This window comes from Stenella coeruleoalba (assembly GCF_951394435.1).
Source record: "Stenella coeruleoalba genome assembly, chromosome: 3".
Lineage (NCBI taxonomy): Eukaryota > Metazoa > Chordata > Mammalia > Artiodactyla > Delphinidae > Stenella > Stenella coeruleoalba.
In genome coordinates, this window is record NC_137148.1 from 99067653 (window position 1) to 99139741 (window position 72089).

Sequence of the window (72089 nt, forward strand, 5' to 3'; positions counted from 1 at the left end):
TTCACCCAACAACGGAACAAAGTTCCAAGAGCACATTCAACAAGTGGAACATAAAATAAAATTAATTAAGGCTTAAGTGATAAAAAGAAACTGAACAGTTGTTTGGGACACCTTCCATATGATTTCACATTAAATGGAGGCATATTGTATAAATGACTCCTTAGTGGTTATCCAGACTATCAAGTACACACATCACTTATTAAAGATAATAGAAAGCAATTTCAGTTTGAAAGCAGGACTTTCTGTCTACTTAATACTACAGCAGTATTGAGTACATTACTTGGAAATGCCCTATAATTAATTTTCCATTCCTTAACTGGAGGAGAATATTGTCTCCACTGTGGATGCCTCAGATACCTTGTAATTTTATGTAAGAATTTCAAGGGATTTTATGCCATTTTTAGCTTGTCACCTGTGTGTAATTATCCCAGAAAACATAATCTCTTTTCCCCAAAACTCACTGTTTATCTACTAATTATGTTTAACTAATTACTATACCTTACTACTTCCCCACTGAAGAACAGGCTTAGACATATACATCCTCTTGATTATGTGATTTTTAGAATGGATGGTTTGTTTGGTATACTCCCTAGCAACATCTCCCTGGGCTGTAAGTTAACATTAATTTTGGGCAGTTCATTGTGATGGTGTTAATTTTTTATTATAGCCTATTTAGTAGTTTTATCCTCTAAGATCACAAAGATTTTCTCTATTTTCTTAAACAAATTGTGGTATATCCAAACAATAAAATGAAACAAACTACTAGACACAATGTTTGTGAATCTCAAAAAATGTGCTGAGCTACCTAGGACACAAAAGAACACATGCTATATGAACCCATGTATATACTATCATAGAATAGGTAAACCTAATCTATAGTAATGGGATGTCAGTTGTTGCCTAGGCCAGAGGTGAGGGTGGGTAAAATACAAATGGATACAAGGAAAATTTGGGGTGTGGGTGTGATGGAAATATTCTGTATCTTGATAGGGTTGATGATCATATGGGTGTATACATTTGACAAACTCACCAAATTGTAAATTTAAAATAGATGCTATTTTATTGCATGTAAATCACACTTCAATAAACTTAATAAGTAAAAACAAAACAAAACAAAAAAACTATTGTGTTGGGAGAAGAATGGAAACAGGGGACTAGCTAAAGTGACATGAATAATCTGAGCAATCATGGTTTAAACAGTAGAAATGGAAAAGAAGAAGACAGATTTAGGATATGTTTTGAAGGCAAAGTTTACATGATATGTGGATAATTTATATGTGTACATTTGGGAGTGGGGATTCTGATGGACAATGAGAAATAAGGAAAATCCCTGAAAGTTTGGCTTAAGAAATTGGATGGAGTTATTTATTCAAAAAAGTTAATCTGAAAGGAGCTAGTTTGGTAGTTGAGTTCTATGAGAATCAAGAGTTCTATCTTGGCTGTGTTAATTTTAAGATGCTTTTTAAAACACCTGAAGACAAATATCCAGCAGGGTGTTGGGTACATGATTCTGGAGTTCTAGGGCAGGTTTGAATCTTAAGGTACAGATGTGGAAGTCATAGCAGACAAGTTCTATTTAAAGCCATAGGCTTGAAAAAATGTCGCCTAGAGAGCCCAGGACATTTAGTGGTTGAGGAGGAGAAAAGGAACCAGCAAAGGAGACTGTGATGAAGCCGCTAACAATGCAGGCACTCAGGTACAAGCACATGGGGTCGTAGACATTAAGAGATAAAGAGAGTTTTAGGAAGAAAAGTGAGCAGCAATGTTGAAAGCAATGGAAAGGTCTAGTTAAGGAAAGAACGGTGACCACTGCATAATTTTTTTTGTGACCCTGACAAGATTTTTCTCTGAGAAAGAAGGGATGGAAACTTGATTGGACTGATGTAGAAGATCATATGACATGACTCTTTATTTGTCAAGAAAATTTACAATGAACTGGGAAGGAATGGAACAGTGGTAGGAAGATGATTCAGGTCAAAGTCATGGAAGGTTTTATTTGACTTGTTTTAAAAACCCAATATTAGTGCTTGTTTGTATGCTGGTGGTAATATTCCATCAAGAACTGAGAATTGGTTGATGCAAGAGAGGGAGTGTTTGAGGAAAGTCTTTGAGAAGACATGGGATGCAAACCCCAAGTGGAGGAATATAATACATATTTAATACCGTACTTCATTTTGGGATACATAATATTATGTTAAGAGAATGTATTGATATCATTGTGCTCTATGCTTTAATATTCAATTTAGAACTAAAAAAATAAAATAAAACTCAGCAAAATAAGATTTCAATCAAGTTAAGATTCGGTTAACATTCTCTGATTTCTTTTTTGGTTTGGAACACACAATTTTCCCTGTTTTGTCTATCCTTCAGGAATATCTTGCCTTCATTAGATAACTACTATAAAATTAAAATGAAAAGAATGCATTTTTTAAAGGTTATACTATTTGAGGTTGTATTTATTGAAGGAAGAAAACATATAAACAATTTTATCCTTTTGGAAAACATAGTTTCACCTGAGCCACAAATAAGGCTGTGGAAACAAAAGACAGAATCTGAGAATTTGGTTACAGGGTCTTCTGTTCAAAAGAATACAGTTCTTGAAAAATCTGTAGCCACAGTAACAGCCATTCCCAGTCCTGTGATCTACAGAGCATAGGACCCTGTTAGGTGTCACAAAATTGCACACCAGTCGCTAGGGAAAGGTTGAATTTCTATAGTCAGTTCTTGAACAGCCACTAACAATCATTCGGAGCTAATGACATTCTTCATCTAATGTGGTGAATAGAGCCATTGAAATATTTAAGGACCAGAGCAAGAAGTGAAGAAAAAAGCTGTGGCTTCAAAATCCCTGGAAACAAAGGATGTCTTACAAATGAGAAGAAAACTTGAGATTGTGAAAGCCTAAGGTCAGATCTCAGGGAAAAAGAAAGTGAGAAAAGCAAATTATTTTCCCCAATACTGGCATTTAAGCTGCTAGTACTTCCACTACTTCCACGGGGGTGACCATCAAGATCGTGAGAGGATCTCGTACTCTTGCTGGTAGATCTGCAGAGCTTGGGCTATCCCCTCACCCCTTCTCCTACCTCCTTCAAACATAGATAATAACACTAAAACAGGTGTATCAGCGAGGATCCTTTAGGTGCAAGTCACTGAATAAACTAAAAGTGGCTTAAACAACGAGAATAATTCGCTACCTCGCATAACAGGAAGTCCCAAGGTCGGCTCTATCAGAGTTGGTTACCTGCTCAGCTCCATGATGTGAGGGCTCCTGTCACTCTCTCTGGGAGTCTCTTGACTTTCCCCTTTGGGGCACAAAAAGAATACAAGTAGCTCCTAACATAGAGGCCTCACGTGGCAGTGCCAAAGGCAGGAACAAGCGAGTCCCTATTTTATTTCTCCTTTTTTAATTATGAGGAAAACAATCCCAGAGGCCTCTCACTAGACTTTCCTCTTTGTCTTGTTTTTCTAATACATGACCATGTGTAACAAATCACTGATAAGGGAAATGAAATTATAATGGCTGGCATAGACTGATGAGCATCTACCCCTGGGGGTAGGGAAGCCCCTTAAAGATACACAAAAAACTAGTTCCTAAATAAAGCTGGGTTTCTGTCAGCAGAGTAGAAAGGATAACTGTGACCGCTGAGAAGAGGGGGCAATGCACGCACAGTGATTAGCAGAGTGACTGGTGCCCAAATGCACTTAATAAATATTAGCTGCTATTACTGTCCTATCAAGCCGCTCTTATGGGAAATACAATAGAAGAGCCCAGCCTCACACCCCAGACTACGTATTCTGACCGCCATCCAACCTGTCATCAAATAGTACAGTTAACCCTTAGCTGTAGCTTTACTTTCTTTCCTTGACTATAAATCCTTTTCCCTTGTCATCCTGTTTGTCTCAAAAAGTAGTAGCTAATGAGTTGTCTGCCTCCAGCCTCATCGATTTTCAAAAACTTTGCATATTGTAGCCAGACTGATCTTTCTAAAGGCTGATCTAATCATGTCACCATCTTCCTTAAGAGCTTATCACAATTCCTCATTGCATTACATCTGAAGGTTGAACTCTTCAGAATCATGTCCATGTAGTTGTTCTTCAATGCATGTGGAGGGAAGCTCCTCTGTCCTTCAGCTGCACCGTATGGAACATGCAGTCCCCTTGGTGCAGGAGGAGAGAAACAGAAGACTCCCAAGTAGGGTCTCCATTGTCCACAAAAAGTGAGGTGCCCAGCCCATCTGTAAGGGGCTGAGAAGCACCGTCTTGCATTCACCCAGAAGGGGAGGAGGACATACTTTTAGGGAACACTATTGTAATAGACCCAGAGATGTGCCTCCCAGATCCTCCTTCAAGGAAGGTCTTGCTGCCCAACTGCAGAGAATTTGTCTGTCTCAGCAGGTGAGAACTGCCTTGTCTGAGGTCACACCTTTCCTGGGATAGCCCAGTTGTAACTGAGTGAGGCAGGGGGATAAAGACATGGCCATTTTGGCCCATGCACATAACTCCAAGAGGCACTGCTCACTCGAGGACTCCCTGCTGGAGTGGCCAGGCCTTCCTTGTGCTTGCTTCACAGTTGACTTCTTCCTCTATCTTGTTTCACCATTTCTTTCATACATTTTGGTCCTTTATGAACATCTTGTACCCCATACTCTACGTGGTATCTGCTTCTGGACATTACAATCTGCAACAACTAGTAATTTCTAGCAGAAAGTCCTTTAACCCTCAACTCTTTTTTCTGCGTCAAAGATCGTTACCTAACTTGAATATTTTTCACTCCAGATTTATAGAAAGGGTTCCCTCAGTGTATCACCAAAATTTTGCAGATAAAATGCAATTTATTAAGTACTTAAGTGCTCTTTTTTGTTTTGTTTTTCTTTTCCACTCTCTCATTCTCTCTAAGGCTGCCCATGAGTAGATAGGTGCTTAGAAGAAAAATCATCTGCCCAGACCCAATAGTTATTAAACCAGGAAGTTCTCCGATCCTCCTTTGCCCTTTATAACTTTACAGCCTGTTATTTTTATAACTAGTTTAAACCACCACTGCCTGGAGCACCCTTTCCCTCTTCCCTTTGAGGGGCTCACTGCTACTCAGCTCAGCATCAGTACCTCCAAAACACTTCCAAAGTTATCCCCTATCCTTGCATGGCTGTCATCCTGTGTTGCTCTGATAGCTAATACCCCAAACATTTATCCCCATCTTGGTGCCTATCAATACTGTATTATAATCATCTTTGCCTATCTAGCATCTCTAATGGCTGACCAGTGCCTGGTACATCTTTCTTTACCTACTTCTCAAAAGGGTTTTGAATGATTCAGTGTCGGCACATAGTAGGTACTGAAAAGCATTTACTGAATGAATTTAATAATGCTCTTTTTTCCTCCAGCTTTGCACTGACTCTGTCATCCTAGGAGATTGAGTTAAAAGAGGAAAAAATAGTGCTAGAATGTATGCAACAAACATCTGTGAGTCTAAAGGAATTTGGTTCATTAATGTTTCTTTTCCAGTTCTGATAGCTGGCTGTACTCGTGGCTGACTACACAATGCGACGTAGCACCGATAACTTGGGAAGGGCAGAGGTATCTAGTGAATGGAGAACTCTTCCTAGACAGAGCTATTTTCTGTTCTTTTTTTTTTCCACAAGCCCACGTTCAACATCTATGACATGCAAGACCCCTCAGGTATTACTATCTCAGTCAGTTTAGATAATCACATTCAAGATGTATGTGTGTAACAGGAATTATGATATGAGTATTCACATTCTGGTTCTCTTCCCTGCCCCCAAATACTATCCCCATTAATTTTATTTGCAATTAAGCAGATGAGGGGAGAAATATTCTGAGCAAAATGTTTCATGAGGTAAGATGAAGGTGAGTGTGGGAAGTGGATGGGAGTGTAAATATTCATATTGATTTTTTGTGGCCATTGTATGTATTTCTGCATATGACAGTCAATTTCTGGTTTGTGAAGTAAGTTGATTAAACATTTCCTGCGAGTTTAATGATCAGCATTTGCAGGAGGAAGAATGAGGGTGATCTGCAAACTCCATGGTGAGAAAAAGTGAAATGAGGGATGAAAATGCAACGTACAGGGGGATCACTTTATATTTCATGACAACTGTGTCATTGTGCGAGTTACTCTCAAAATATGAAGTGAGAGGAAAACATAAGGGCACAGTATCTAAAAACTGTGATTGGATAGCAGGATGAAATATTGCCTGATTAAAAATGTATCAAGGTTAGGAGGATAGGAAGGAATAGGCATTAGTTAAAAAGAATAGGAATACTATCTATTAGAAGGAATAAATATGCACAAAATTAAAAGCTGTATGGGGCTTATATTCATTTAGAAGACACTGATAATAAACACTGAACTTGGTAGATACTCACTAACCTTTTCTATCCGGGATCTCCCAAGTCTCCATGATTCAGTATCTGAAGGATTAGTGCCTATAATTCAGGGCACCTCCAGGACCCTGAATTAATGCCGTCACTAGTGTTCTTCCTGATTGATGAGTGTCATACTGATCATCACGTCTGATGTGCATGAATGTTTAAACATAGCTTCTCTCTGTAAGCAGCAAAAGCCTCAGAAATTTTATTAAATTAAATTTTAATAGAATAAATCTATTTTAGTGTCCTTTCAGTGAATTCAGGGTTACTAAAGTAGGAGGTGATTAAATTCGTTAAATTCTCTTGGCAACTGCCTGCTGCTACCAGGTCTCATTCCTTTAAGGCACAGGGCTGTGGCCTTATCTTCACAGCAGCTCATTCAACAGATCCCAGATGTCTTCCTCTGGTTTATTTTGGGAGCTTCACCCTGTAAAATGAGTTTAGTCCATCATCTCCCCTTATCTGGCTGAAGCACATTCTGTCAAGGGATTCTACTTTTCCTGAGGTACTTAGCGCCTACTGACAATAATCATTTTTCTTCTGAACAGATAAAGAGAGAAAGAAGGCAAAAGAGCATGAAAAGTACTTTTTACTGATTTTAAACTAAAGAACAAATGACAGTGTCCACCTTATACAATCAAAATAGCTCTGCTTTTAAAAATAAGTTTCTCAAACTTGATGAGCAGCTGATTCTGATGATTTCAATTGTAGTAGAGCATGGTTTACTGAGGGTTTGGAAAAATGATCAACTAATAACATTAAGTCATACAGGGAATTGGGAGGTATTACATTCTTTTATAATAAAAGTGTTCATAACATAAATGTTTTTCTCTGGTCAAGGAATACTTACTAATGGAGAAATACTTAACCCTTGATAATTACTAAGTTAAAAAAAAAACTTTGACAATTAAAAATCCATTAACAATCCTAAGTCTACACTGCTATCTAGGTGTACTTCAGAGAGTATTGTTTGGATAACAAAAGAAAATTATGCAAGTGGAAAAAAATTGAACCACTCTACAAAAGAACCATGTTGGGAGCTTATAATATCCTTCATGGAATAGTACTTTATTAAAGACCAGAAAAAATCTTTTATCAATGGTTGCATCCAAAAAGCTGCCATTAATCTATGACACTGAGGCCAATGAGAGCATCATCTTCCAGGTAGAAAGTTCATTTACTTAACTGAACAAAGAGGGAGAATTTTCTAGCATTTTTATTTCACTTCTTATTGCTGTGTGCTTTGAATAAAACAATCTCCCTTATTTTTCATAGAAAATAAAAACATGTACATTACCTATGCAATACAAAAAAATACATATTTTATTGATTTCATTTTTTTAATTGTTAAATATACATATATAAAGACATGACATGATTTGTGTTTATCTAATAATTAGTGATGTTGAGCATCTACTCATGTGCCTCTTGGCCATCTGTACGTCTTCCTTGGTGAAATGTCTCTTTAGGTCTTCCACCCACGTTTAACGGGATTGTTTGTTTTTTGATATTGAGCTCCATGAGCTGTTTGTATATTTTGGAGATTAATCCTTTGTCAGTTGTTTCATTTGCAAAGATTTTCTCCCATTCTGAGGGTTGTCTTTTTGTCTTGTTTATGGTTTCCTTTGCTGTGCAAAAGCTTTTAAGACTAATTAAGTCCCATTTGTTTATTTTTGTTTTTATTTCCGTTACTCTAGGAGGTGGGTCAAAAAAGATCTTGCTGTGGTTTATATCAAAGGGTGTTTTTCCTATGTCTTCCTCTAAAAGCTTGAAAGTGTCTCATCTTACATTTAAGTCTTTAATCCATTTGGAGTTTATTTTTGTGTATGGTGTTAGGTAGTGTTCTAATTTCATTGTTTTACATGTAGCTGTCCAGTTTTCCCATCACCACTTATTGAAGAGGCTGTCTTTTCTCCATTGTATGTTCTTGCCTCCTTTGTCATAAATTAGGTGCCCATATATGTGTGGGTTTATCTCTGGGCATTCTATCCTGTACCACTGATCTATATTTCTGTTTTGTGCCAGTGCTATACTGTCTTGATTACTGTAGCTTTGTGGTATAGTTTGAAGTCAGGGAGCCTGATTCCTCCAACTCAGTTTTTCTTTCTCAAGATTGCTTTGGTTATTTGGAGTCTTTTGTGTTTCCATACAAATTGTAAGATTTTTTTATTCTAATTCTGTGAAGAATGCCATTGGTAGTTTCATAGGGATTGCATTGAATTTGTAGATTGCTTTGCATAGTATAGTCATTTTCACAATATTGATTCTTCCAATCCAAGAACATGGTATATTTCTCCATCTGTTTATGTCATTTTTGATTTCTTTCATCAGTGTTTTATAGTTTTCTGAGTACAAGTCTTTTGCCTTCTTAGGCAGGTTATTCCTAGGTATTTTATTCTTTTTATTGCAATGGTAAATGGGAGTGTTTCCTTAATTTCTCTTTCTGATTTTTTGTTGTTGGTGTATAGGAATCACCTCACACTGGTCAGAATGGCCATTATCAAAAAATCTAGAAACAATAAATGCTGGAAAGGGTGTGGTGAAATGGGAATCCTCATGCACTGTTGGTGGGAATGTAAATTGATACAACCACTATGGAAAACAGTATGGAGATTCTTTTAAAAACTAAAAATAGAACTACCATATGACCCAGCAAACCCACTACTGGGCATAAACCCTGAGAAAACCATAATTCAAAAAGAGACATGTACCACAATGTTCACTGCAGCACTATTTACAGTACCCAGCACATGGAAGCAACCTAAGTGTCCATTGACAGAAGAATGGATAAAGAAGATATGGCACATATATACAATGGAATATTACTCAGCCGTAAAAAGAAACGAAACTGAATTATTTGTAGTGAGGTGGATGGACCTAGAGTCTGTCATACGGAGTGAAGTAAGTCAGAAAGAGAAAAACAAATACCATATACTAACACATATATATGGAATCTAAAAGAAAAAAAAAGGTACTGATGAACCTAGTTGGAGGGCAGGAATAAAGAGGTAGACATAGAGAATGGACTTGAGGACATGGGGTGGGAGGGCAAAGCTGGGGCAAAGTGAGGGTAGCATTGTTGTCCTGCACAATATTTAATAACTATGTCCTATAAATGGGTGTGACCAAGAGAGTTCCATGTTGTGACAAGGTGGAAAAGGTGAAGATTACAAATAACATTTAGTCAATTGTGGGCCTGCAGAAGCCAGTGCTTAGGTGAATGTCAAAGTCAGGCCACATTTCCTAGCTGTGACAGCCTTTTTACTCCATTTTTGGACACTCTTCACATTTTTAAAAGTACACCCACCAGGTGCCCCTCGCTCCCTCCTGAATTTTCTCTTTCCCTTTTGTCTTTCTTTCTACCTTTCCTTCCATCTGGCTTTCCCTCCAATTCTCTCTCGTTTCTTCAAACTAGTATCCAGCACCTGCTCTGAGTTCAGCCACATTCTGACCCGGAGTGATACAAAGATGAATAAGTCAGCCGATTATTGTTTCCAGGGGCCTTGATTTTTGCCTCTCTTCTCATTTTAGACTTAACATTTGCTTTCCCATATATCACAATAGGGCTTCAAACTATTGAAGTTTCTGTAACTGTCTTCTTCCAAATCAAAAAGTTACTCCTTTCTTCTTCCATTGGATCATGTCAGAATATCTCCCATTTATATGCAAGGGATGCTAATGGACTAAGGATTTCCCTCACAAATTTTCATATTTTCAACATCCTGGGGTGTGTTTGTGCTTAAAAGGTGTATCAAGCTGTGAGAATTGTGGGCTCTAGGTGAGACATATTTTTGAAGATGTAGGTCTTGAGAAAAGGATTTGTGAATGTTGTTCAGAGTTGAGCTCATGGAGAGAGAGGGTTTGGGAAGCAGTTAGTCCTCTGATCCATTCCCAGCTTGGCCATTTACTATTTATGTGAAGCTGAGACCCTTGGTTTTTCTCATCATAATTCAGTAATGGGAATTAAGTCAGATGCTATTTGTAAGGTGTTATGAGTTGATGTCTGTGTTATAATTCTTAAGCTATTCCTACCCTAAACTTCTTCTCTTTATATACTTGTCTAAAGTCTCATTAATGAGGAGTTGGATCCTTAGCATATATTATTATTATTATTTCTAGATGCTTCTCATTTTTTGTCTGTGTGTATGGCGTAAAAGCAGTGTGATGTGCTTAAGTTGGCTGATTCTACCTCTGAAAACCTGATTGTGAGCCTTTTTTCCCAAATTCACGTTGCAGTATTATTAAATTGATAGCTTGAAGTAGGTCATACTGGGAAAATTTACAGCATGGAAATGAACAAACCCTACAAAAAAAGGCTCTGTTTTCTTCTGAAGGGGAAAAAAAAAATTGTTAACCCTTTACTAGCACATTAGTGCCAAGAGTCCAGGCAGAGATTGAGAGAAAAGCCTTTTTTCTTTTCCCAATAACAAAATAGGATACTACATGTTCTGAGTTCTCATTTCCCTATGACGGTGCTTCCGCTAGGAGGGGAACATATTTCCGAATTCTCTCCAAACCCAGCTCTACCTTCTGACCAAGGTGGCCTTAATGTTCTCTCCTGCCTTTTGTTTCCACAGTTGAATTCGATTTCTCTCCATGACTGCAGTATCTTGACCCCTAAGCAGTAGTCTTGAATGAAGTCTTCCTTGCTTGTTTAACTCCATCAGTGCAGTTTTCCTTTGACACTGCCCCAATTCCAATTTTTTGGCAATATCCATCTGTATTCACACCCCTCTTAAAGTATGTATTTCATGCTCCAAACATTAGGTGGCTCTGAGCTGTCAAATTCTTTGACTATTTATTAGATAGTCTGCCTTATCTTGTCTCTATGATAGAAAAATAGGCAACTTGTCTGATATTTACAGAGAATCCCAGGTAAATTTTATTGGCATCATTTATTTTATTTTATTTTTTTTAAATATTCTCTTTCTATTTATTTCTTTGTTCTGAATTTTATATTATTTTATTTTTATACAGCAGGTTCTCATTAGTTATCTATTTTATACATGTTAGTGTATATATGTCAATCCCAATCTCCCAATTCATCCCACCACCATCACTGCCCCCCGCCCCTCTGCTTTCCCCCTTGGTGTCCATATATTTGTTCTCTACATCTGTGTCTCTATTTCTGCCTTGCAAACTGGTTCATCTGTACCATTTTTCTACATTCCACATATATGCATTAATATAAAATACTTGTTTTACTCTTTCTGACTTACTTCACTCTGTATGACAGTCTCTAGGTCCATCCACGTCACTTCAAATGACCCAATTTCGTTCTTTTTATGGCTGAGTAATATTCCATTGTATATATTTACCACATCTTCTTTATCCATTCATCTGTTAATGGGCATTTAGGTTGGCTCTGTGAGTTGTCTATTGTAAATAGGGCTGCAACGAACATTGGGGTGCATGTGTCTTTTTGAATTATGGTTTTCTTTGGGTATATGTCCAAAAGTGGGATTGCTGGGTCATATGGTAATTCTATTTTTAGTTTTTTAAGGAACCTCCATACTGTTCTCCATAGTGGCTGTATCAATTTACATTCCCACCAACAGTGCAAGAGGGTTCCCTTTCCTCCACACCCTCTCCAGTATTTGTTGTTTGTAGATTTTATGATGATGCCCATTCTAACTGGTGTGAGGTGATACCCCATTGTAGTTTTGATTTGCATTTCTCTAATAATTAGTGATGTTGAGCAGCTTTTCATGTGCCTCTTGGCCATCTCTATGTCTTCTTTGGAGAAATGTCTATTTAGTTCTTCTGCCCATTTTTTGATTGAGTTGTTTGTTTTTTTAATATTGATCTGCATGAGCTGTTTATTTTGGAGATTAATCCTTTGTCTGTTGATTCATTTGCAAATATTTTCTCCCATTCTGAAGGTTGTCTTTTCGTCTTGTTTATAGTTTTCTTTGCTGTGCAAAAGCTTTTAACATTCATTAGGTCCCATTTGTTTATTTTTATTTCCATTACTCTAAGAGGTGGGTCAAAAAGACCCTGCTGTGATTTATGTCAAAGAGTGTTCTTCCTATGTTTTCCTCTAAGAGTATTATAGTGTCTGGTCTTACACTTAAGTCTTTAATCCATTTTGAGTTTATTTTTTTGTATGGTGTTAAGGAGTATTCTAATTTCATTGTTTTACATATAGCTGTCCAGTTTTCCCAGCAACACTTATTGAAGGGACAGTCTTTTCACCGTGGTATATCCTTGCCTCCTTTGTCATAGATTAGTTGACCATAGGTGTGTGGATTTATCTCTGGGCTTTCTATCCTGTTCCATTGATCTGGATTTCTGTTTTTGTGCCAGTACCATACTGTCTTGATTACTGTAGCTTTGTAGTATAGTCTGAAATCAGGGAGCCTGATTCCTCCAGCTCCATTTTTTTTCCCCTCAAGATTGCTTTGGCTATTCAGAGTCATTTGTGTCTCCATACAAATTTTAAGATTTTTTTTTGTTCTAATTCTGTAAAAAACACCATTGGTAATTTGAAAGGGATTGCATTGAATCTGTAGATTGCTTTGATTAGTATAGTCATTTTCACAATATTGATTCTTCTAATCCAAGAACATGATCTATCTCTCCATTTGTTTGTGTCATCTTTGATTTCTTTCATCAGTGTCTTATAGTTTTCTGAGTACAGGTCTTTTACCTCCTTAGGTAGGTTTATTCCTAGGTATTTTACTCTTTTTGTTGCAGTGACGAATGGAATTTTTTTCTTAATTTCTCTTTCTGATCTTTCGTTGTTAGTGTATAGGAATGCCAGAGATTTCTGGTCATTAATTTTGTATCCTGCAACTTTACCAAATTCATTGATTAGCTCTAGTAGTTTTCTGGTGGCCTCTTTACGATTATCTATGTATAGTATCATGTCATCTGCAAACAGTGACAGTTTTACTTCTCTTTTCCGATTTGGATTCCTTTTATTTCTTTTTCTTCTCTGGTTGCTGTGGCTAGGACTTCCAAAACTATGTTGAATAATAATGGTGAGAGTGGACAACCTTGTTTTTTTCCTGATCTTAGAGGAAATGCTTTCAGTTTTTCACCACTGAGAATGATGTTTGCTGTGGGTTTGTCATATACGGTCTTTATTATGTTGAGGTAGGTTCCCTCTGTGCATACTTTCTGGAGAGTCTTCCTCATAAATGGGTGTTGAATTTTGTCAAAACTTGCTCTGTATCTATTGAGATGATCATATGGTTTTTATTTTTTGTTAATGTGGTGTATTTTAACAAATTTTAACACCAATTTGTTAATGTGGTGTATCTTGATTGATTTGTGCATATTGTGCATATTGAAGAATCCTCGCATCCCTGGGATAAATCCCACTTGAGCCTGCTGTATGATCCTTTTAATGTGTTGTTGGATTCTGTTTGCTAGTATATTGTTGAGGATTTTTACATCTATATTCATCTGTGATGTTGGTCTATAATTTTCATTTTTGGAGTATCTTTGTCTGGTTTTGGTATCAGGGTGATGGTGGCCTCATAGAGTGAGTTTGGGATTGTTCCTTCCTCTGAAATTTTTGGAAGAGTTTGAGAAGGATGGGTGTTAGCTCTTCTCCAAATATTTGATAGAATTCAATTTGATAGAAGCCATCTTGTTCTGGACTTTTGTTTGTTGGAAGATTTTTAATCACAGTTTGAATTTCATTACTTGTGATTGTTCTGTTCATATTTTCTATTTCTTTCTGGTTCAGTTTTGGATGGTTATACCTTTCTAAGTATTTGTCAATTTCTTCCAGGTTATCCAGAGTTGCTTGTAGTAATCTCTTATGACGCTTTGTATTTTTGTGGTCTCTGTTGTAACTTCTCCTTTTTCATTTCTAATTTTATTGATTTGAGTAATATCCCTTTTTTTCTTGATGAGTCTGGCTAAAGGTTTATCAATTTTGTTTATCTTCTCAAAGAACCAGCTTTTAGTTTTATTGATCTGTGTTATTGTTTTCTTTGTTTCTATTTCATTTATTTCTGCTCTAATCTTTATGATTTCCTTCCTTCTACTAACTTTGTGTTTTGTTTGTTTTTCTTTCTCTAGTTCCTTTAGGTATAAAGTTAGATTGTTTATTTGAGATTTTTCTTGTTTCTTGAGATAGGATTGTATTGCTATAAACTCTCTTAGAACTGCTTTTGCTGTATCCCATAGGTTTTGGATCATCATGTTTTCATTGTCATTTATCTCTATTTTTTGATTTCTTCAGTGATCTCTTGGTTATTTAGTAACATATTGTTTAGCCTCCATGTATTTGTGTTTTTTACATTTTTTCCCTTTAATTTATATCTAATCTCATAGTGTTGTTGTCAGGAAAGATGCTTGATATGATTTCAATTTTCTTAAATTTACCAAGGCTTGCTTTATGACCCAAGATGTGATCTATCCTGGAGAATGTTCCATGTGCACTTGAGAAGAAAGTGTAATCTGCTGTTTTCAGATAGAATGTCCTATAAATATCAATTAAATCTATCTGGTCTATTGTATCATTTAAAGGTTGTGTTTCCTTATTAATTCTTTTTTCTGGATGATCTGTCCATTTGTGTAAATGGGGTATTAAAATCACCTACTATTATTCTGTTACTGTTGATTTCCCTTTTCATGGTTGTTAGCATTTGCCTTATGTATTCAGGTGCGCCTACATTGGGTTCATAAACATTTATAATTGTTATATCTTCTTGGATTGATCCCTGGATCATTATGTAGTGTCCTTCCTCATCTCTTGTAACGTTCTTTATATTAAAGTCTATTTTATCTGATATGAGAATTGCTACTCCAGCTCTTTCTTTAGATTTCCATTTGCATGGAATATCTTTTTCTATCCCCTCACTTTCAGTCTGTATGTGTCCCTTGTTCTGAAGTGGGTCTCTTGTAGACAGCATATATATGGGTCTTGTTTTTGTATTCATTCTGCGAGCCTGTGTATTTTGGTTAGAACATTTAATCCATTCACATTTAAGGTAATTATTGATATGTATATTCCTATTACCATTTTCTTAATTGTTTTGGGATTGATCCTTTAGGTCCTTTTTTTGTGTTTCTCACTTAGAGAAGTTCCTTTAGCACTCGTTTTAGAGCTGGTTTGGTGGTGCTGAGTTCTCCTAGCTTTTGTTTGTCTGTAAAGCTTTTGATTTCTCTGTCAAATCAGAATGAGATCCTTTCTGGGTAGAGTAATCTTGGTTGTAGTTTCTTCCCTTTCATCACTTTAAATATAACATGGCATTCGTTTCTGGATGTGGAGTTTCTGCTGAGAAATCAGCTGTTAACCTTATGGGAGTTCTCTTGTATGTTATTTGTCAGTTTTCCCTTGCTGCTTTTCATAATTTTTCTTTATCTTTAATTTTTGTCAGTTTGATTACTCTGTGTCTCAGCGCATTTCTCCTTGGGTTTATCCTGCCTCGGACTCTCTTTGCTTCCTGGCCTTGGGTGGCTATTTCCTTTCCCACGTTAGGGAAGTTTTTGACTATAATCTCTTCAAATATTTTCTTGGCCCTTTCTCTCTTCTCCTTCTGGGACCCCTATAATGCAAATGTTGGTGTATTTAATGTTGTCCCAGAGGTCTCTTAGGCTTTCTTCATTTCTTTTCATTCTTTTATCTTTATTGTGTTGCACGGCAGTGAATTCCACCATTCTGTCTTCCAGGTCACTCATCCGTTCTTCTGCCTCATTTTTTTCTGCTTTTGATTCCTTCAAGTGTATTTTTCATCTCATTTTTTGTATTGTTCATGTCTGTTTGTTTGTTCTTTAATTCTTCTAGGTCTTTATTAATCATTTCTTGCATCTTCTCGATCTTTACCTCCATTCTTTTTCCAAGGTCCTGGATCATCTTCACTCTCATTATTCTGAATTCTTTTTCTGGAAGGTTGCCTATCTCCACTTAATTTAGTTGTTTTTCTGGGGTTTTATCTTGTTCCTTCATCTGGTACATAATCCTCTGCCTTTTCATTTTGTCTGTCTTTCTGTGAATGTGGTTTTCATTCCACATCCTGCAGGATTGTAGTTCTTCTTGCTTCTGCTGTCTGCTCTCTGCTTATTGGCATCATTTAAAATGTGCTTAGTCAGTGGATTCTTTTTTAAATATAAAAACAGTATTATCAAAGGGCAGATTGAAAAATAGAAAGTTGTTCCCTTTTAGTTCCCTAAACTTTTATCAGGTTCTGCAGGTTATCTCACACAGCTGTGCTTTATGAGAGGCAAGTAACTGTATTTATTCAGCAGCTTCTCTGGGGCAGTGAACTCTGAGCTCTTGCCAAGAATTAGCATAAGTAACCATCAAATTCCCGATTGTCAGGCACTTTTGAGTCTCCAAGTCACCCTCAAAGGAGGCATAACACAGACCAGCCTATAGTGCTTCCACCTATTTCAGTTCTGTGTTTGCTGCCCTACGTATCACTTTAAAATGCAAATATCTCTTTTAATATTTGATGATTAATGCCTGCTTCTTCCTTTCTCATTAAATTATCCCTCCACCCACCCCAACACCAAGGTGGGTCTCTGTGGATTGCAGACCAGTTTCCAAGAACCTTAGAACTGAAAACCTTTCACTTTCTACCCCGTGTCCTCTCCTTTTTTATTTGCTGTGGTCTCTGTGGCTGAGAACTATTTCTGGAGCAGTGCAGGCTAACAGCCAAGCCTTAGTGTGCTTCTTTCTTCAGGTTTCACCTAAGTAGATCTCAATATCATGCTGGCCTCGGGAATAGAGGCTCCTTAGAATACTTTGCTGCCTTCCCACCTGCCTTTAATGGTAACTAGAAATAGATTTAATGATCTCTAGGTGCATCTATAACCATCCGCAGACAATCTGGATTTCAATTATTCAGCTTACTGTGGCCAGAGACCAGGACTCACCTTTCTTAGGGAACTGTAAGTTCTACTTATTCCCTATTTCCTCTCCATTTGGGCTCTTTACTGCCCTTCCTGTCCCCTGCCTGCCACCATCAACTCAGGAGAATCTTTGGCTGTCATGGTGTCATGGTAGGAAATCTATCTCTAACTCTCTGTTTTCAAATCCATTCAGACTCAGGTTTTTGCCTTTAGAATCCCAAGTGGCTTATTTTGCTGTAAAATTATTTTCATTGAGCAATGAATGTCTCACAATGTGTGCATGAATGGTGAAAAGGCCACAGTCTTACAAAAGAAAAAGAAAGAAAAAGCTTAAAAGATGGAAACTTCTGCTGATATTTCAAAATATTGTGCCACCATATACATATTGACATAAATACTGACTGAACAAGGTGTTTTGGTGTAGATGCTATCTTTTATTATCTTTAAGTAGAAACCCACTTAAAAGATATAAAAGCCCATGCTTTACTTTTTATGTTCCTTAACCTCAAATAAAATGGAAGTTGATTTGGGTGGAGATTAAACATAATAAATACTTTCCTACCCATAAATGGGTTCCATTTAAAGGAAATATTTTTTATCAAATCATCCCATTATACACTTGAAATATCTTACAGTTTCATCTCTCAATTATACCTCAGTTATGCTGAAAAATATGATTTGTTTTTCAGGAGCACTTTTGTATTGGTGAATGTCAATTATGGTTTAAATCTGGCACAGTGACTGTTACGTGTTGTTTGAAATACAGGCAGGGGATAAGCACGTACTTCATAGAGTTTACAAAATGCAAATGGGTATGGTCTCAGGTCGTCTTGGCCTGCAGCCGCTTGAAGCAGGATTTCGGTTCCTGGCCAGAGATTGAAGTCAGGCCACAACAGTGAGAGCACTGAATCCTAGCCACTAGACTACCAGGGACCAGTGGCCAGTGACAAGGCCTTGGTAGTCATCTTCCAGAGCAGATGGAATGTTGTTGTAATTAGAGACCAGGGTGACTGTTAATGGCAGGTGGCATGTCAAATATATCATGACATTTGCTTAGTAAAAACAAAGGTGTTTCTAATAAAATGTTCATATCAAAGCTCTAAAAGCAGATACTCTAATTTGAATAACTTTGTAACATGTTTCTGGGTGACCAGTAGCAGAAAGTTATTTTTCAGTAGTTAACAGTTTTCCTGAGCTACAATCAGCAGAGTCCCTACTGACTAATAAAAACATGCCAAGTTCTTTGAGGTTATTTTGGTAAGTTACTTAAGTTCCCTCAGCCTGAATTTGTTTATTCATTAAATGTATATAAGACCTGGCTCTATAAGCACACAGTAATCACCTGTTTTTCAACAAGTAAGTGCACACCTACCTTATTAATAGGTAGGGTTTTTATTTTTTTTAATTAATTAATTAATTTATTTATTTTTGGCTGTGTTGGGTCTTCGTTGCTGTGCACGGGCTTTCGCTAGTTGCAGCGAGCAGGGGCTACTCTTCGTTGTGGTGCGTGGGCTTCTCATTACGGTGGCTTCTCGTTGCGGAGCATGGGCTCTAGGTGCGCAGGCTTCAGTAGTTGTGGCATGCAGGTTCAGTAGTTGTGGCTCGCCAGCTCTAGAGCGCAGGCTCAGTAGTCTAGGCACACAGGCTTAGTTGCTCCATGGCATGTGGGATCTTCCTGGACCAGGGATCAAACCTGTGTCCCCTGCATTGGCAGGCAGATTCTTAACCACTGCACCACCAGGGAAGTCCCAATAGGTAGGTATTTAAAAGATAAAGTGAGATAAAATGACATCATATAAGCAAAGGTTACATCATGCACTTGGCATTCATTAAGCACTAACCACTTGAGCTTCTTTCTCTCTTTTTCACAAAGTGTCTTCACATCAAATACCTTATTTAGACCAGACAATTTCCAGTTTTTATTTAGGATACATGTTACCTTCATTTTCAAACAAAGCACTGAGATTCAGAGAAACTAATTGGCTTTCCAGTGTCCATGTGGCAAGTTCATATCTGAACCTTGAGTAAATATTCAGATCTTCAAGGTTGTTTCAGGGCCTAATTTCCAGCCCTGTTTCCACTACTATCCATCTGCTTCCACTTTTGGGGTCTGGTTTTCTCCTCTATAAATTGAAGGAGTTGAAGTTGTTGGGTATGGTATCAACTAATATATGGCACAATCAACCACATAGTCTCAGTATCCCACAGCAATAGGCATTTACCTGGTTCACAGATCTGTAGGTCACCTGAGGGTCTCCTGTTCTAGGCTGGGTACATCCCTGGCTGGCTCAGCCCTGTAGGTCTCTAATCCTTCTCCTCAGCTAGCCCAGGCTTACTCTCCTGCTCTGACAGACGTGAAGGAGAGCAGGCACAATAGCACAAACTATTTTCTATTAACATTCCATTAACCCAAGCAGATCATGTGGCAAACCCGAAAGCAAGGGGTAGGGAAGTATCTTCTGTCTCTTTCCTGGGAGAAGGTACTGCCAGGTCATATGTGAAGGATGTGGATAAGGGCAGGGTAAAGAACTGAGGACATTAATGCCATCTACTTCAACTGCTAAGATTGCTTTTAGCTCTAACATGTTGTGATTTTTCCTCCAATTTACGTTTACTCTTTCCTCATTTACTTTCTTAATGTTTTAAAAGCTGCCTAAGGCAAATAGAATTTCACGGAAGGGCAGAAAACTCAGGTCATCTTGCCATTCTGTGTTTTTTTATATGTTAATCTTGCTGCTCCCTGAACATATTGTTCCAGAAGGAGATATTAAAGGACAATCTCGTAGGAGGTTGGAGCACTACATTCTCTTCATTGTAAATATGGTTTCAGGGTTCACACAGATGCAGGCCTTTTGTTTAAACAGAAAAGAACGAAATAATTAATCCTTTCTAGATGCAGAATATAGGGATTTTGATCTGAAAAGAGTGTGAAGAGGTTATGGGTTGGGGGAAGGAGATGTGGGGGAAGGTGCAGGCTCATTTCCGTCAATCACTGCAGACTTCTGCTCAGATCCATAGGGATTGCCATATTCAGTTCCAAAGTTCAGCCTCCTTTCTTTCCACTCAGCATCTGTCATCAATCTGCCTATCTTCTGAAGATACATTTCCTCCCTATTTCTAACTATTCTATCTTTGAACTTTTGTTTATTTTTTATATTTTTTAAAAGTATAGAAATACAGTGTACTCTTCAAAAACCTTTGAGCAATGCAGAAATACATATGGGAGAGTAGTAAATTTATTCTTTGATTGATGTTGTAAAAAATAGCAAATATTGGAAAGGCATAAATATTTAAGATTCCAATGTTGGGAGTTGGAGGAAGTGGGGGGGAGGTCACTAGCTTGAGCCTATGCTGTATTCATCCCAGCATTCAGGCATGTCTGGAAAACTAATGGTTTAGGGCAGGTATTTATCAATTTATGTGGGAGAATGAGGAGACTTCTAATAAAGAATTAATTATAAGGCCAGCTAACTGAAGCAGACAGGTCAGTGATATAGAGAAAGTATTACAATTATAGTAAAGTAATTTCTCTCACATTAGCTTCCTGCCCAACATGACAAAATCATAAGGCAGTAGAATTGTAGGAAAAAAGAAGAGCAAGAACTAAAGAGACTTAGAGTTTAAGGCATCAGTGAATTTGTAGAATTTGTGTGGGGAAGTTCAGTAGCAAGTGGAGTCACCGGCTTTTGTGTAGAAATCAGTACCTGAACCTTGCATGTATAGCTACAATGTGGCCATTGGCATCTCAGGAGCTGGGATCACCATCCATACTCACAGTACTTACAATGCCTGAGGAGCTTAGGGGTGATCCAGACACAGCACTGTCGCCAATGTTTGAAACTACCAGCACTAATTGTGACTTGAGAAAATCACCCCCTGTATCAGTAGTCACCAACAAGTGAAACTTTGAGGTGGATCAAATTAATGATTTCTGCCAGTTGATAAATTGAAGGGAGGGCCCATTGAGGGAGGAGCTAAAACTGTCTTTGTAGGGCTCCCAGATACGTGGAAATCTGTGAATAAGGGATAAGAAGACACGATAAATCTCTTTTTATTGCTTTAACCTTAGTGGGAAAATGGTAGGTTGTATCTGAATGGACCCAAGTAGAAATTAGGATTGCATTGGGTGGTTCTCACTTCCCCTGTTCTTAGAGAGGTCAATGGTGATAAAAAAAATTCAACTTTTCTATCTTCACAGAGCTTATTATGCAATGCCAGAATAAAATTTTAAAATAGAGCAATTTGACATGCCTCCAAGGAGAATGATAAACTTCAATTTGGATGCCAAAGTCAAACAGGGAATAGATTAGAATGAAGGAATGACAAATAATATCACTCTTTTCCTATTCAGCATGTGGACAGGCTAATTCGCAAGATGGAACATTTTTACTTGATGAGACCATGGGGAAGACTTCTCTGAAAATGATTATGTTTTCATTCTGGATTGCTGGGGAAATAAGCCAGCTGGAACAAGTCCACTCAACGCTTTCTAGTGGAAGGGCTGTATCCAAAAGTTTCCATGGTAATAGTAACCTTCATTTCTTTGCAAGAAGATTGCAACTTCTTATAGAACCCATTGTTTTCAGGTGTTAGTCAGCTATCATTCCCATAAAGCTCCTATAAAAACCAAGCACTAAAATCTTGGTGTCCGTGCAGTTTGTGTATCCTTTAACTGATAAGCAAGAATGAAAAGTATTGGAGGATTGGGGTCCCTTCACTGAAATAGAAACACACACTTTGTTCCAGCAAATCTCCCAGGCCCCAGCACTGTTCTTTGTGGAATAATTGGAAGATGGAGGATGATTACCTTCTCTTATAAGCTCTATAGCTTTGTACATTTCCCCTTTTCCCAGTTAAGTCATTTCTTAATCCATACTGTAGGATTTATGGAATTTGCCCCAAGCCCTAGTGTAAGACAAATGGTCACCAAAAGCAGCAGCATCTTGCACAATATTGAGAAAAGATCCCTAGTAAGGTAGTCATCATTGCTAGGCTATCTGTTAGCCATTTCTCTGGCTTTTTGTGTTAAGAGACTTCTTAGTGTGTTTGGATGGTGATGTGTCCATCACCAGGGAATGAGCTGTATTGGTCTGTGCCAACCATAGCAATTCCACGATCCTTTGCTAACAGTCATGGAAGCCCATGGTAGCTAAAAAGGAGTCTGGAGTGCTTTTTATTAAGGTTTATCTTATGAATAAAAGAAAGGATGGTATAAGGTAAAGGCCCTATATGGCATCATCTACTTCTTTCCTGCTTGGTGTGCTGTTAAGAATATGATAGTTGGTACTACACCAGCTGTGCTTTGCTCAGAAAACCCATCACTAACACCTGATAATGGTAAAATAGAAACTGGAAAGTATCTAGGTTCCAGTTGTTCAACCACTAAACCAAAGTTTATTGTGGACTTCTTTTTTTTATACGGAATAAAGAAATATGATTCTTGCTTAAACCACCTTAGTCAAATATCCTTTAACTTGTAACTGAGAGACTCGAACTGAAATAGCTGCCTTACAACAAAGATGACCCACCCAGTGACTACAGTTTTAGAAAAAAGATTACTGTATAGGAGCCTTTATCCCATATTTAGGAACTGGATTTGAAAATTTGGAGTAGAGAAAAAAGAGAAAATGAGGAATTTAGAGCAATTGTGAAGGTTTATTTTTCCCCAAATAGTCTTGAAAATAATAAAGGAAGTGATAGTGAGTCAAGTGGTACCTTATTATTTCCTTCTTGCCTCTGTTATAAGAGAAATAGTTGAAGCATTTTATTTTATTTTACTTTATTTATATTTTGGGGGGCCTGATTCATAATTTAATAGGTGTGCTGGTCTGGGTCTCTTATTTCTGCTGCTCACAGGCCCACTGCTCTGGGGTCAGGGTTTTCTGCTCAAAGGCATGGATGTGCAGGAGCTCGTCTGCTAGGGAAGTGTTCACAAGCCAGTATCTCTGAAGCAGTGGCTTCCTCTCGAACTTGGCTGACACCACGAGGACTCGGAAGCTGGACATGCAACGTGGGAGTTGTGTCCTCCACTTCCATGTGCTCCACCTCCAGGTCCCACTGCAGCTTCTCCGGGAGGTACTCAACGCTGAGTTCCATCGTGGTAGCCTGGGGTGGGGGGAGTGCAGCCCAGCTCGGACCTCTGCCACACTGCTTCCACCCTTACTAGCTGAGACATTTTTAAAAAATTCATGCTTTATAACCTGGAATTGCATTTATGCCAGAGGAGTGATTCAGCAATGCAAAGGGCAATGGGTATGAGTTAGATGGGTCTTGTGTTTATAGTATCACGGGGCTAAAATCAAGTTGTCAGCCACTGATGTGATCTCTTTAGAAGCTAGAATTCCTCTTACAAGATGAGTCAGATATTGGCAGAATTCATTTCCTTGTGGTTGTATGGGTGAGGTTCTCATTTTCTTCCTGGCTGACAGCTGGAAGTTGCAGTCAACTCCAAGAGGTCACCTACTTATTATCCTTGCACAACATAGCAATTTACTTTTTCAAAGCCAACAGAAGTACATCTCTCTGACATCTATACCCTCTTTTAAGAGCTTGCCTGCTTACTCAGGATAATATCCCCTTTGCTTAAATAAAAATCAGCTGATTAGGGCACTTAATTACATCTGTAAAATATGATCTTTTTTTTTTTTTTTTTTTTTTGCGGTGTGCGGGCCTCTCACTGTTGTGGCCTTTCCCGTTGCAGAGCACAGGCTTTGGACACGCAGTTTCAGCGGCCATGGCTCACGGGCCCAGCCGCTCTGCGGCATGTGGGATCTTCCTGGACCAGGGCACAAACCCGTGTCCCCTGCATCGGCAGGCAGACTCTCAACCACTGCGCCGCCAGGGAAGCCCAAAATATGATCATTTTACCATATAATGGAACCTAACTATGGGAGTGCATCGTGTTTATAGGTCTCATGCACATTCAACCACAAAACCATATAGGGCATGTACAGAATGAACCAGAAATCTTGGAGACCATCTTAGAATTCTGTCTACCACAATGTTGTCTTTATTATGTAGCTGAAGAAACTGAGGCTCAGAGAATTAAGTAATTTGCTCAAGTTACATAATCAGTAAATGCAGGACTATGATTAGAACTTCAGTCTCTCTGATTCTCAAGCCTATATTCTTTCTGTTTGTAGCTTCTGCTGAAGGAATTTGTAAACATCTAGCTGAACTTTTATAAGGAAACATTTCCTATAATTATCAATTCCATTAATAAATCCAGAAATAAAACATGTCAATATTCTTTTTATTTAACATATTGTCTTTTTTATCTTACATAGATCTATTTTTAGGCTTTTATAGTTTCCTTTATGAATTAATTATTTTAATGCAATTTTTAACAGAAGGTAGCTTTCTCAATTGTGAATTCTAATGGCAATGGACTTTCAAAAGCCTATATCTCATACTTTAAGTATTATATAGTTGATTAATCTTCAATATAAGATTTATTCTCAATTTTTAAGAAAAGTTGACTATATTTGTCCAAATGAGAAGCAAGGTAATTAACAGTGATTATCAAACAGGGCTGGATTGAAATTACGGTGTTATCGCTTACTAATTATGTTGTCTTGCCAGGTAAGTTACTTTTCTGGCCTAATTTCTTCTAATTTGTTTATTTTTGGCCCTAAGAATTTATTAGGGTCAAAAATAAAAAATGTTAGATACTAAAGTGGTAAGGACAGATTTTAATTAGCAATAGGGAAATACGGAAAAGAGACTAGTATGAATTGAACTCAATTTTGATTTGTACAGAGGTGACCCAGCATTCTAAAGGGAGAATGAGGGAATAAGGAGGGAGGTGGGCAGGGTTCAGTAGAGCCAGGGAAGTGTAAAATTACAAGAAGCAGGAAGCGGGGGCTGGTCTATATGAAACCGATATGGTTTTGCTAACTAGAGTTTATAGAAGTTAGGCTCCTATCCTCCCATGGAGACTGGGAGACAGGGGCCCTATCTTCAGGTATTGGCTGGAACAAACTAAATTCTGTTGGCAGCTTTGAGTTTTGGCAGGCATGAACTATTAGTGGAACCAGGATCATCCTAAGGATGTGGCCTTCAGCTGTTAGAAACTATGCTGGTATTCAAGTCTTTATAGATCAAGGTTGAGGTCTAGTTGAGAAAGGGGTCAGAGGAGCCTAGCTAGAGTTTGTTCAAGGAGAGAATAATGTACCTAAATGTCTGACACAGATAAGCTCCCTCAAATATTAGTTATTTTAAATCACACTTGCCATTTTTACTTTATTAGCAATTAAATTTTGTTTTGTAATTTTAAGGTTTTTTTGCAATTATAAGCAATTAAAATTTCAATTAAAAGCAATTTTAAGTTTTAATTTTATTAACAAGACACAGTACAAAAGAAGACTTTACTACAGTAAGGACACATAAAATATAAAAACAAAAACACACTAGGCCAATTGACAAATATTTTTCTGCTTTTGAGTTGAAAAGAAAATATAAAAATAAATTAATTTAATAGATACTTCCCAAGTATAGCTTTCTTACTCCACAAGCCTTTATAATTGTGATGACTATAATAGTAATTCTTTCCATTACCATTTTATTAATGGTATTCATTTTGATTCATTTGTATTTTTTTATTCATAAAATCTTCCAGTTGCTCTGCTGCTTTTTAAAATGACTGTTCTTTTTGAAATAGTTGGCACCTTAAATAGGCCAATCTTTACAGAATTAAAAGCCCTGTATGTTTTAAGAAAAATGCCATCATTTTAATGCAGCAAAGGGAAAAAAAATATCATTGAAATCTGGTCTCGAAAACAACATGTGATGATGAGCAGTGCTGAGCAGATCATTGCATTCCTTCTCTTGCTCTCTATCACAAAATAATAACTTGCCAGGAGGCTGTGGCAGTTATTAATGTTTCATTTTGTTCCTAGATCCAAATTAAACCCCTGAAAAATATAAAACTATGAAGCTAAAGTTGAAATTCAAACATATAATCATATAATATATTTTTAGCATTATTTTAATACTTGCTTTAACATCTTAAACACAAGGAAAGCTCTTCAAGAATGAATTTGGACCTTTTCAGTAGAATCATATGGTGTAATAGAATCATGCTATTACAGAATAAATCATCCATTTATTTTTCTGGAGGGACTTTGGGTTATCTAGCTGAACTTCTCTTTTTACAGGTGAAGAAACTGAAGGGAGCAGAGGTTAAGTGCTTTACTTAAGGCCAGCCATTGTAGTTCCCAGTCCCCTCCTGTTCTTGCCCTCCCTACTGGGTTATCTATCACTCACTCTTCTTCTTTTTCTTACCTGAGTTTTTTGTTTGTTTGTTTCTCCATCTTAGCTTTTTCCTCTGTATTTTCTGAGGAAAGAAACCAACAATGTTTACTACAGTTAACATTTAGACTGCAAGAATTTCAAATGCAGAGGAAATGCCTCGAGCCATAGAGCCCAGGGTATTGAGCAAGTCACATTGCAGAAGTGCATTTTCTGCAGAAGGTCTAAGCGTAAATGCTAGAAAACAGTGCTTGCATTAAATGTGAAAAGTAAGTCAAGTCACAATGCTTTTGAGTCCCTCACAGTTCTTCCTGTTTCTGAACTTCTCTTTCCAATTCTTCTTCCACAGGACAACAAATTGGCTTTCAAACATAACATATTGAGGATATACTATTTAAAAAATCTTAACAGACTTCCAATGTTTCTTATACATAAAACAAAAGAAAACAAAAACAAACCTCACAAACTTATCCACTGAGCACTGAGGTCCTTTCGGGTTACTATCTCTATTTTCAGGCTTGTCTCACATCTTTGACTTTCTCAGTTTCACAGTAAAGCCACCAGTTTCCTTGCCATTCCCTGGCAGCTGTTCCCTTCTCCAAAGGGAACTTTGTATATTTTCCTTTTCTACTTGCTGAGATCTTATTTATCTATTCATCCTTTAGCTTTCCTTTTCTTGAATTTGGATTGAGTTCTTCCTTTGACCTTCCTCCCTTCTCCAATGATTTTTTAAAAATCTACATATTAATTATTTTCTAGTTATGATTACCTTAATTTTTTCTTTTTTCAAAATTGCTAGTATGAAAGTTGAAATACAAAATAGTATTTATAACATATGATTCAGTATAAAGAATAAAAATACAAACACCCTTTTATTCACTATCTACCTTAAGGAAAAAAAAAACACAGAAAATAATCCAAAACGTTGAGGTTTCTGAGGGTTCATTCCAGATCCCATCTTTCTCTACTCACAGTGAAAAAAAATCACTAAGTGTATTAACTAATATTTTTTGAAACATTTAGCACATAGGGTTGTACATCTAAACAGAATATTCTTTGGTTTTGCACGGTTTTGAAGTTCACAAAAATGGAATCATGTTGTATCTTCTTTTTTTAATTGTTATATAGATCTTTTCATTTATTGTATACGTATTAGGTACACAGTTTAAAAGGAATAAAAACCCTACTCTCTAGAACATAAGACAATAAATAGAACAAAGATTGGCACTATTATACAAATGGAATTAGTGAACATAAATAAGTATGTGATTTTCAACCACATTCATATTATTCAGTTTTAAAACTATCTAATCTTTTACAATGACTAAATCCTTACTTGAAACTGTAGAGTTGGTAAAGGATGTATGCCATTTAAGTATTAGTTCAGAGACTTAACAAAACAATTTTACTGGTGGTATTTATTGTGGGGAGCAGAGACCTACTTACTGTGTATGACTATCATGTTTTAGGAAACATGATGAAGTTTTTATATTACAAGGAAGAGATCAAGTTTAAGTATTAGTTATTTTAGAAATACTACCTAAGCTAGGATGACATTTATGAAATATTATATATTCCTTCTCTAACTCCCTTCTATTAGTCTATAAACTATATCAAGCAAAGCAATGGAAGTTAAAATTTTTAACATTTTAGATAGTCAAGTTAGAAAAGGACCTAAAGAAAGGAACTCAGATTTAAAGTTCTGAATGCCCACTAGGTTTGGCACCTTTTCTTTCTTCCAACAAAGTATCTTCTCTTAGAAATGGAATATTTAGTTAACTATCCCTCTTGGGGACCTCGGCTACAATAAAAAAGAAGCCAAGAGACCACAGATGCAGACTCACTGGCTTTGCTGGAGAGTGACAATGAAGAACCAGGGGCGGAGTCCCAGGGACACAGGAGCCCACAGCAGTCTGGGCTACTAGAATTGGGTGACATAACAAGCTAACTCTGTCTTCACAAAATTTACCTGTGTTAGAGAAAAAGTCAGTCTATTGAGATTGACAAGGTAGGATTAGCTTTCCGACTCACAGAAGGCAACACCTGCTTTAGAGTGGACATTAGTAAGAGTGCTGACTGCTGTGAATACTTAGGTACTCGGCAACTCCTGACCTAAGGGACATGCAAAGACACAACAAACCAACCAACCAAACGCCCTCGGAATAATACAACCCCACTCCTATCAGAGCTTCACTTCTCTGAGTACATGCGGCACACAAAAGCGTCAGTTTCACTTCCCAACTCTGTTAACTGTTCCAGTGAAGACACACAAGGATAATGGTCTTTTAACATATCTGGCAATTTAGAAGTCTTCTCTTGAAGACATTGTGAATGTCTAACTGGTGTGAGAATCTTTAGCTCTTTAAATGCAGAATTGGTTTTGTTAAACTGCATCTTTTTTTCACACTTTGCAAGTATGGAGAAGTAGACACATTATATTTAATTAAGCAACCTGCCCTAGTTTCTGTATTGGGGGTTTTAATATCACTGGTTGGATCTTTTGTTTTGTCATCTTGCTCTTTTTCACAACCTTGAAATACCACATTCCTAAGATGCTTATTTTCTATTTCTGGTTTTTCTGACCCCAGATTAACACTTATATCATCAATGGTGTTTTCTTGGATTTGTTCCTTGGTTGCACAAGCCTCCTAAATATTTTCTCCAAATTTAACTTTTTCTTGACTCTTCATTGTCAGAATGTCAACAATGGCATGTCGCATATCTTCAGTAGGCTGAGCTCCTGCCAGAATGGCCTTCTCATAGATTACAAAAATATTTTCAGTAGACTTGTAAGTGGTTCAATATGCGCAAGGCATATCCAATATTTAACATGTTTTTTGGCATCTGGAATATTTTTAATCAGGTCATTCAGTGTAACCAATACTTCTTCTTTTGGACATCCCTCATTAATCAGGTGTAGGCATTCAGAAAATGTCTTGTTTACTTTTCCAGTAAACAATCGTTGTTCATCTTCTTCTGCCATGGTAGTCCAGAAGGACCCAACTAGTTTTTCATTGTGTGCTTCGGGCTCAGGCTGGGTAACCACTGAGCTCGGAGGCCTTTTCATCACTCTTCCTTTGCCAGCTTTCCACTCACTCAGACGAGCCTTTCTCTCCTCTGCAGTTTCTCTGGGCTGAGTCCATCTACTATCAATAGCTGCTTTCACCATGGTATGTCTGTGGTGGTCAATGCTTTTTGACTTTTCTGTCAGTTTAGTATTAGAAGACAAAGCAGGTCTGGCTACCATTTCAGATGTCATGCTTCTTGATAGTGTCTTATTTCTTTTTATGTCCTGAGAAGAACTGGTTTTGATAATAGACGAAAGTGTATTTAACTGTAATAATTCTTTCTCTCGAGGCCCTTTCCAAACTGTAACACTGGCAGACTGATGCCTTGTTTCATGGCATCCTGGTTATTACTTTGGTGACTGCTAATAGAAGGTTGTACAAGTTGACTGCTCTGAGATGTAGTGCTCACAAATTTAGTGGCAGTCGTCATATGTGAGGCTCTATCACTTTTCACTGGTACACTGCTGGCATGTACAGGCTGAGACTTTGTGGCTTTAGAGACAGTAGCTGAAAGTTTCTTCATTGTTGCAGAACTCTCATCTTTGACTTGTAGAGGTTTTCTAAAGGAATTGATCTTAGACTGAACAATTTGGCTATGATAAGATCCAAGCACAGGTTTCTTGGGCATTTGGGCATGTTAGCACCTTGCTTTGGTTTCTCTGTAGTCATTTGTTTCTTTTTGCTGTTGTTTTTAAGGTGAAATGCTTGGCTTAACATCATATGTTGACTTTGGGGGTCATCTTTAATTGGTAACAATGGCAGAGTTTGATTATTATCCTCAAAATTAAGTGTATCAATTGCTATAGTTGAATTGGTTAATTCATTAGAAGCTTTTAAAGGAATACAGTTTTTTTCCATTGTTATATTATTCTTGATCCCTGTAAGTCTACCGACATTCTCTTTATCAACCACTTTTGCCTTAAGTTTCAGAACTTTTGTCTCTTCTTCGATCTGGCCTTCAGATGTCTTCACTCTCTGGTCTCTACCACTGGACAATATCTGATTTTCCTATTTGTAGGCAAAAAGTTTTTCTTTTTAACAGATGCTCCTTGAGTTTTTGTCTTCTTTGCTCTCTGAACAGCAGACTGGGCCCTCTGACTCGGGGGCAGCTGCAGGTCCTGGGGCACGGCTGGGGTGCTTATCGCAGCTCCAGGCAGGGGGATGCGTCTCCAGCTCAACCACCACAGACTCCCTCAAGCCAGCACAGCTGCACACTGCCCATATTGTATCTTCTAACTTGCTTTTTTTCTCTCACCATTCTGTTCCTGAGATTCATCCACTTTGATGTTAAGGCATGATTTATTTATATCAGTACTGTATATTATTGTAGCATATGACTATACCACAAGTTATTTATCCATTCTCCAGCTGATATTTTTATGTGGAGTAGATACTACAAATGTTCTCATTCTATGTCTATGTCCAATCTCCTCTGACCTGATATTGAACTTGATACAAAAATTATATGATCATCTTAATAGATACAGGGAAAGCATTTGACAAAATTCAACATCAGGTTGCAATAAAAACTCTTAACAAGTTAGGCATAGAAAGGACATATCTTAACATAATAAAAGCTGTCTATAACAGGCCCACAGTTAACGTCATACTCAGTGGTGAAAGGTTGAAAATTTTTCCACTAAGGTAGGGAAACCACTCTCACCACTCTTATTCAACATAATATTGGAAGTCCTAGCTAAAGCAATCAGGCAAGAAAAAAATAAAGAAAGTATCAGAATTGGAAAGGAAGAAATAGAATAGTCTCTATTTGCAGATGGCATGATTTTATAGATAAAAAAATCCTAAAGACTCAACCAAAAAACTGTGAGATCTAATCAATGAATTCAGTAGATTTTCAGGATACAAAATAACATACAAAAATCAGTAGCCGAGAGGGGGAAGGTGGCGGAAGAGTAAGACGCGGAGATCACCTTCCTCCCCACAGATACATCAGAAATACATCTACACGTGGAACAACTCCTACAGAACACCTACTGAACGCTGGCAGAAGACCTCAGACCTCCCAAAAGGCAAGAAACTCCCCACGTACCTGGGCAGGGCAAAAGAAAAAAGAATAAACAGAGACAAAAGGATAGGGACAGGACCTGCACCAGTGGGAGGGAGCTGTGAAGGAGGAAAGGTTTCCACACACTAGGAAGCCCCTTTGCGGGCAGAGACTGCGGGTGGTGGAGGGGGAAGCTTCAAAGCCGCGGAGGAGAACACAGCAACAGAGGTGCTGAGGGCAAAGCGGAGAGATTCCCGCACAGAGGATCGGTGCCGACCGGCACTCACCAGCCCGAGAAGCTTGTCTGCTCACCTGCCAGGGCGGGCGGGGGCTGGGAGCTGAGGCTCGGGCTTCGGTTGGATCACAGGGAGAGGACTGGCAGCATGAACACAGCCTTTAGGGGGTTAGCGCACCACGGCTAGCAAGCAGGGAGTCCGGGGAAAAGTCTGGATCTGCCAAGAGGCAAGAGACCTTTTCTTCCCTCTTTGTTTCCTGGTGCGCGAGAAGAGGGGATTAAGAGCGCTGCTTAAAGGAGCTTGAGAGACGGGCGCGAGCAGTGGCTAACAGCGCAGACACCAAAGACGGGCATGAGACGCTAAGGCTGCTGCTGCTGCCACCAAGAAGCCTGTGTGCGAGCACAGGTCACTATCCATACCTCCCCTCCCGGGAGCCTGTGCAGCCCGCCACTGCCAGGGTCCCGTGATCCAGGGACAACTTCCCCAGAAGAATGCACGGTGCGCCTCAGGCTGGTGCAACGTCCCACTGGCCTCTGCCGCCGCAGACTCGCCCCACATCCGCACCCCTCCCTGCCCCCGGCCTGAGTGAGCCAGAGTCCCCGAATCAGCTGCTCCTTTAACCCCGTCCTGTCTGAGCAAAGAACAGGCGCCCTCAGGTGACCTACACGCAGAAGCGGGGCCAAATCCAAAGCTGAGGCCCTGGAGCTGTGCAAACAAAGAAGAGAAGGGAAATCTCTCCCAGCAGCCTCAGGAGCAGTGGATTAAATCTCCACAATCAACTTGATGTGTGAGATTTTGTATATATAGCTTTGCTTTCACCATTTGTCCTAGGGTCCTGTCTGTCCATTTTATTTATTTTATTTTTTAACTTAAAAAACATTTTTTTCTTAATAATTATTTTTTATTTTAATAACTTTATTTTATTTTACCTTACTTTATTTTTCCTTCCTTCCTTCCTCCCTCCCTCCCTCCCTCCCTCCCTCTCTCTCTCTCTCTCTCTCTTTCTTTCTTTCTTTCTTTCTTTCTTTCTTTCTTTCTTTCTTTCTTTCTTTCTTTCTTTCTTTCTTTCTTTCTTTCTTTCTTTCTTTCTTTCTTTCTTTCTTTCTTCTTTTTCTCCTTTTATTCTGAGCCGTGTGGATGAAAGGCTCTTGGTGCTGCAGCCAGGAGTCAGTGCTGTGCCTCTGACGTGGGAGAGCCAACTTCAGGACACTGGTCCACAAGAGACCTCCCAGCTCCATGTAATATCAAATGGCAAACATCTCCCAGAGATCTCCATTTCAACACCAACACCCAACTTCACTCAATGACCAGCAAGCTACAGTGCTGGACTACCTATGCCAGACAACTAGCAAGACAGGACCACAACCCCACCCATTAGCAGAGAGGCTGCCTAAAATCATAATAAGGCCACAGACACCCCAAAACACACCACCAGACGTGGACCTGCCCACCAGAAAGACAAGATCCAGCCTCATCCACCAGAACACAGGCACTAGTCCCCTCCACCAGGAAGCCTACACAACCCACTGAACCAACTTTAGCCACTGGGGACAGACACCAAAAAAAACGGGAACTACGAACCTTCAACCTGCAAAAAGGAGACCCCAAACACAGTAAGATAAGCAAAATAAGAATAAAGAAAAACACACAGCAGGTGAAGGAGCAAGATAAAAATGCACCAGACCTAACAAATGAAGAGGAAATAGGCAGTCTACCTGAAAAAGAATTCAGAATAATGATAGTAAAGATGATCCAAAATCTTGGAAATAGAATAGACAAAATGCAAGAAACATTTAACAAGGACCTAGAAGAACTAAAGATGAAACAAGCAATGATGAACAACACAATAAATGAAATTTAAAATACTCTAGAAGGGATCAATAGCAGAATAACTGAGGCAGAAGAACGGATAAGTGACCTAGAAGATAAAATAGTGGAAATACCTACTGCAGAGAAGAATAAAGAAAAAAGAATGAAAAGAACTGAGGACAGTCTTAGAGACCTCTGGGACAACATTAAATGCACTAACATTCGAATTATAGGGGTCCCAGAAGAAGAAGAGAAAAAGAAAGGGACTGAGAAAATATTTGAAAACTTCCCTAGAAGTTTTCAAACTAGAAAGCTTCTGCACAGCAAATCATCAACAAAGTGAAAAAACAACCTATGGAATGGGAAAAAATTATATGTAAACCATATATCTGATTAGAGAATAATACCCCAAATATATAGAGAACTCATACAAATCAGTAGCAAATAAACCAAACAATTAAAAAATGGGCAAAGAACCTGAATAGACATTTCTCCAAAGAAGATATAAGAAAGGCCAGCAGGCACATAGAAAAATGCTCACCATTACTAGTAAGTAAGGAAATGCATATTAAAAGCACAATAGGACATCACCTCACACTTGTTAGAACAGGCATCATAAAAAATAAAAGAGATAACAAGTGCTGGTATGGATGAGGAGAAAAGGGTTTGGTGGGATTATAGATTGATATAGCCACTGCAAAACAATATGGATGATCCTCAAAAAATTAAAAATATAATTGTCATATTATCCAGCAATTCCACTTCTGAGAATATATATGAAGAAAATAAAAACTCTAACTCAAAAGATATCTTTACTCCCATATTCATAGCAGCATTATTTACAGTAGCCAAGAGATGGAAACAACCTAAGGTGTACATCTATAGATAAAATGAATAAAGAAGTTTGTATTTCTCTAATAATTAGTGACATTAAGCATCTTTTCATGTGCCTGTTGGCCATCTGTATGTCTTCTTTGTCTACTTAGGTCTTCTGCCAATTTTTTGATTTTTTAAAAAATTTTATTAAGCTGTATGAACTGTTTGTATATTTTGAAATTTAATCCCTTGTCAGTAGCATCATTTGCAAATATTTTCTCCCATTCTGTGGGTTGTCTTTTATTTTGTTTATAGTTTTCTTTGTTGTGGAAAAGCTTTTAAGTTTAATTTGGTCCCATTTGTTTATTTTTGGTTTTGTTTCCATTACTCTAGGAGAGGGATCCAAAAAAGTATTGCTGTGATTTATGTCAAAGAGTGTTCTGCCTGTGTTTTCCTCTAGGAGTTTTATAGTATCTGGTGTTTCATTTAGGTCTTTAATGCATTTTGAGTTTATTTTTGTGTATGGTGTCAGGGAGTGTTCTAATTTCATTCTTTTACATATAGCTGTACAGTTTTCCCAGCACCACTTATTGAAGAGACTATCTTTTCTCCATTGTACATTCTTGCCTCTTTTTTCATAGATTAATTGACCATAAGTGCATGGTTTTATTTCTGGGCTTTCTATCCTGGTCCATTGATTTATATATCTCTTTTTGTGCCAGTACCATACTGTTTTGATGATTGTAGCTTTATAGTATAGTCTGAAGCCAGGGTGCCTGACTCCTCCAGCTCCATTTTTCTTTCTCAAGATTGCTTTGGCTATTCAGGTTCTTTTGTGTTTCCATACAAATTTTTAAGTTATTTGTTCTAGTCCTATGAAAAATATCATTGGTAATTTGATAGGGATTACATTGAATCTGTAGATTGCTTTCGGTAGTATAGTCATTTTGACAATATTGATTCTTCTAATCCAATAACATGGTATTTCTCTCCATCTGTTTGTGTCATCTTTGATTTCTTTCATCAGTATCTTATAGTTTTTTGAGTACAGGTCTTTTGTCTCCTTAGGTAGGTTTATTCCTAGGTATTTTATTCTTTTTGATACAGTGGTCACTGGGATTGTTTCCTTAATTACTCTTTCTGATCTTTTGTTGTTAGTGTATGGGAATTCAAGAGATTTCTTTATTAATTTTGTATCCTGCAACTTTACCAAATTTATTGATGAGCTCTAGTAGTTTTCTGGTAACATCTTTGAAAGTTGCTATGAGAGTCAAACTTAAATGTTCCCACCATAACAATTGAAATCACAAAATGGAAGTCTTGTGAGTTGAAGGGTGTGCTAACTAACCTTATTGTGGTAACATTTTCTATGTATATATATATATATATATATATATATGCATGTATAAATCATCTCATTGTATACCTTAAACTTACATAATATTTTAAGTCAATTATACCACAATAAACCTGGAAAGAACATTGTAGAACATATGTATTCTAGATATTTGCTATTTGCTTGTCCTTTTTCTGCCTTTCATCCTCTACAAACTCATATTTCAAATTTAGGACCAGTTTAAGTTTCCCCCAGTGAGTTCACTCTAAAAGCATCGGAGTGGTGTGTAAGTGTTACTTGTTTCACAGAGGAAATGGGGGAGAAATTTATATATTGACTTAAAAATTGTATGAGACATTTTACTTTCCCTGTATTCCTTTTTGCCTCTGCTGTCCCCAGGCACTTCCTTATGTTAGCTCAGTTTCTACACAGTGCCCAGCCACATGGTCTGTCTCCATTTCTTCCCAGAATGCTTTTCTGACCTCTTTCTCTGTTAGGATACTCTGATCCAGTTCCTGCATTCCAAATTGCATAACCACACAAAATTCCATTTCTTTTTCTTCTTTTAGTTTCACTTTGGAAATGCATTGATTCAGGTCTTTTTTTTTGCACATACTTTAATTGCATGAACTTTAATTGAAGAATATTCATGTCCATTCTAAGAAAATGCCAACCCTAAAAAAGAAAATCCTGAACACAGTACTTTTAGTTTATTTTTTTTTTAATTGAAATGGAACAAATTGAAAGGAAAAAATTTGTTCCAGATGTTTGAAGAAAGCATGTGTGATTTTGTTGACTGTTTTCTTTATAAATACTTTTGAAAGAAATTCATTTCCAGGTAGCATGTAGTCATAATGAATGACTTCAAAAATATGTGCTTAAACATTAAGACTAATTTGGTATTACCAAAAGCATCATGGCCACAAATTCCCAATGTGTGTTTAACAGTAAGGTAGAAAATTCACAGAAAATACACATCTGACGGACTCACATACCATGCCCATAAACAGAGACACAGACCCAAACACATACATACATGCTCCACACCCCATACAAATACTTCCTTTCAACCATACTACATTGTCTCAGCTCACTCGGTTTTCTTTTTCTATCAACCCCAGTTATTTTGAACAATTTCTAAAATTCTTGCCAATATTTTCCTCTCACAGAAAGGCTCACAGGATTGACTGTGGTGTCCTGTCCTGGCTTCACTCTCTTCCTGGGTCTCGCAGGTTATCTGTGGCAAGAGTATTAATCTAACAGCCACGAGCCCTTTCACTATGTAGTTGCATCTTTCGTGCCAGAGGCACAGGCTCTTCTCAGGCAGAATCATGAGTGTGGCCTGAGCTATCATTTGTATGTGATATTTGTCCATTTTATTTCTGTTACATTAAAAAATAGATTCAAATCAAGGATGTTTTCATTCTGTGTTTAAATATTTGTTCACATATCCAAGTATCCAAGTATATTCACTGTCTTTTTCTTTTTTTTTTTAAACATACAGTGCTATAACCTGCAACAATGGCACACATAAAACTCTATGTTATTCCCTTAACTAAAATATACCAAGAATAAAGACACTACCAGCAATTTACAGGAATATAAGAACGAACTTAGTAAAGACAGAATGAACTGTGTGCACATTTACACGAGCATAGCACTCATTATTTTGAAGCCTCTAGGAAACTGGTTGGGAAGAGAACAAACACTTTTTAGATATTAAGAGTTAATTCAAATTAAATCAGCTTCTCCAGAAGTATAATGTGTTCACATTGGACTTCACGTTGCTTTTCACTATTTCAATATGAGATATGTCCCTGTATGTGTCTTTACTCATAGTTCTTTCCAATTGCTATATGTATATAATTATAAATTGGTCACATTCATTTTCTAGAATTTCATATAAATGTATTGCTGGAAAGCCATCTCTCCCAAAACAGGTAACCATTATTTATCTTTCAAATTGTTTTTCAGCAAGGAGCTACTGAAGAGACTTTCTCTCTATAAATACAGAAACAGAAAGTTATTGTTTAGGTGCACCAGGCGTGCTGTATTCTCTCGACTTTATGCTATTACAGAGATACTACAGTTAGATAGTGGAACAATGCAGCTTCCAGTTTGACTAAAACATTTTAAAGAAAAGAGTATTTTTAATGAAGTAGCTATTAAAAAATTGCCATCCAATTATGGGCAAAATCCTAAGGTAATATTTATGTTCCACAAAGGAATCTGTGATTAGGCAAATTCCTGAACTAACATTTGATATCCATCATGTCATTTAATTCTGAGCCACATTCTTTCTTCTCAAGTGAGTGATGATGAAAAGAAACCAAAGTCTTTTTTTTAATATATCCATTAATAGTTGAATTATACACAAATTGATTTGAATTTGTCTCATCCCTAAATTATGAGTTTAGTTGAAGTTTCTAGGAGTAGAACTGTTGAACATATATAATATTTGCTTGGTCACTACACCTTTTGAAATGTTCTCTGTGGATATGGGTGCTGGTGTACTGAACTCCTTACCATAAGCAATTTCTGATGTCTTAAGAAATGTTAAACAATTTGTGGGGCAGATGGTATTTCCACACGTGGCTTAGAAAAGCATTGTACTTCTGACAAATGGGCCTGTTCTGATTTTAAAGGAGAGGAAGGTTTTTATGATTTTATTTTTATGGACACATTTAATTATATATCAAGGGGATCTACCACACACATTTTCACAGAGGGCATTACACAGTTATATAGCGTGCCTTCAGCTTCCTAAAAAGTTACCAATATCACAATTACAGTAAAATTACTGTGCAATTATAACAACAGCTTCTTTAAACACTATTTGTAGATGTAAAATTGTTTTTATGAGTAATACATAACATTACTATCTCATTTTAGAAATCTATATTGAATAAAGCCCATTTGCCAATATTAAGTTTCATTCATATAAATTCTCTTTTGAAGAAATACATGTTTAAGTTAAAAATATTCCTCCTGCATTCATAACTAGAGGATAAAGCTCATCAATATGAACAAACTCCAAAAATAGATATTTAAATAAAAGTAAAGATGAAGTACTGATTTCTACTCTTTTCATTATTATATCTGTTACTGCCTTTACATCCTGAGTTGTGTTCTGGTAATGGTGCTGGATCAAAAAAGTTCTTACTTCAGTTTAAATACATGTGTAAAGCACATGTATTTTTCTTTTCTCTGAATACATTTTGATTGAAAAATAACATAAGAAAAACAAGCCTGCCACTCATATTTGCAAGGCCTGCTACAAAAACACAAACAGAGGCCCACATTTCAAAATCTAAATATTTAAAAATTACAGATCTAGCTAATAAATTGCTAAATTAAAAAGTTATATTTTCTCTCAACAAAAATACCTTTATACTGACAAAATGAACACTATATGTAAAGTCTAATTTTATATGACTAAGAGTCAGCACAATGCCAAAGATGACTGTATTGAAATATTATTTAGCATGTTGATGCTCTAACCATATTAGTAAAAAATATAAAATGTGTTCACATATGTATTATAATATATAACATATTGTATGTAATTTATTTTTCTTGTCTTGTTTGGTGACTACCATTCGATATGCAGAGACCTAATCTTCTTCCATAGTGCACTCCACCATCTCCATCAGCTTTGTCTGGTATCCCCATGTTCAAAGCTCTTTTGGTGAGCATCTCTAGAGAGAGCAAACTTTGTTCTAGAATTCCTTTGGAGTCCAAGAGGGGTTAAAATGTTCCAGATTCAGGACTATGAAAATCTTCACCTTTGACCTCTCTTCTGGATGCTTGTCTTTAGAGGTACCCATTGGCTCCAGTTGCTGAGTTCCAAAGTTCTTAATAAATACATAGAACAAAGTTCTTAATAAATACATAGGGCAAAGTGTTCTTATGTTTCGATATGAAATAGGTTTATTTGTGTTAATTTTAAGTAATCTGCAGTTTGTTTTGATTTCATCTTCAGTCATGAGTTACTTGGAAGAGTTTTGATGTCCATTTGGTTAATTTTCAGTTACATAGAAGCAAAGGCTAGAGGTGGGTTGGTTGTGAAAGTGGTGGAGAGACATGGAGATCTTTGTTGTCCAGGTCTCTGGGTGAAAGCAAGAGGAGAGTCCACTCTTTCTTAACCACTTGATCTGGTGGAAATTTTGCCCATCAGAGCTCCTGACACCCAGTAGGTCTCCCCAAAGCCTTCCAAAGGACTGAATGCAGGAGAGAGACTAGTTCTTTAATTTTCTGTACACATAAGATGTCTTCTGGCATGCACAGGCTGGGAATTCACAGGCAACCACAGAGTCTGTGGTCTTCACCTCAGGATCGAATCCACATTTCATATTCCTCCATCCAAATGGACCAGATAGTCTGGCACCTGTATCCTGGAGAATTCATGTCTTCAGATCTATACATATTATCTTCAGAATTTATCAGAAAGATTATTTTAGTTGTATGGAATTGTAGCAAAGAATGGGGGAAAAATCAACAGCAATGTGTGCTCAGATTGCTATATAAAGTGGCAATTGAAATGCATGCCTAATTGAAGAACACAATCTAGGTGAGTTACACATTAGTACAAATTTTATACTAAAGTCCAGTAGACAAAACCAAAAAATGGCATATTAGCAAGCTTACCACTGAAACCTCCTTGGGAGAGCACTACATTGGAGATACAAAGAGTTTTAGTGACTCCAACAAAGCTAGTTATTTCTTCACCTGGGGATCAGATTACTGTGTTTGTTTCTTTGTTTCTTTTGGTTGACACTATGTTGAAGTCATTAGGCTACTATTTGAACACATGTTGTACAATATATACCTTTATACATGCACAATACATTAAACCCAGTGAGGTGCTCCTACTGAGACACACAGTGGGATGAAGACTCAGGAAAAACAGAAAATTTGGGTCCCCCCTCTCATGCCTAAGCTTAGGTAAAGAGAGATTAGTTGTTCCAACTACTGAAATAGATATTTTTAGCTTGCTAGTAACTTTTTGAAACACACAGAGTTGAATTAGTGCCAGTGAAATGTATGTTCAACTTGATGTCACTTTGCTTCCCATGTTTCAAAGGAGGTTAAAAAAAATTCTATCAACTTATATGTAATAGAAGAAGATATACCAGTGTTGTGGGGTATCATAATGAGACCAGTTGGATACTCATATTCTGGAAAGAATCAAATATTGTTATTCCTGATATTTTGGAAAAACCTGAACCAGATGTATGTTTTTATGTTGTTGCATTTGTTTTCTTCTTAAAAGAAAAATCAGTACATGTAAAATATATTAGTTCTTACTTTTATTATAACTAACAGAATCCCATGAGATTTGCTTTAATCTTAGTAATTTATTTATACATTAATTTATCTAAGTATATTTGCTATTAGCTTTTGGAATATATCCAGAGAGCTTATGCTTAACATTTTAAGAAAACAGTTACTGCCAAATTCAAACAAGTGCAAGTTGTGACTCAGATTACTACCAGAAGTGAAGTAGCAAAAATATCTTTTATATATGTGTGTATGTATGCATATCTGTGATTTTAAAACTAAAAACCATAATTTAAACTCTTTTTCCAACCTCACCATGCACTTTTCTCATAGTTATAATTTTCTGGAAGGGACTGAATCTTAATTGTAGAGTGCAAGTGTAATCCAGGCTAAATGTGTTCTTTCTAAATGTATATATGCACTAAATGGGTTTACTGTTGTAATATCAGAAGCTTCACTGATAACTCATGATTGAGTATTAATGCTGAAGTAAAGATGCTAAGCTCTTCTACATAATGCCATCCAGAATAAAAATACAACAGACAGAATGAGCAGGGCAAAATAATATGCTTCAAAAACAAATAAGTACTTTTCTACAACTACAAAGCTGAGTAATTAAAATTGAGGTTGCCATCAAGCAGCAAGTATCCTTAACTCTCTGACTAAATGGAAACAAGGAATCATTATTGATCTGAATACCAAAATTAGAATAAGAACAATTTATAAATCTTTGCAGTTCTGAAAACTTAATTATATGGTAAATATCATTTAATCATATAATTTTATTGCTTAAAGGAATCTGAGTTCCCCCAATCTCTTCATTTCATATACGGGGAGATTGTGAGCCATCAAGATGAATTGACTTGCCCAAAGTCACAGAAACAGTAGTAAAGACAAGAGTTTAATACTCAGGTATCTTAAATCCTGTCATGTGGTCTTTGAAGTCTACCAAGCAAGGAGTGCAACAAAAGATTGTTTCAGGACCATGTCTATAGTTAAGGGCAGAGTTTGTCAATAGGCAGACCCGTTTCTGTCTCTTCAGGTTTTGCCACTTAGTAACTCTATGACTATGGTAGTTTCCTCTCTTAGTGTCAATTGTGTATCCTATAATATGGAGATAATTACAGATTTTATCCCAAATGGATTTTTTGAAGAATAGATGAAATGACTTATGCAAATGCTTAACATGGGATAGACACATGGTAAGTACAGCATAAATATTATTTGTTATTTTTTATTATTGTTTATCATCAGAACATTCTAAAATTTCAATGGGTGCCTTTAAAAATCATTTATCTCTGTGAAAGAACTGAAGTTAAGACATTTAGTTTCTCTCTGCTTTCTTATCACTGTTGAGATTTCCTATTGATCTGTGTAATTTAGAATGTCCGGTCATAGAGACAGAATTACATGAACAGCTAAGTCTTCTCAGTTAAATGCTTTGAATTAATCATTAGAATTAAAAATTACCCTTTGTGATATTATGAATTATATTCATATTATTGAACAGAAATGAAGGGCAATTATGCATTTTTAGTAAATTTGGCTGTGATCCCTGTCTTTCCTTTCAGTTGCTGGGCAGTTTGTCTTAAAGTTTCCACAGGTCTCTATTCTTCATTCTTATTAATAGTATTCTAGACTGCATGCCTGAATCAACTCAACAACTCCAGCTGGCTCATCCATTTTCAGCTTCTTTCATCTCTTGCTAGTCTGTGTAATACTTTGCTGCCAGCCTTGTCCAAAGAATGAGTGCAGAGTGAGTCCATGATGCTTATTCCGGCATTCAAGGTTTGCCATCCCTTGTACCTTAATGCTTTCATTATGCTTTACAACTTAGTTCGCAAACATATAACTTTCACTCCCAACAGCCTTTTATATCACTATCTCCCAAATACTACAGATATGTTTTTATTTTTTGATCTTTTGGTGTTCTCTTTATCTTGCCAAGAATTTACCTTAACCAAGGTTCCCTTGGTGATTATTGTCTAGCATTTGGTTCTATATTGATTGTACTGGTATTAAGATGCTTGCATGCCTTTATTGTTTTATAACTTCCACAAATTTTGTGAGCTTCTTAAATGATACAACAGCCAGGAGGCAGCACAGAATGGACCTTCAACCAATGTTGTTCAATTGACTTATTGAAAATAAGATAGTAACTTTAGGTATGAAATGTAACATCTTTTGCAGAGTATAGTGTAGGATGTGAGAGCATATGCTTTTCTAAATGTAACAGAACCTCTTTTCTAAATGAATCCTCAAATTTTCATAAATACCCATTTCCAGATTTGAGTTCACTACAGGAATCATTTGGTAAGCATTTCAAATCAATTTCAAAAGATTTTAGGTTTCGAGCCAGCACATTTTCTCTTCTACAAACCCATAGTGCTTTCCTCACTCTATAAAGAGGCACATGATATGATTGGAGGGATTTGAAAGCAGATATAGCTGTACTTTAATACTTAGCAAGGGTTAAAAGTTGAACTTGAGCTTTGGAAAGAGATGGAACGTACACCTTTTCTCTTTACCAACTGTGGAACAAGTGACCTTAATGTTTCCCTAGGATATTTTGGATTTAACATCTACTGTGAAAGACGGTGCAATCGAAGTGCAGCCTCACTTCTTCCAACCTCTCAGGAGACCCTGCAGGCTGCCATTAAATAGTCATCCAGGTGTTAGTCTTGAACTCAAATGTGAACCAGCCCCTGAAGTCTGAGATGAAATCTGGCCAAGCAGTTCATGAAGAATGTTCTGGATTGTTCTCCTGACATGTGAGCTCTTCACCATATGAATTTGTTTTATTTCTTCTTCTTAAATGTTATTAGCAGGAAGACATAATAGATTTGGTTCAGTAAATTCATTTAAAACATAGAAAATAAATTTTGAATTTTATACTTTTTTTACACCTCCAAAAGTGATTTTATAACTCAAGAACAGCTAACATAAAATTTGCTGACCCCTTTGAATATAAGTTCCTAGACTGACATGATGTATCATCCTTGGAGCAGATGTTTGATAAGATATTAAACTAGACTGGAACAGAAAACCTGGGAGCACATTTTTCTCTCATGTCCATTTCATATAAACTGGAGTGTCATTATGCTATCTACATTTTTGTATTCTGTGAAGCCCCTAAAGTTTCCCACAGAAAACATAATGACTATTTGCTAAAGGAATAGATGAAAAGAAAGTTATTTACACATTTATTTTGGTGGAAAACATCCATGTTAGAAAACTAGACCTGACTAATTTTTTTATTGTTTTGATGACAAGTAAGAAAATAATATTTTAGGAATAAGGAGGTTCACATATTGGCTAAAAGTTTTAAATTCATTTTATTTAACTTCTAAAATTCCACATATTGAAATTGGCTTTACATTGAGAGCCTCTCATTACCTATTTACATTGAAAGATGAATTCATATATTCAAGTATAACATCATTCAGAAAAGAACATAAATCATATGTATTTTCATAAAGGGATCAACAGATTTTCATAAAGGGATCCCCACATGACCACCACCCAGATCAAGAACGAGCATTACCAGCACACCAAAAAATTCCTGGTAACTTTCCCCATTAATACCATTCCTTCCTCCACAAATTAACCATTATCCTGATTTTAAACACCTTATATTAGTTTCAACTCTTTTTTTGAAGTAAGTATAATTATACATTATATACTCTTTTATGTCTTTTTTTTTTAGTTAGCATTTTATTTATGAGATTCAGCTGTGTGATTCCTCTAGCAGTGGCTTGTTCATTTTATCTGCATAGCATAGTAATTCAAATAAGATTTTTATACACAGTTTATCTATTTCATTGTTGATGACTATTTGGATTGTTTCCAGTTTTCAGCTATTGCAAATAATGCCGTTATAAAGCTTCATTTTTGTGTCTTTTGACAAGGGTACATATATAGATTTCTGTGGGCTATGTGTGACTATGACTATGAGAATAATTACTAGTTTGTAGAATATCCTTATGTTCAGCTTTAGCAGGGACTGCCAAATAATTGGAAACCTTAGCCCTTAAATGAAAAAAGTACTCTTATATTTGGGTATACATCTACCATCCAAAAATTTCCCCCTGCATTCCTTAATGTTCTGTGCTCTTGTATTTTTTTTTTCTTTCTTACCTTTGAGTTGTTGTTTTTAATCATTCCATTTTTGCCCTTTATTAGCTTTTTTTTGGTAAAATAAACACATCTTTAATGATTACCCAGGAGATTACAGTTTGAATTTTGGCTTAATAGAATCTAAGACGAATTAGTACTTTTACCACTTCCTGTACAACATGCCATTTTGTCTCCTTTTAGCACACTATCCTTTTGTGTTACTGTTGACATGAATTATCATAATTCTACACCTTAAATTCCCCAAATCAATATCATCAGCATTACCATTATCATTATGACCATCATTTTAGACAAGGATGTGCTTTATATACTGTTCATTACTTCCTGCAATTTTTTTGTTTGTTTTTAGCTGGAATATTTTCCTTCTGCATAAAAGTCTCCTTTAAGTATTTCTTTTAGTGTTAATCTGTTAGTGACAAATTCTAATATATATATTTTTTTTACCTGAAAACATCTTTACTTCATCTAATTTTGCTAGATACAGAATTCTAAGCTGACAATTATTTTCTTTTAGCACTTTAAAAATGTCATTTAATTGTCTCTGGCTTCCATTGTTTCTGCTGAAAAAAAGAACTGTCAGTCTTATTTGTTATTCCTTTGACAGTAAGATGTAAGTTTTTTTCTGGCTGTTTTTAAGATTCTCTCATGGTATTTGGATTTGAAAAGTTTTGCTGTGCTGTGCCTAGGTGTTGTTTTCTTTATATTTATCCTGCTTTGTTTCTAGAGAGTTTTATATCTGTGATTTACATATTTTATCACTTAAAAAAATTTGTAACCTGTATCTCCAAATATTTCTTCTTTCTCCACCCCACCACTCCTCTCCTACTGGGTCTCAAGTTAGACATTTTTATTACCCCATGTCTCTCAGCTATATCATATGTTTTCTATCCTTTACTACTCTCCATGCATCAATCTGAATATTTTTTATTTACTCGTCTTCTTTGTCACCTCTCTTCTACAGTATTTAATCTTCTATTAACAAATTTTTCAGTATGTTATCTTTAGGTATAATATTTTTAGTTTTTTAATTTTCATGTAGTTCTGTTTAAAAATAGACTTAGTTTTTGGGTTAAATTTCAGTCTTTTCATCTTTTAAAAATATATTAATCACTATTATTTTATTTTATTTATTTTGTTTTTTGCGGTACGTGGGCCTCTCACTGTTGTGGCCTCTCCTGTTGCGGAGCGCAGGCTCTGGACACGCAGGCTCAGTGGCCATGGCTCACGGGCCCAGCCACTCCACGGCATGTGGGATCTTCCCGGACCAGGGCACCAACCCGTGTCTCCTGCATTGGCAGGCACACTCTCAAGCACTGCACCACCAGGGAAGCCCAATCACTATTATTTTAAAATACATGTGTAAGAAGTTCTAATGCCTGGATCACCTTTGGATCTTATTTTTTCCCCTTGGTTTTCATTCATTTGGTTTTTTACTTTATATAGCTATTAATCTATGACTGAATGCCAGACATTGTTTATGAAACTTTGCAGAGATTGTTAGAAACACTTGATAATGTTATTTCTTACCGGAATGGAGTTCCAGTTGCTTTCTGACATGTAGCTAGAGTAGAGGTAAGTTACTTTAGTTCAGCTTGAGATTGAACTTGTGCAGTTAGGGTCAAGCCTTTTGTTAGGGTAGATCTGTGTTCAGGTCTCTTCTTATGCCTAAGCTGTAACATTTCCAGAGTCCTATGTGGAAGTTTTGGGTGTATGCCGAGGTCACTCTCCCTTGACAGGCTCTAATTTCTAATTTGTGTTAACCCTGCTGCATGAAACTTCCCAAAGTTCCGTTCTTAGCCAGCATTCTCCTTACCTTCTTGGCCTCTTGACCACAAAGCTGCTTATAAATCAGTGAATGCCTTAACAACACCATAGGCTCTGTTTGTTTATCTTAGTGTACTTTCTTTCTCTCAGAAATTATTGCCCCAGAATTCCTGGTGGATTAGTAGCCCTGAACTCAACTTTTGGTTCTCCAACCCCATAAGGCTGCCAGAAGCTTATCTAATGTTCTAATCCTTCTAGTAGATGCTTTCCTCTTGGTTTCTTAGCCTCTCTGCTGTATGTAACTTAAGAATTGGCACATGCCTTGTGGGAAAAGTATAGTTTACTTCTATGCCAAGCTCACTTCAGTGAGATTTTGTTCTCTCCAGAATTCTAACCCCCTCAAGTCCTAGTTCCCTTGGTAGCTGTTTTCTACTTGTTTTTGATTATAAGTATGTTTGTAACAAGTTACTTCACTGTTATCAGATGCAGTTCAATTCAATTAATTTATACACTGAAATATTAAATGAACAAATATTATTTTAATAAGAATATTAATCAACCCACTAACATATCAAATGTATATATGTTTACACTTATAACTGTTCTGCTTTCAAACAGGTTACTAGTTTTTACAAAGGACTTCCAGAACACAGTGGCAAAATTTTTTTCCTCCAATTATTACACAAAAATTATTGTTTTGTTGTGGAATAATACAATCTTAATATGGGCTGTTAAAATATAAATAATATATGTATTTAAAAAAATCCAGTGACACACAAAAATCTTATGATAAAAGTATGTTTAGTTTTGTAAGAAACTAACACACTGTCTTCCAAAGAGATTGTACAATTTTGCATTCCCACCAACAGTATTGAGAGGTTTGTTTCTCCACATTCTTGTCCGGTTTTAGTGTTGTCCATGTTCTGAATCTTGGACATACCTTTTTATTTTTTAAATATTAAATGTAACATTTTACCCAGCTTTACTGAGATATAATTGACATACATTATCTTGTAAGTTTAAGATTTACAACATGATGATTTGATACAAGTATATATTGTGAAATAGTAACCAAAATAGGGCTAGTTAACACCTTCATCACTTCTCATAATTATCCTGTTTTGTGTGATGGGGAGAAATTTTAAGATCTCTCTTGGCAAATTTCAAGTATATTATACAATATTTTAAACTGTAGTCACCATGCTATACATTAGATCCTCAGAACTTATTCATCATATATCTGGAAGTTTGCACCTTTTGACCCAAATCTCCACATTTCCCCTAGCTCCCAGCCTCTGGTAACCATCAATCTACTCTCTGTTTCTATGAGTTTGACATTTTTAGATTCTACTTATAAGTGAGATCATACAGTATTTATTTTTGTCTGACTTCTTTCACCTAGAGTAGTGTCCTAAAGCTTCATCCATGTTGTTGCAAATGGCAGAATTTCCTTCTTTTTTATACCTGAATAATATTTGAGTTATATATATATATATATATATATAAAATATTATATTATATCACACTCTTTAACCATTTCTTGCTTGATAGCCATGTTTTGGCTTTCGTGAGTAATGCTATGAGAGTGTTTTGGGGGTGTACTATCTCTTTGAGATAGTGATTTCATTTCCTTTGCATATATACCCAGAAATGGGATTGCTGGATCATATAGTAATTCTACTTTTAATTTTTTTGAAACCTCCATACTGTTTTCCACACTGGTTTTACCGATGCAGGTTTTACATTCCTATCAACAGTACACAAGTGTTCTCTTTTCTCCACATCCTTCCCAGCATTTTTTATTTTGATAATAGCCATTCTAAACCAGGAATTTATACTTTTTAAAAAAATGATAATTAATATGTTTTTCAGTTTTGGAAGTTTCTAATGTTACATCCAGAAACTCAGAGATTCTCTCTTTAGCCATATCCAGTCTACTATTGAGCCCATCAAAAGTATCCTTCATGGCTCCACTCTATTTTTTGCTCTCCAGCATTTCATTTTTGTTCTTTCTCAGAATTCCCATCTCTCTTATTACAACATTTATCTTGCACATTAACTACTTTTTCCATTAAAACCCTCAGCATATTAATAATATATTTTTTAAAATTTCTGGTTTGATAATTAAAACATTCTTGCCATATTTGACTCTGGTTCTCATGCTTGTTCAGTCTCTTTAAACTGTTTTTGCCTTTTAATGTGCCTTGTAACTTTTGTGGAAAGGTAGACATAATGTACTGAGTGAAAGGGTAATTGGCCTTTGGTATTTAGTGGTAAGATGTGGGTGTAGGGAAAACATTCTGTAGTCCTATGATTAGGTCTTAGGTTTTTGATAAGTCTGTGCTTCTGGACTGTGAACTTCATCAGTACTTCTCTATACCACCCTCCCCCACCCCCAACACACACACACTACTTTAGGTGGGACAGGATGGCTAAAAGGAGCAAGGAGTTGGATATTTCCTTTTACCCATATGTGGAAAGCTAGAGCTGTCTGGAATTGGCTATTTCCTTCCTTCCAGGTAGGTTAGGTTCTAATAAAACCCTAGTAGGTTAGGTTCTGGTAGAATAATCTCTCCTAAGGACAGGGCTTATAAGAACAGAATGCTCTGGAGTATTTTAAAATGGTTCCTTTTTCCCCCTCTGCTTGCTGGAAGCATGAGGAGATTTTTCTCAGATATTCACTGTGAGAACCTGGTCAACTCCAGAAGGTCAAACTCAAAGTGTGAGGGCCTCCCCATGACTGTTGCCCCTGAAGCTTTTAACTCAGGTTTATCCACAGCGAGCTTCAACATTTCATCAATTACAGTTTAGGTTTTCCTATCCGGTGCTGATTCCTGCAAAGGTTACTGCTCAGGTGTTTCCGTTCAAATAGGTGTGATTCTCTATATTTGCCTGTTTGTCTCTCCAATTTGGAAGGCAGTGGTTTGTTCTGTGAACTCACTTCTCTGACAAATCTAAGAAGAGTTGTTGATATTTTAGTTGAACAGATTTTTACTTGTTGGGACAGATTTGTGACTTCTGAGCTCCTTCCATGCCAGGCTGGAAACTGGAAGTGGTACAATTAAGTTTAATAATTTATTTCATTGAATCAAATGTATCCAAGACATTATCATTTCAACCTGTACCACTCGCCTCATTTTAAGTGCTCAGTAATCACATGTGACTAGTGACTCCTGTATTGGGCAGGGGTACTAGAAACCCCTACACTCATGCTCAGCTCGAGTTCCCGTGGGAGAAGACTTGTGAAAGATGATCTCATTCTCTAAAGTGGTGCCCTCCTGAGGTATCTTAAGTATAATTTTGACCATGAATACTTTGATCATATCTACTAAATTTAGATTCCAGTTCTGTGAAAGGTGTGAAACATTTCTGGGAGTGGCATACCCATGAAAGTGACATTTATGATGCATTTTGTAGAATGGATGAGACTTAAGAACCCAGAAATCACAGAAATGGAATTGGTAGAAATAACAGCACGAGTAAAACTACCAGAGCAGAAAAATGTCAGGAGTGTGAAAAGAGATGCTCCCATCTGTCTGGGTCTCATCTACCTCTATAACCCCAGTATAGGTGATCCTCACATATGGGAGCATTTTGCTTCCAGAGCGCACTTTCACTTGGCCTGTTTCATCAGAAGATCAAAACCCATTATTGTCAATTTGAGAGTATACAGCACGTGTTTCCCAAGAGTTCCAGAGGTAGATAACAATTTTACTTAGAGTGGAAAAAGCATATCAGTGAATAAAAGGGAGAGATCAGGGCTTCCCTGGTGGCGCAGTGGTTGAGAGTCCACCTGCCGATGCAGGGGACACGGGTTAGTGCCCAGGTCCGGGAAGATCCCACATGCTGCAGGAGTGGCTGGGCCCGTGAGCCATGGCCGCTGAGCCTGCGCGTCCGGATCCTGTGCTCCGCAACGGGAGAGGCCACAACAGTGAGAGGTCCGAAAAAAAAGGAGAGATCATTTAATCTAAGGAAACTTTAACAAGTTAGCCTATTGGCTTGGCTTTTGGGAATTTAAAAGTCTTGTTAATTATACTAAATTTCAAACCAATGTTTGAATTCAAAGTTAAGCCCTTTATTTCAGGGGTCCCCAACCCCAGGGCTGTGGACCAGCCTGTTAGGATCCTGGCCGCACAGCAGGAGGGGTGAGTGGCAGGCGAGTGAAGCTTCATCTGCCGCTCCCCATCGCTCACATTACCGCCTGAACCATCCCCCCACCACCTGTCCGTGGAAAAATTGTCTTCCGTGAAACTGGTCCCGGATGCCAAAAAGGTTGGACCGCTGCTTTATTTGACAGAATGTTGATAAATTTTATGTTGCTTTGTTTGGGATATAGAATGACTAGAAGCAAAGTGGTGAAGATGTTATTAGTAGCCCTTTAAAACTTTCAGCTGGGCTTCCGTGGTGGCGCAGTGGTTGAGAGTCCGCCTGCCGATGCAGGGGACACAGGTTTGTGCCCCGGTCCGGGAAGATCCCACGTGCCGCGGAGCGGCTGGGCCCGTGAGCCATGGCCGCTGGGCCTGCGTGTCTGGAGCCTGTGCTCTGCAATGGGAGAAACTTTCAGCTTTCGTGGCGTGTGCTCTTACATGTTTCTTTCCCAAGTGTTTTCCTTTGGTAAAGAATCAGGCTCTAATTTACAGATGCCACAGATGAAAAACATTCTTCAGCTGGAGTCTAGCAATTTAAAAATTGCTAACTGATTGTGTAAATATTTGTTTCTCACATTACCAGCGTATACATTTTAAGGAGGCAAGGTTTGAACGTGCAACAACAACACAACAACAAAAACCTCTTGTGCAAATATTATAATGCGTCAGTTCAGGGCTATGCATTTATAGGATTGAGCTAACTGTGTGTAGTTCAGTGTAATGCTTCTTACATTTCCATATTGGTAATACCCACATTTTGGACGGCTTCTGTCATATATGAGACATAGAGGGGGAAACTTCGTTTATGCTAATGTAATATGTTTTTTATGATGATAGAAGTTACTGAAATCATCTCTTTATTGTCATTTATAAAACAAATACTGTCCAATCTCTGACTTCCTCTCAGTCCAGAGAGATTTCTTCAATATATCTTTTCATTTAAATATAGTTCTTCATGTTGGAACCAAAGGTACTACTAACACAGGACTTGTGGTGAAGAGGCAAACGAGAATGGTGAGCAAAAGATGGTCATAATTTTTTTCAAGTTAATTCCAGAAATACTTGGAAAGCACCACTTATGTTCCACTCTCTGCAAGTATAAAAGAGGGCCTTCGACCTCTAGGTGTTCACAGTCTAGCAAGGACAGACAGGAAAACACATACCTAAATTATAAAAGTATAAAAACAGTGCTTTGGAGGCAGAGAGAATCAAGGGTTTTGCTCCAGAAAAGATGATATCTGGGTCGAGACTTAATGTGTTATAGGAGTTCCTGTAGCTTACAACGATGGTGGAAAGGGGTGAGAATTCTTGGGACAGGCAATAACAGTTTTCTTTGGGGAATGTCTCTCTCTTTTAACTAGATCACACTTTAACTTTGACAGAATCTGTGAATAAGGCAGGGTCTCATTTGAAGAAAGAAGGTAGAATAGAGAAGCAAAGTAGGATGAGAATCAAATACCTATCTCAATCTCATTAACAGTGGTGGATTTGGGAGAACAAACAGAATGTAGTGGTGTCTAGAGAGAGTCCCAAGGGGCATTGCTAAGTGCAAACAGATCAGTTTTTGTGTCTATGGGTAGGGAGAAAGCTGCAAAAGTGGGCAGAAAGGAGTAATTTATGAGACTTTAGACAACGTAATTTTCTCAGGAAAATAGAAGGGGTTTTGGATAATTGCAATGCAGAGTACAAGCTGAGGAGTAGTAGGTGAAATTGAAAAGTTGGCAAAGCTAAAATCATAAAGGACCGTAGATGTCATGCTAAATCACTGAGATCATATCTGTTGGTTAATGAAATGTTTATGGGCAGTTTTGCTTTTTGGAATACCAGTCTGGTTTTACTGTGGAAGGTGATTTGAAGGAGGGTAAGACTGGAAGCAGGTGGACAGGTCAGGGGTCTAATTTGATAGCCCTAGTGAGAAATGATGAGACTGGAATTCTGGTAGGAGGGTTGCAAAGGAGGTGGGTGGATTCAGGAAATGTTGTGACGCCGAAAAAAGAAAAAAGAGAGCTTAGAGACTAATAGGTTAGAAATTTGTGAGTGTGCTAACTGTGTTCATTGCTATGGAAATGGTCTCCTGTTGTACAATCAGTGTGAAAGACATCAGGCTCATTGAAAATTTGGATTTCAAATGGCATGAATTTATTATATTTTAAGAGATCAAGAACACTTCAAATAAGTTCTGTAATAGATCTTTAAATCAGAGTACACCACTGCTATTAATTTTTTTCATCCACCTATTAAATTTTAGCTTTTAATGGATAGGGCTTGATGCTTGCTTTATGTTGATAGACTCAATTTTTAAAAGGTATTGATATGTGGAGGGGCCATGTCATGGAAATCTGGGGATAGGAGCTGCTTTTGTAAGGCAGGATGGTCAGCTTCATTGAAATAAGTAGAAGCAACCTGCTTTCTTTCTGTAATTAACATTTCTTTTTCATGCAGTGTCCATCCTTTCTCTTATGATTATGTAAAATGGACTGGACGCCATTTTTTCTTTTGAGCAATAGGATGACAAATGAAATTGACCTAGATGCTCTGCATCCAAAAAGACCTTTAGGGAACCAGGTGTGATGCCTTGTAGGGAGCAGAGGGCTTTTGCTGTCCATTTGTCTTAGCGTCTACAGCTGTATAGAATGCAGCCGCAGAGATTAAGCAAGGCTGAGGGAATTGTGAATAATCCCAGGAGTGCAGTTGCTCTAGAATAAAAAGGAGCAAGTTTGGCAATCTCATTTAAATAATAGTTATTTCTCACATGGATGGCAGTTTTGTTAAAGCTTATGAGAGCCGTAGCACAAGTGGAGTTCAAAGTGAAGCGACCCAGTTTTCCAGATCAACAAACAGCTGGAACAAGTGACTTGAACTCTTTCTGTTCGATCTATACATAAGCCTGTTTGTGCTAAGCCTGGGGAAAAAGGAGTAGTGTTAGCACGGCATTTCAAAAAACAATTGGATTCCAAACCTGACAGATATGGATTTAAATCTCAATTTATTATTTGCTCACAGTATGATGCTGAGGGATTTACCTTACCTTTACCTTATGGAGATCAGGGTATCAACCTCTCACTTTTTTGGGGTGGAGGGGCTTGTTGTTGAGGTATTTTTGAAGCCAATCTAGACATTGTATAATCTCCTATATACTTCAGTATCTGTATTATATATAAAGTATATATTTCTAAAATATAGGGACATTTTCTCATATTAGCACAATGCAAACGACACACCTACCAAAATTATCTTTTAAAATTTGAATTAGTATTTAAAAGGACCATACATAATATTTTATTATGTCTCTTAAATATACTTAGAACAATTTCTACTGTCATGTTTTTTTAATGCCATTGATCCGATAAAGCAAATGAGTCAGTTGTTGAGGTAGACAGAATAATGGCCCCCAGAGATGATCACACCCTAATCCCCAGAACCTGTGAATGTTACCTCACAGGGAAAAAGGGTATTTGCTGATGTGATTAAGTTAAGTACATTGAGGTGGGAAGAGTTACCTAGGTTATCCAGGTGTGACCAATGTAATCACAAGGGTACTTAAGATGGAAGAAAGACGAGAGAGGAGGTTCAGAGGGAAATGTGGTTGCAAGAGAGAGGTTCAGAGGGAAATGTGGTTGCAAGAGAGAGGTTCAGAGGGAAATGTGGTTGCAAGAGGGAAATGTGATTGCAAGAAATGTGGTTGCAGGGAACCACAAACCAAGGAATGTGGATGACTTCTATGAGCTGAAAGAGACAAAGAAATGGATTCTCCCCCGAGCCTCCAAAGAGAAATTCAGCTCTGACCATACTTAGGTTTTATCCTGGTGAGACCTGTGTGGGACTTCTACAGAATTGTAAGGTAAGAATTTTGTGTTGTTTTAAACCACTAATTTTTTTTTTCATAGCTTGTTACACCAGCCATAGAAAATTAATATAGTTGTCTTGCAGAGAATTTACATTCTGGGTTTGTTTGATTCTTTGTGGTATAAGTTAACTTTTCCTATCCTTTGTATTTATTGTAATATAATTCAGCTAGAGTCTTAACTACATTTAGGTTAGACTTTTTTCTCTGTGGCAAAATACTTCAGTGGTGGTGTTTTAAACTTCATATTGTGGGTAGTCATCCAACGTGCAATGCCTGCTTGTTATAACTAAGATTCATCATTGGGTTCAGGTGGTGGTGTCTTGATCCCAGCTAACATCTATTGGTATAATGTACTAGTATAATCTATTGATAAACATTGCCTGGATCAATTATTCCACTAGTGGTTATAAAATTATGATTTTAAAACTTTGATCAATGCACATTTATTGGTTGGAATTTATCTGTACAGAATCATTTTCTTTTTTTTTTTTGCGGTACGCGGGCCTCTCACTGTTGTGGCCTCTCCCGTTGCGGAGCACAGGCTCTGGATGTGCAGGCTCAGCGGCCATGGCTCACAGGCCCAGCCGCTCCGCAGCATGTGGGGTTTTCCCAGACCGGGGCAGGAACCCTTGTCCCCTGCATTGGCAGGCGGACTCTCAATCACTGCACCACCAGGGAAGCCCAAGAATCATTTTCTTTTATAAACTAAGTTGATTTGGTTACACTGAAATAATTTGTGCAAGAAAGTCAGGATAAATGTTTATTTCCTTTTACATGTCAATTTTCAGAATAAGGAGTTGGTGCTGTTTACTCTTTGTAAAATTAGTTGGAGTTTTGGATTTCTATCTTTCCTTATCCTTTTTAGAAAAATTACTATGAGCTAATAAGTTTGTTTTAATACTAGTGTGTTGGATCATTTGCATTAATTAACATATTATTTGTGTACTCAAGTTGTTCCATCTTTGGCCCCTTTATCTTGGCTCTGTGCCATTTGGATAAGACCCAAATTCATTGGTGGCTTCTGTTTTCAGTTGTAATAAGATAACACATTCTCATCTTGTATATTTCCTACCCCAGGTCTGTAATTACCATTTCTCCAATCAAATATATTGACATACATATTGCAGGTTATCCCACTGAATATATATTTGTTATTATGATTTACTGAACAGTTCTCTACAATTGGGCATTTAGGTTCTCTGTAATTGGCCATTTAGGTTTTTTCACTTCTTGTGCAGCTATGTTGTCTGAAACACAAGTAAATACACTGAATTTAATATAACTTGTGATTACATTTTAGCCATTTTTCAGAGATAGAAATTTAGGAATCGAATGGCCATAATCATATAACATCACCACATTTTTGAGATACATTTTACACAGTCAGTATTGTGTTAAGCATTATGGAGAACAAAAATGTAAAGCAGGGCCCTTGCTCTTAAAAATCCAACATTGCAATTTGATCAAAATGCACCATATCTACTAAAGTTAAGCAGTAAATATGTTAATAAAGAGGCCTTGCTCATTTCAAAGTTTCTTGACTGCCTTGTAAAAAAGAAAAACAAAAAAATAGTGGGACCCTCCCAAATTGCCTAATACTGAAATAGAGAAATTTGTGGTTAGTTGAGTATTCATTATGTTTATGAGTTCTAGCAGTTAAGAGAATGAAATAGAAAAAACATTGTCAGAGAAAAATTGGACCACACAAGTTAAACAGGCAAGGAAGGCTTTGTTCAAAACTGTTACAGTAGGGGAGAGTTTGAACTTAACTCCATTGAGGGCTGGAGACTTTTTAAGAGTTGGAGTGGGGTGTGGAGAATACAGGCCACCTGAGTTTGCTAATTGGCCTTGACCATAGGTAAGCTGTACTTTCTGGTATCTTCCTGGTAGCAGGAGTTTTACAAACTGGAGCAAGGTGTCCCTTGAGGTTAGGCTCCTACCCTCCCCCCCAAAGACTGTTCGATAGAGGTGTTATCTTCCTGGATGATTACATTTTAAAGAGATGGTTTCCAGGTACTTGCAAAAGACTTTTCCCAGTCTTAAAGCTGGCTAGAGACTTTTGAAGGAAGTGTATACATTACAGAGGTGGCAGAGTAAATATTTGCTATGGTAAGTTTTTAAAAGTAAATGCTCTAATAAAAGGAAGGTCAGGGGACGTATGGTCAGGAAGAAATTTGTCTAAAATTTAGTCAAGCTGAGGGGAGCATTCGGCTGTCTTGGTATTTGATAACTTAAAATTTTGTGAAATTATTTAATGATGAATTTGATGATTATAAAGTAAGTAATTTCAATCATATATTCTGTCATAATCTGCATTGATTCATTTCCTCATAATTCGGCGTGGTAATACTTTGTGTAGAACAGAAAAAACAATGGGAACTAATTGTAAATTGAAACATTTTAGAAAATTAATGAAAGTGGTTATTAAGTGTAAATTGCAAACAAAACTGATAAAATTATAGCAGAGATGGGGCAATTAACAATTGAAAAAGAAAATCTGCATGGGTATTGATATAACTGAGTTTCAACAGAGAATGATTTGCGTATCAATAGATTAAGGAAGACTTATTGAAAATTTGATAAAAAGTCAATAACAAAATCATAAAGAGGATAAGTTCAAATGCAAAGTGATGAGTGTAGATTTACCTTATCATAAAATTTGTCAGAAAAGTATATCCTGGAAACATTTGAACCATAATTACTCTAAAACATAATCACAAAATAATTACTCTAAAGAATCATAATCACAACCTAAAATTCATAATTTTTATAATTTTAGTTTGATTTGTAAAGGTAATATCCTAATTGATCTTTTTGTTCACTATTTAATCACTTTTCTCTATGTGGATTAACTTTTATCCATATCAATTATTCAGACAATAAAGAACTCATTTTCTAAAATAGAAAATTTTAACAAATACTGAAATTTTGATAATAGGTAAATGATAATGGCTGAAACAGAAGGCTAGAATGCTTTCTCTAGAAAATAAATAGAGCTATGCTTTTCATTGTACATTTAAATCTGCAGAAAGCAATACTATATATTGCTATAGGTATTTATAGAAGGATATGCACAACTTCAGGATGATGATTTGGTGGGAAGGCATTGAGTTGGAGGAAGCAGAGGGTGGAGGGGGAGACTTAAAAATATCTAACATCTTATTTCTTAAAAATAAATTACATATAGAAAGAAGTTAACCTCTGTTAAATCTGAGTGATAGATTGAATATTGTATTATTTGCATTTTGTCCATGTTCAGAAAAAAAAAACCAAACTTTTATCTTGCCTGTTGCTTTTTCTCACTAGAACATAATCTTTCAAGGGGAAGAGATGATGCCTTATTCACTTTTGCATTATTCCCCTTGTTTAGACCAGAGATTTTCATGTGTAGGATGCTGTTAACTCCTCTCTCTATTGAATTGGAAGGTCCTTAAGTTGTGGATTTGAGATTTATAATAACTTAAGTGATTTTGACATTTGGGAAGCCTTTTTATATTTCTCTAATTGGTATGAACCTAGTCATTGGTAAATTGACTTATGCTGATTAGATTAAATATAGAACAGTAAGGGTGATTGTACTGTGTAGGGGATTTAATTTTGCTTCCCTTAATCAAAACATCATATGATAGTCTTCCTTCTTTCCTTCTTTCTTTTATTTTGACTTCCAGTCATTCAGAGAAACCAAATGAAATTGTCCAGGTACTAAGTAAATAACAGTAGCATATTTACTCAAACAAGAGGAAGAATGGTTCTAATTTTTATTAATTATGAAAAAAACATATCTTTAATTTGAAGAGTTTGAACTGACTCTCAGTCAGCACTGCCTCTAGAACAATTCTACCCTGGTTGAAATGGAGTCTTCACAATGATCTCAAAAGCCACACTCAGTGCCTCAGGGGTTAATGACAGCTCTTGCTGTGATAAAATAGTCAAAGCTTTTTCACTTGTCTTTTGTTTTCTTAAGGGGTTAACATACAGATCAGGACTTAATTTAGTACAAAATCTTTTGCACTTGCGTCTGTCTGCCTGTCTAATTAACTCTACATAATAAACAGCTCCTCACCCTGGTGTGATTCCGTCCTGCCGCAATTGTTCCCTGGAACGGTAGTCTTTTATCTCCGTCCACCTTCTCTTCCACCTAAGTGCGTGCCACCAACCCATGGAGGATTCGATGGACATGGACATGAGGTCCCTGAGGCCCCAGAACTATCTTTTCAGTTGTGAACTAAAGGCCAACAAAGATTATCACTTTAAGGTGGATAATGATGAAAGTGAGCACCAGTTATCTTTAAGAACGGTCGGTTTAGGGGCTGGCGTAAAGGACGAATTGCACGTTGTCGAAGCAGAGGTGGTGAATTATGAAAGCAGTCCAATTAAAGTAACACTAGCAACTTTGAAAATATGCAGCCAATTTTTTTCCCTTGGGGGCTTTGAAATAACATCACCTTTGGTCTTACAGTTGAAGTATGGTTCAGGGCCTGTGAATATTAGTGGACAGCACTTAGTAGCTATGGAGGAAGATGCAGAATCAGAAGATGAAGAGGAGGAGGATGTGAAACTCCTAAGCATATCTGGAAAGCGTTCTGCCCCTGGAAGTGGTAGAAAGTTTCCACAGAAAAAAGTAAAACTTGCTGCTGATTAAGATGAAGATGATGATGAAGATGATGACGAAGATGATGATGATGATGACTTTGATGATAAGGAAGCTGAAGAAAAAGCTACAGTAAAGAAATCTGTACGAGATACTCCAGCCAACCAAACCAGATTGGAAAAGACTCCATCAACACCAAGATCAAAAGGTCAAGAATCCTTCAAAAAAACAGGAAAAAACTCCTAAATCACCAAAAGGACCGAGCTCTGTAGAAGACATTAAATCAAAAATGCAAGCAAGTATAGAAAAAGGTGGTTCCCTTCCCAAAGTGGAAGCCAAATTCATCAATTATGTGAAGAATTGTTTCTGGATGACTGACCAGGAGGCTATTCAAGATCTCTGGCAGTGGAGGAAGTCTCTTTAAGAAAATAGTTCAAACAGTTTGTTAAAATTTTCTGCCTTATTTCATTTCTGTAACAGTTGATATCTGGCTGTCCTTTTTATAATACGGAGTGAGAACTTTCCCTACCGTGTCTGATAAATGTTATCCAGGTTCCATTGCCAAGAATGCATTGTCCAAAATACCTGTTTAGTTTTTAAAGATGGAACTCCACCCTTTGCTTGGTTTTAAGTATGTATGGAATGTTATGATAGGGCATAGTATTAGTGGTGGTCAGACAAATGGAAATGATGTGGAGGCAAAAATATACATGTGAAATAAACTCAGTATTTTAATACAGTAAAACAAACAAACAAAGCTCTTACCCTGAAACACTGATAGGTTTTGATTTAAAGAAAATTTGATGTATTGCCTTTGTCTTTAAGAAATTCATTCTGTAGAAACTTGCTTATGAACTATTTTGAACAGACAACTAGAGAAAATACAAGTCCTATATGTCTAACACCTAGATTTAATAAATGGAACTTTCCTTACTCTTTGAATCTAGGAGTAAATGGTTCTTATGTAGTTTTGACTTCTCAGCTCATCTAGATTGCCAGCATCTGAGAATTTGGTGAAAGCTATGGATTGCCTCTCAGAAAGATTTGCACATATATAACATTTTATATACAGTGTTAGAGCATTTATGGACTTTTACAAAAGTCTAAGTTAAAAACTCCTACTATAAAGAGCCAGTCTGGATAATCCATTGTGAATAGACTTTGGGATGTCCATTGACACAGATAGTTAAAATTTGGGTGAATCCGTATTAACATAAGACCGCTAGACTGTTTAGATTCAAACTTAGGGATTTTTAATAAGTGGGGTAATTTTAAAACAAGTTTTAAAGTAAGTTATTGATCCTGAAGTCAAACTGGAAATATTTTTCAAGTGGTATGAAAAACTGTCATATATATATATGTATATATATATGTGTATATATATATATATATATATATATATACACAAACATTCATACACAGCAAGCATGTGGTGGGGCTGTTGTGTGTGTGTTATGTCAGGTTATCCTTTGATGGAATATGGAGAATGCAAGGGAGAAGACAAGTTGCTAGTCATGGCATTTCTTTCACCATGCTCAGCTTAGAGATAAGCCCTTGTGGTTTCTATACTAAGCCATTGTGGTAAACACAGAGAAGAAAAAAACTAGGTACCATTTTTTATGAAAGCTTTCAAGTATTTTTTTCAATATTTTATAGTAAAATGTTCTATCCCCCAAAATGCTTGATGAATTTTTTGTTGAATTTCCTTTCCCAACCTCACTTACTATGTATATATATTATGTATAATATATATGCTACATAATGAAAGCCAAATAAAGGCAGGAAGGAATATACTCAAATTATCTTTATAGGTGAGTTGTTAACCAAGATGCATTTTTACCATATTAATAGCTGAACGTAGTCTCAAGTGCTTTTGATACATAAAATGATTCCATGTGCATCAGAAACTCCTTCTGTAGGTGTATAACTGGGAATTCTCCAAAATTCCTTCTATGTAGAACATGATGCCTATTAAAGGATAAATAATAAATATGTGGAATTTTGAAGCTTATATAGACATTATAAAAAACTAAATGTTATTTTCAACATTACTTAGGATGTTGACAAATAAGATTTCTTTCAGGGTAATATATTTTAATCACTGAAATTGTTTAGGATTAATGGTACATGGTGATAATTAAAAACAGACCAAATTGTAGTTAATTTTTCTTAATTTTTCTACAGACAACTCATCCTACAATTGTCTATTCTAACCACCCTGTCCTTACTGTACCACTAGTTTGGGTACCAGGCATTGTATTAGCCAACAGGGCTGTTAGGCAATATACCTCAGTTCTAGCTCTATACTTATAAGGAGATTACTCCCATCAGTTAAATATTATAGGTCTCAATTCTCGCATCTGTGACATAGAGTCAGATTACACAGTTCCTAAAATATTGTCTCTAAAATGCAATAATTTAGTATTTAGCAGTAAGAATTATAAGAATTGTTGCAATGTGTTTTCATTTATGGAGTCCATAAGCAGATCACAGATATGGGAAGCATAAGCCCCCTTAAGTTCTAATCACTGTGCTGCCTCACAGCATTTAAGCAGGTCCTTTAACCTTTTATTTTACATCAACTTCATTTTTGTCTGTAAAATGAGAGAGTTGAGCCAGATGACTCTAATGTTTCTGTCTTGTCTGAGTGTTGTTTATTTCTGTATCTTTATGCAGGTTCTTCAAAATATTAATCATACTGTTCATTGTATACAGATACATTTATTTGCTTAGTTGTTATGGAGATAATAAAGAATGACACTTGTGATAACTAGTGTAGATGAAGAAATTGAAGTTCAAAGAGATGAAGTATCTTTCCTGCTTCATAAATGAAAGTCTACATTTATTATATAGTGTTAAACGCCACTGGAATTGATTATCTTGTCTATTTGGGCACAGGTTATAGAATTGAATTATCTAAAATAAGCCTACTTTTTTTTTTTACATTATGTTTGTGTCTCAGTCACATAACAATAGCATTTTGGGGCTGCTATAACAAAAATACCACACATTGGGAGGCCTTAAAAAATACTTTTATTTCTCACAGTTCTGGAAGCTGGAAATTCAAGATGGAAATGCCAGCAGATCTGGTGCTGGGTGAGGGCCCCCTTCCTGCCTAGCGTACAGCTGCCTTCTAGTTGTCTCCTCCCAGGGCTGGGAGAGCAAGTTCTAGTCTCTTTTTCCTCTTCTTAGAGGATACTAATCCCATTATGGGGTTTCACCCTCATGACCTCATCTAAACCTAATTACCTCCTAAAGTCCCCCACCTCCTAATAGGCCAGTGGTGGTTAGAGTTTCAACATATGAATTTTGGAGAGACACAAGCATGCAATCCATAACCAGTTGCAACTAACTAGTACTCTTTTCCTAAACTTGTTTTAGTTTGACTTCTCTCTAAGTCTTCAGCCCAAACTTAGAGACTATCTTCATGATTTGACAACTGCCCATCTTACCAGAGTTAAGGCTAGCCAGTCCTCATTCTGCAAATGTCTCCCCACATCCTATGCTCTAGTCTTATTTACTGAAGTCCTGGCTGTCTTTGATCTCCTTGTCTTAGTCAGCTCCGGCTGTCATAACAAAATACCACAAACTGTATCTTAAAGAAGAAAAATTTATTTTCTCACAGTTTGGGAGGCTGGAGGTCTGAGGTCAAGGTGCTGGCACATTAGATTTCTGCTAAGGCTTCTTTCCTCAGCTTGCAGACATGCATTCTCTCTGTGTCCTCACATGGTCTTTTCTCTGTGCACATGTGCCTGGTGTCTTCATATTTTTATAAGGACACCACTCCTATTATATTTGTGTTCCACCTTTATGACCTCATTTAACCTTAATTACATCCTTAAAAGCCCTTATCTCCAGCTACAGTCACATTTGAGGTTAGAACTGAATCTATAAATTTTGGAGAGGGGCACAATTTAATCCAAAGACTCTTTAAGCTGTCTGATGTCTCGTGGAATTTGTACTAATCCTATGTGTTCCCATCTCTGACTGTATCTCTCTGATCCACATTTATCTGTTTATTGTCTTTCTACTGCACTGGACTGTGAGCTTTTAAAAAGCTAGGAGTGCATCATTTTTAAGTCTAAAACTCTGGGACAGTGATTGCATGTAGATTTATTAAGCAGTACATAAAAGCTTTTTTAATTAGTTGATTAATAAAATAGTTTTATTTCGTATAACATTTTTAGGAAGGGTAGAAAAGCATGCTGCATGTCTTTATCCTAGATATTAGCGATTGAGATTGTGCCTTCTTAAGATCCTCTATTTTAAAGAGTATCTATGAAGAGGTTAAGGCACAATAAGTACTTCAAAACACTTGTGGAATAGAAGCGAGGGAAGTCTCTAAAACAGCATTTTAGAAAAATAGCTGCATCAAAGAGAACTGCAATATATGAATTAAGTTGTTCTGAAGCAGAGACGAGGGGATAATGTGTTTCTAAGGTGGCGTGACCACAGAATGTTCTTTTTTTTTTTTTTTTTTTTTTTTGCGGTATGCGGGCCTTTCACTGTTGTGGCCTCTCCCTTTGTGGAGCACAGGCTCCGGACGCGCAGGCTCAGCGGCCATGGCTCACAGGCCCAGCCGCTTCGCGGCATGTGGGATCCTCCTGGATTGGGGCACGAACCCGCGTCCGCTGCATCAGCAGGCGGACTCTCAACCACTGCACCACCAGGGAAGCCCCCCACAGAATGTTCTTGATAACAGGTGTGTTCAGACTATGAAGCCTGGATGAACAACAGCCACCAGGGGGATGTGTGAGGTGAGAGGAATAAAATATACAGGAGACTCTTTTAGGAAGAAAGCAGAGATGGGATGATTCCACTGGTGTTTTATTTCCTCAAGCAATTTCTTGATACTGCAGGGACACTTTTCTAAATAACTTGTTTGCCTCAGCCTTCTTTAGTTTTGGACCAAAACTTTTGCCTCCAGATTTTGTGAATCCAGGCTGCTGATCCATTCCGTGACATTCAACTTAACACCATAAAGAATTTAGATCCTGAGGCTTCTAAAAGGAAAAACGACTTGTGGTTATAAATAATTTTCATTCTTGTAATTTCATGTCACAGTGATCTTTTAAAAATTCTTAGTTGAGATAATGTTACTCACCTGTTTAATAGCCCAATGGATGTCTCCTTTGATTCACAGTCAAAGCCAGAGTCATAAGGATTCCTTGGCAAAGCCCACCGTGAGCTGAGCTTCCTTACTTCTTCGACTCAGGTCCTGTTGCTCTTTCGCTTCCTGTCTCCAGTACATCAACCTGCTTTCTTTCTTTGCAAAGTACTTGTTACTTTCAAGTAAACTATCTAACCTGTTTATTCCTTTTGTGTGTTGTCTAATCTTTCCCTTAGAACACAGATTCTACCATGACAGAGTGTTGTCTGTTTTGTTAAATGCTGTATCCCTGGTGCATAGAAGAGTGTCTGGCATGTAGTAGACACAACACAAAACACTACTGTTGAACGAAGAAATAAGATGCAAATTGACACATGGAATTTGTTCTGGAAGTAAAATAAGACTTTAAATTTATGACAGTATTGGCAGAGGAAAATAAAATCAGTAACATTGCTTTTAGCATTCGATTTTCACCTTTGTATAATCATGTTGAAAAAAGTTGATTTCGTTTTGCTTTTCTTAGGCTACTCTTCATGGTAATAGGATAGTCCTAGGTGATGTAAACAATCCATGATCATATTTCTTCACTGAATTTGCATTGGTAATAGTCTCTGTGTCTCCCATAATAATACCTTTCATTTTTTAAATTAAGTCCTGCGGGATGCAAATAGAAGAGGAGAGGAAGAGGAAAGGAGAAAATATACGGGGAAGAGGAGGAAGATCAGACAAATGCTCTGTTGCTCCATTTTACTCATGCCAGCACTTTCTTATCTGTCTTTATAAGGGATACCTTTCTATGTCCTGCTGAGGAAGGTGGGCTGAACTCTACTCCCCTTAATGCTAAGAGGCTTCTATATGTGAGATACAAGGTAAAGAAAGAAAGGAGGGGCTTCCCTGGTGGTGCAGTGGTTGAGAGTCCGCCTGCCGATGCAGGGGACACGGGTTCATGCCCCGGTCCAGGAAGATCCCACATGCTGTGGAGCGTCTAGGCCCATGAGCCATGGCCGCTGAACCTGCGCGTCCAGAGCCTGTGCTCCGCAACGGGAGAGGCCACAACAGTGAGAGGCCCGCGTAAAGCAAAAAAAAAGAAAGAAAGGAGTAGGTGCTTTGTAGAGAACTTAGAATTGTTTTCCTTCCCAAATTACAATTTATTATTTTTATCTAGGAAAATAAAACAGTGATTTCACTTAGAATATTATTTTCAAGGCATGATTTTCACAGTTTACGATAATCTTTTTCTACATGTAACATACATTTTCACAGAAGCTGGCTTTGAAAGCTCAGCAGGAAGGAAAGACTGGATGCTCTCCCTGCAGGCTTGCTTCTTGTTACTGTAACAAGATGTTGAAGGACCAGACAACACAGCAAGGGGCAGGGCATGCTTGGGAGAAACAACTGCTCAAAGACAAAAATTATAAATCGTCAATTATGTATTAGAGAAGGGTTTCAATTAATGATCACACAGATGCAGCTTTGTTTACACATAAAAATTTAGTCTCCCCACACTCTGGGCTCAACCTTGAAAACATAGGCTCATTAGTCAGAATCTTTTTCTAACTACTCTTCAAATTAGAAATTCCTTTGAGAACATGGGCCATTCCAACCATCGGATAACACACAGCTTAGGAGGAATTTATTGACCCTGACTCTGGGAAACCTCGTTGCAGACCTTGTTAGCACAAGGTGGAAACCCATGCTACCTTCTTAAGCAGGATATTACTCTGAAAATCATTTTCCTTGTCACTGGGACATCATCCAAACACAAATCTCAGATGATCCTTTCTTCATTATGGAGCTAAAGAGAGAGTCAAATGTGAGTGAAAGAGATCAATCGAACAAGTTGGCAACTGCTTTAATCCATAGACACATAGTAATGATGATAACTAACAACATTATTGAGTTTACAAAGCCCTTCTCATATACTTCATTTTGGTCACTCTTCTAAATAGCACTATGAGTCAGATAAAAGAAATGTGTATTTGTTCTTGGTACTGGTTGCTACCAATTTCACCTTACTTGTAGCAAAAATGAGATTCTGCTCGAACCCAGCTGGAAGGCTTAATAGTTTTTCCTGTATGGTACATATTACTTATCAGGAATCATAGCAAAACTCGGGAATAAATTTTATCTGGAAGATTGGTGAGGTAATGGATCTGCTTAGAGGTATAGCTCATGGGTGACTCCTACTCTACTGACAGCGCTTTAGACTCCAAGTAGGCTATTAGTATGTAAGGCAACAGCAAAATATATCTAAAGTTAAAAGAAATTTATAGTAAGAGAAACAGTAGCTGGCAACTTTAACAAAAAAAAAGAGGTCATATTAACCTAGTTTTCTGGAATCAAACACACACTTAAGCATGGCCAAATTTTTGTTATTTAGGATAATCTCTAACACCCCAAGTGTCGGGGACCCCCAAGACCACCCTCAGACTAAATGATTCACTTGATGGACGCAAAGGATTCGGAAGCTCTTGTATTCATAGTTACAGTTTATGACAGTGAAAGGATACAGATGAAAATCAGCAAAGGGAAAAAGCACATGGGGGAAGGTCTGGGAGAAACCAGGTATAAACTTCTAGGTATCCTCCAAGTGAAGTCTCACAGGATCACTTAATCATCCCATAGATGTTGTATATCCCATCAATGATGTATGACAACATGTGGGAAGTGTTGCCAACCAGGGAAGCTCACCTGAGCCTTGGTGCCCAGCCATTTTTTATTAGTGGTCAGGCAGGTAGGCAGCCATTCATTGCCTGTGACTTATATATGCAGCTGGTCTGCTACTCAGACTCCAGAACCTCAAAGAAAAATAGGTGTTTACCATAAATCACATTGTTAGCGTAAACACTTTGGCCAAATTTGTACAGAGTAGCCCGAAGCTACAAGCATACAAAAACACTGTTCTCAGGCAAAATCTTCCAAAGCTCAGCAGTTATGAGCCAGTTAAGGGCCAGTCCTGGGGGGAAAAGAAAGCCTTTCTTGAGAATGTGCAGGGTTTGAGCAACTCTGGCCTGCTAGGTTAACCCTTTCCTGCACACTATGCTATCCTAATGTAGGAACGCTAAAATCATTAAAGAAATATTCTTTGAAACCAGGTTCCTCTCAACCACTGTAAAGTTGTTCAAGTGGTCTGTACATATTGATCATTGGAATCTTTTATAAGTTTAATATATATAATGCAATTAACTTATTGTAATATTTTCTTTGAAGATAAATAGAACTTATTATATTATTCTAAAAATGTACCTTTACACACTCAAATTTTTTTATCTATCCTTTATACTCACTAAATAGGTTGACACTTTATCTGGCTCCTTTAGCATCAAGGACACAAAACTCAAGCCTTTTCTTTGCCTTTCCTTTCATTTCTTCACCAACCCTATTTTATAAGCCTGCATGTTTATCTGAAAATGAGTAGCCACACCATTTTCATTTTTTCTAATTGTATCATTATTTACTCTTTACCTATTTGTCTTTCAAGATCTGAATTGTTAGCAAATGATAGGATGTATTGATACATGGTTTTAAAAATAAAAGTTTCATCCAAACAGGTAAGAAATTCCTCTCTACAATTCTAATTTTCAAAAAACTTAGAAAAATGCAAGATGTTTAAAAATTAATTCCATACCTAAACCTTGCTTAAAGAATCAGGAAGCTATTTATAACCGTTTTTTTTTTTTTTTGTAATCCATGAACTGTGAACATTCAAATGTTTTATTTCAGAAGTGTGAATATATATGGTTATAGGATGCTGCCCAAAACTCCTTTGGATGTGTAACATAATATTTATTATTTTTGTACCTTGTTGCTTCTCTAAATGGAAAATTTCTAAGTTTTGAATTCTGAATCACCAATGAATTTTGGATCTTTACAGAGATCTAGACTCTAAATCACTCTAGCACAGTTCTGGGACTCATTTCCCAGAGGTGGTGTTTTCAGCACTTTTACTTAGTATTTATGGTTTTTACCTTCATATTTCAAACTAGTGTGCTTTATACTATAGAATTTTTAATTTTGGACAATACATATTGATTTGCTAATAAAGAGGTGGAAGATGGGCACTTATTTCTCTCATTTCAAAGCTTTACTCCCCATATTTCTAAAACAGATTGGGAGATGATTAAATTTAATGCCTTTATCATTTAGAGCTGAGACACATAATATGATTTTTATTCTCTATAATTTTAGGATTTACCTGGAGTAAATAATTGCCCTTTATTATTTGCTAATTTTTTTAATGTAACTTTCACCAATTCAATCAAAATTTATCAAGGAATCAAGAATATCCTCTATATATAATCCAAACCATCAGGTCATCTATCAGTTTGGTTTTTCTTGGAGCCCTCCTTCATCCTATGCTCTGGGGTGGTTTCTCTTTAAACCTTTTTCAAGCTGCCAACCCTGGAGCTTCCTCATATAAGCAACCTTGGAATTCTTATGTTGTCTCTTGTATTTTCTGAATTCTTTGTATTCTTATTACCACATTGGTTGACTAGACCTGCACTGAGGTTCTAGCCTGGGCCAAGACCCTTTGTCTCGGCCAGGGAGCCTCTCTTTCCAATCACATGCATGCAACCAGTGACAAAAACTGATGCTGAGACTGAAACAGCACAAGCTTTATTCAATGGCTGAAGAATGGAGAAGTGGGAAGTGAGTTCACCAATCAACTTCTCAACACAATTCGGGTGGAGACACCAAATATATAGGAGGGTCAAAGTAAAAGGAAGGGAATTGGAAAGAGTGGGAGGAATATTCATGAGTTATCTGAGAACAGGGACGTGGTTTGAACCTAGAACTGATGCAACTCTCCTTTTTAGTCCTTGTATGGGATTTTCCAATTGTTGTTGTGGCAATTGTCAGCTGTTGTGGTACTGGTGGGTGTGTCATCTGGCAGGGCAGTGTATTATAGTGAGCATCTAATGAGGCTCAAAGATTACTGGAAGTCAAACCTTCTGCCATCTTGGGCCTTGTTGGTTCTAACCAATTCTTGTTTTATTCTCTTTGTAGCTTCCTCCTGAATCTTAGATAAGATTAATTGGTTTCCACTCAAGGGAGGGGCAGGGGTATGACTCTGGGGCAACAGCCATGGTGCCATTACGACACCAAATGTTGTACTATAATACAATTCTGATAATCACTCAAAGTTAACACAGACCCCCAAAGTTAAAGGACGTGGTTCCCAATTGTCCTCACTTCAGACAACAGTTGCACTTTGGGGGTCCCCAGGCCACTCGCAACTTTGACCAACTGTCTACAAATTCGATAGCTTCAGTGATTTGGTAGAATGACTCAGAGAACTCAGGAAAGTGCTTTTTTTTGTTGTTTGTTTTGTTTACTATTAAATTTCAATTATAGAGGATAAAATGGGCAGGGTCTGGGAGAGTCCCAAACCCAGAGCTTTCATGCCTTCTCCCCATGGAATCAGTGTGCATCACCCTCCAAGCACATTAAGGTGTTCGCCAACCAGGAAATTCCAGTGAGCATTGGTGTACAGTGTTTTTTTTGGTTTCATTATGTAGGCATAATTGATTGAATCACTGGCCACATGATTGAATTCACTTTCCAGTACTCTTTCCCTCCTGGGAGTTTGGGCTGTCTCAAAACCCAAACCCTCTGATTACACAGTTGGCCTTTTTATTGACCAGCCCCCAGCACTCATCTCTTTAACATAAACTGAGGTGTGATCTAAGGGTTCATGATTAACAAAGACATTCCTATTACTTGAGAAATTCCAAGGATTTAGTCTCCCTTTCAGGAACCAGAGATAAAGGTCAAATTCTTTATTATACAACACCATGTCTTTCTCTTTCTTGGTTTATTATATTATTTTGGTGGAATGCATCTTCTAGAAGCTTTCCATGGTGCATAGGAGCCAGTGACAAAAACCGATTCTGAGACTGGAACAGCACAAGCTTTATTCAATAGCCGAAGAATGGAGTTTTTCTGAGATACTGTCTGAAAATGTATCTCTCTATCACATTTTATGGATAATTTGACTGGGTATAGACATCAAGTTTGGAAATAATTTCCCACCAAGATTTTCAAAGCATGGATTCACTGTCTTCTAGCTTTCAATGTTCCAGTTAGTTGAATAATCAGATGCCTTTCACAAAACTGATTATTAGTATGATATTTAGCAGTCACCTCTTTCCCTTTTTTACTCTCTGGAAATTTTTATACCTTTCATTTTTTCATTGGATTCTGAAATATCATTGTACTGTGAGTTGGTGTGGCTCTGTGTTTTTGGATTTTTTTTGTTTGTTTTTATTTTAATTTTTGTTTTTGCAAGTCATATCCTTATTTTTTCACTCCTGTCACTTGTCCAAAGCTGCTCTTGGGTGGCTCTACTCAATGTTGTCTTTACTGTGGTACCTAGTCTGCCAGATCTCACAACAAAGGAAAAAGAAATATGCTCAATCAAGAAATGGCTTTAACTACTTCTTTGGGAAGTGCTACCTCTGGTTACTTCTTACTGAACAAATCAAATCATATAGTCAGTATTGCCATCAACAGTATAGGAAGGGTCACAGTGGACGAGGTACAATTTCTCATGCCAGGTCCTAACATAATCACACTACTTTTAATTTTTTTAATTCTATTATGGGTCACTCTGATATTTTGGAAATCTTTCATTTTCCAGCCTGGGAGATAAATCTGTTTTAGGAGTTGCATAGGGAATTGGAACATTTCCCTTTTTACAATCTAGATTTACAATGAATTATCATATTTTAGTATAGCTGCCTCATACTCAGTTGTGCCCAGTATCCCCAAGTCCAGAAAATTCCTAGATCTAACTTTCATAGGTTGACTTTCTAAGTGTCTGCCAGGATGGATGATAAGTAGTCCTGTGTTGGGTGGAATTGGGGAAAAAAATCTTAAGATGTTTATATGTATATGAGTTTGCCAACTATCTCTAGCTATTCTGCTTCCTGTTTTCTAAAACTTTAATCTGCTATCATTTTTTGGTATCTTTAACCTGCTGTCATTTTGTCAACTTCTTTCTTGTTGTTTTGTCTATGTAACTTTATATCCTTTAAATATAGAAAGAAACAAATAAACAGAAGTTTAACCCATCACATTTATTGAAAGCTTCATGCTAATGGCCATATATTATCATCACAATGTTTTTGTATCACATGGCATCTACATTTGTAGCTAAAGTTGTTTGCTTTTTTGTTTCTTGCTTTGTGTTCTATATATCTATGCTAAGTATTCAGAAGACATTCATCTATCAGATTACTCAATATATTATTGTCCTTTACTCTTACCTTAGAACTCAGTCTTATATCTTTGCTCAAATCTCTAGAATACCCATACTTGTCATACATTCATACAATATTGAGGTATGTTGAAAAATAAGGTTGTATTTTTGCGTTTATGTACCTCTCAGTTTTTAACATAGGATTGTTTTTTCCTAGATGCCTTCAGGATAATACTTTCTGTTAAAATGGTTCCCTTGACTGATAGAATTAAATTGTGTTATAAAAATCTTTC

The 72089-nt window shown here is 37.0% G+C and overlaps 3 pseudogenes across 3 annotated transcripts; 1 reads left to right on the forward strand and 2 right to left on the reverse strand.

Moving 5' to 3' along the window:
* Positions 1-23036: 23036 nt before the first annotated feature.
* Positions 23037-23295, reverse strand: LOC307185100 (bolA-like protein 2; annotated as a pseudogene). Its single transcript has one exon. The product of its transcript is annotated as a bolA-like protein 2 (transcript).
* Positions 23296-28603: 5308 nt separating this feature from the next.
* On the reverse strand, positions 28604-39390 carry LOC307184866 (cytoskeleton-associated protein 2-like; annotated as a pseudogene). The gene is made up of 2 exons: positions 39315-39390; positions 28604-30708 (listed from the first exon to the last, which is right to left on the reverse strand). The product of its transcript is annotated as a cytoskeleton-associated protein 2-like (transcript).
* A 19663-nt stretch (positions 39391-59053) lies between these two features.
* Positions 59054-59909, forward strand: LOC307183592 (nucleophosmin-like; annotated as a pseudogene). Its single transcript has one exon. The product of its transcript is annotated as a nucleophosmin-like (transcript).
* Positions 59910-72089: the final 12180 nt, after the last annotated feature.